This window comes from Hyla sarda, chromosome 5, assembly GCF_029499605.1.
Source record: "Hyla sarda isolate aHylSar1 chromosome 5, aHylSar1.hap1, whole genome shotgun sequence".
Classification (NCBI taxonomy): Eukaryota; Metazoa; Chordata; class Amphibia; order Anura; family Hylidae; genus Hyla; species Hyla sarda.
This window is the reverse complement of record NC_079193.1, coordinates 284322052-284394140: the sequence shown is the minus strand read 5'-3', so window position 1 is coordinate 284394140 and position 72089 is coordinate 284322052. Positions and strand designations below refer to the sequence as shown.

The 72089-nt window shown below is 41.5% G+C and overlaps 1 protein-coding gene and 1 long non-coding RNA gene across 3 annotated transcripts; one reads left to right on the top strand and one right to left on the bottom strand.

The window, feature by feature from the left end:
• Positions 1–38357: 38357 nt before the first annotated feature.
• Positions 38358–54430, top strand: PPDPFL (pancreatic progenitor cell differentiation and proliferation factor like). 2 transcript variants are annotated; one of them, XM_056518551.1, is made up of 5 exons: positions 38358–38478; positions 48580–48692; positions 48799–48879; positions 49741–49843; positions 54105–54430. In XM_056518551.1, the coding sequence occupies exons 2-5, from the start codon at positions 48638–48640 to the stop codon at positions 54115–54117; spliced, it is 252 nt and encodes an 83-aa protein (XP_056374526.1). In that variant the 5' UTR covers positions 38358–38478; positions 48580–48637; the 3' UTR covers positions 54118–54430. The 2 variants fall into 2 exon arrangements, with proteins under 2 accessions (XP_056374526.1, XP_056374525.1); XM_056518550.1 differs by lacking the exon at positions 38358–38478 and adding an exon at positions 48142–48271.
• On the bottom strand, positions 48906–67473 carry LOC130272692 (uncharacterized). The gene is made up of 3 exons (XR_008843693.1): positions 67328–67473; positions 63958–64060; positions 48906–49082 (listed from the first exon to the last, which is right to left on the bottom strand). It is a non-coding gene; the product is annotated as an uncharacterized LOC130272692 (long non-coding RNA).
• Between the last annotated feature and the right edge of the window lie 4616 nt (positions 67474–72089).

The following is a 72089-nucleotide window of genomic DNA, read 5'->3' as shown; positions in this document are numbered from 1 at the left end:
GTTAATTTTCTCACAAAAATTTGTAAAATATAACAAAACCCACATTAATTGGGTATCGTTGTAATCATATGGACCTACAGAATGAAGATAATGTGTCATTTTAACCGTAAAATATATTGCGTAATAATGAAACCACACCTCCAAAGGCTTTCCAAAATTGCATTATTTTGCTATATTTTCTTTATGAATTGAATTTTTTTTATTGTATGTGGGAAGGGCATCTATATGGGTGTGGGTGCATGGGGGGCCCTATGAGTTTTCAGTCCACCCCTGCTAGCTGGCAACAAGTCTCAGTAGGAGGGGGGACGGTCTTGGAGGTGTTGTTTGGGGGCCCCATCATACTGAAATGCTCCATCTTCCAGGCAGCCTTAATCTGGCCCTGACGATCACATCGGGTGTCAGGAGTGATACCTGCTGTGATCTGTCTATTAGAACAGGAACTACTACTCCCATCACGGAACAGTCTGTTCCATGCTGGGAGTAGTAGTACTACCTAAAAAAAATTAAAAATAGTGTGAAAAAAGTGAAACATACATACACACACTTTATTAAAAATGTATTAAAATGTTGTTATTAAAAAAAAAATCATTAAATACATTTATCCCATGCCTACTGCATCCTTTTTTTTTATTATTTTTATTTTTTTTGGTACCCAACAATTTTTTTTTAAACGCCAAAGGGGCCAAAAATACAATTTCCACTCAAATGCAAAAATGCCAGTAAAAATGTCAGACGCAAGAAATTGCACTGGCATTTTTTTTGGCATTTTTTTCAGGAAAAAAAAGGCATGGAAAAAAAACGAGTGGAATCCTAGCCTAAGAGAGACCTATTTTATATATGACGTAATATATACTATTATTATTACTTGGGAAGTTTGCAGATAACTTCATGCTTTTACCCCAGCCAATCCCTGAAACTGTTTCTTTATACTAGTAGTCTCCAAACTGTGGCCCTCCAGATGTCTCAAAACTACAACTGTCAGCATGCCCGGACAACTGTTGGCTGTCCAGGCATGCTGGGAGTTGTAGTTTTGCAACATCTGGAGGGCCACAATTTGGAGACCATTGCTCTACACTAATAAAGTACATAAAAATATTTGAATGTTAGAAACAATCAAGAGGTCAATTCATATTTCACTACATATTTATTCTCCTTGAGGAGACGCTAAAATGGTGAATGGAGCCTTGCAGTGCTCTATGGGATAAAACTATGCAAAGTAGCACTCTTTGAAAGGAAAAAAAAATCTTGCTTCTCACTGTCACCTATTGGATCCCTTTTAAAGAGTTATCCAAGATTAGAAAAAATAGAGCAGATTTCTTCCAAAAATAGCACCACACCGGTACTAAGGTTGTGTGTGGTATTACAGCCTAATTTAATTGAAGTTAATGGAGCCAAGTTGTAATGGGGTGCTGCTGTTTTTTTTTTGAAGAAATCAGATCTGTTTTTCTAATCTTGGATAACCATAGAAACATAGATTGTGTTGGCAGATTTGGACCATCTAGTTTGCCCAGTAATCTGAATGCTATAAATAGTCCCTGGCTTTATCTTATATGAAGGATAGCCTTATGCCTATCCCATGCATGCTTAAAGGGGTACTAGGCCCCTAGACATCTTATCCCCTATCCAAAGGATAGGGGATATCATATCTCATCTCCAGCGGCGGGAACCCCACGATCTCTCCTGTAGCATCCCTGTTCACCAGCTGCACAAGGCAAAGAATGCTCCATGGCTGATGATGGGCGATACAGGGGCCAGAGAATCGTGACATCACAGCCCCGCCCCCTCGTGACATCATGCTCCGTCCCCTCAATGCAAGCCTATGGGAGGGGGCGTACTATGTCCATCTAGGTACTTTAGAGGTTATCTGACAGGCACGCTGCGGCTCCATTCAAATATTTTCCGGAACAAGTTATCTGAGCACTTCTAAACATACGTATTTAGACCCTTAGGCACTTCTAAGTCTCCATTTTTAGTTCCAGAAGTGCTTTTGTTTAAATACCCTTATATTACAATATTTGTTGGACTGGTTTAGAGAACTGAAAATAGAAATAAAATATTTTATAGTAATTAAAGTGGTTTAGTCACCTTTAATAAGGTTTTTTTTTATGAATGATTGCTGTGATTATGAACGTATCACTTACACTTACTGTCAGGGGCATAGCTATAGGGTGTGCAAAGGGTAGTAGTCGTACCAGTGCCTAAGAGGGCCCAAACGCACATCTGCCCCATAAGAGACCAGTATTATGATTGCCACATGGTGCCCCGTTGAAGATTTTGCATTGGGGCCCTGAAGCTACAAGTTACGCCTCTGCTTACTGTGAGGTTCCTCTGTGGTCCGTTTTCTTACATCACAAAGCTGCACTCCATCTCGGTCCTCTGTCCCTTTATGCAGCCTGATGGCTCATCATCTATACATGGCTGCCTATGGAAAAGCATGTAATAATACACAGCACACTGCCTCCTCCATAGCAGTACACTGCGCTCAAGCAAGGAGTGCTGGCACAGTGGAGGAGGTACGGTGACTGCATCGTCACATGCTCCTCCATAGGTTGCCATGCAGGGGTCAAGTCCTGCAGGAACCTGTGGGAACTTAGTTCCTGCACTTTTTTCACAGCAGGAACGCCATTCCCATTAGCAGGATCAGCCCTTGAGAGCCACCGGTCTGCATACAGGGATAGGAAACTGATGGGGAAGCAGCTGCATCACTAAAGAGAATAGGGCTGCAGAGAAACCTCAGCCTGTGTCAGTGATATCATAATCACAGCAGTGCTTTATTAAAAAAAATATTTAAAGGGGTACTTCGCTGGCCAGCGTTCAGAATTAAATGTTCAGATCGCTGTTTTCCCACTGCGGGGGTCGGCCAGGCCATTTGTGACATCATGGCCATGCCCCCCAATACAAGTCTATGTGAGGGGGCGCCCCCTCCCATAGACTTGCATTGAGGGGTGGTGGCAGTGATGTCACAGGGGCATGGCCGACGCCTGCAGCCTGAAAACAGCGTTCAGAACAATTACTTCCGAACGCTGGCCAGTGGAGTACCCCTTTAAGGTGATCAACCCCTCTAAACTTCCCTGGAAGTAATAAAAAATAAATTTCAACCACAAAGTTTTTTGCATAATTATTATTATTGTATGAAAAAATCCATGGTTTATTTAACCCTAAGACAACACAGAGTGTACATGTATGCCCTGGTCATGGCTGGGGTATATGAAAAGTTCTTACAAGCTGAGTACCCTAACTCACTGATGCCAGACATAAACCCTTCAGATACCGCTATCAAATTGCTTAAAATTCAGTTACTGGTCCTTTGTGGGGGTGATCTGGACCTCTGTGGTGCATTTGAGGGTCCAATCAACCTGAATTACAGCCAGAGGGTCCCTCCCTGCCTCTGTGCCTTTCCAATGGCGCTCTGCTTCTCCAGCTTGCTCCTGTAGGCTACAGAAGCAGAACACTAATAACACTGATCAATGCTCAGCAATTAAAAGATTGCAGGTAAAAGTTCCCTTTTGGGGACTAAACAATAGTTTTTTTGTTTTTTGTTTTTTTTCTTTTAAATGTTAATAAATGTGAATAAGACCCTTCTCCGATAAAAGTCCAAATCACCCCTCTTTTCTTCTTTTTCAAATAAAATAATGTTAACAAAAATAAACATTAACATGTGTGATATTGGCGTATGGGGAAATGTCCACACTATTAAAAAATAATGTTAATGAAATCACACAGTGAATAGCGTAAATGTAAAAAAATAAAAAATAAAAAAAACACAAAAATGCACATAGTCATATCCCCAAAGGGCTAAAAAGTACAAATGATCCAACAAAATAACAAGCCCTTGTATGGCTCTGTAGATGGAAAAAAATTATGGCTCTTAGGAGATGAGTAGTTACAAACTTTCCAGAAATTGTTGTTAGGGAAGGGGTTAAAGGAGCATTCCAGGCCAAAACTTTTTTTTTATATATATATATCAACTGGCTCCGGAAAGTTAAACAGATTTGTAAATTACTTCTATTAAAAAATCTTAATCCTTCCAATAGTTATTAGCTTCTGAAGTTGAGTTGTTGTTTTCTGTCTAACTGCACTCTGATGACTCACGTCCCGGGAGCTGTGCAGTTCCTATGGGGATATTCTCCGATCATGCACAGCTCCCGGGACGTGACATCATCATTGAGCAGTTAGACAGAAAACTTCAGAAGCTAATAACTATTGGAAGGATTAAGATTTTTTAATAGCAGTAATTTACAAATCTGTTTAACTTTCCGGAGCCAGTTGATATATATTAAAAAAAGTTTTGCCTGGAATACCCCTTTAATATTCACCTTCCTCGAACCATAGCTCCTATACTCTTGCACTGCAGTTTTATTCATAGAGTAATTGACGACTGTCACACAGTCTAGAAGTATCACACACTTACCTTACATGCCCTCTCTTTTCTCCTATTTGGTTACTGGATAAGATTGAACAGGTGCTGGCGCACACAAGGAATTCCCATTTCTCATCATTGCAGACTAATCGCTCGCTTCTCAGCCCTCTTTCTTGTTTGACAGAGGAAGATACGTGTATTCAATGGCTTCTTTTATCCTGGTAATTTGAAGCAAAGAGATTTGACTTGATTTAAAAAGACTGACAGCAAAAAAAAAAAAGACATCTCCCTTGATATAATGTCCTTTTTATTTTTATCTTATGATACATGTAAGTTTATCCTAGACTTCCTATTGATTTTCCAACTAGTCCTCCGGTGAAAAACTTTTTTTTTTTTTTTTTAATCAACTGGTGCCAGAAAGTTAAACAGATTTGTAAATGACTTCTATAAAAAAAAAATCTTAATCCTTCCTGTACTTATTAGCTGCTGAATACTACAGTGGAAATTATTTTCCGTTTGGAACACAGAGCTGTCTGCTGACATCATGAGCAGAGTGCTCTCTGCTGACATCTCTGTCCATTTTAGGAACTGTCCAGGGTAAAAGGAAATCCCCATAGCAAACATATGCTGTTCTGGACAATTTTTAAAATGGACAGAGATGTCAGCAGAGAGCACTGTGCTCGTGATGTCAGCAGACAGTTCTGTGTTTCAAAAAGAAAATAATTTCCGATGTAGTATTCAGCAGCTAATAAGTACAGGAAGGATTAAGATTTTTTAATAGAAGTAATTTACAAATCTGTTTAACTATCTGGCACTAGTTGATTTAAAAAAAAAAAGTGTCAAGACACACAGCGCCAGGAAGTGAAGTTCACTGGGGACCGGGTCGGTGCAAGACATTCCTGTCCAGCCAATCACTGCCTACAGCTGTGTCCCACCTCAGCTAGAATTGGCTGAGCGGCACACTGATGTATTTAGCCCCTGCACCAAGAAGTGGAGCGTGCTGGAGACTAGGAGCAGAGATACTGAAGGCTAGGCAGGGACAGAGTAGGGTAAGTAAAAATAATTTCTGGCCATGTTTTAAAATAAAACTTTTCGCCAGGCAACCCCTTTAACCCCTTATGGACCCAGCCATTTTACACCTTAGGACCCGGCCATTTTTTGCACATCTGACCACTGTCACTTTAAACATTAATAACTCTGGAAAGCTTTTAGTTATCATTCTGATTCCGAGATTGTTTTTTCGTGACATATTCTACTTTAACTTAGTGGTAAAATTTTGAGGTAACTTGCATCCTTTCTTGGTGAAAAATCCCAAAATTTGATGAAAAATTTGAAAATTTAGCATTTTTCTAATTTTGAAGCTCTCTGCTTGTAATGAAAATGGATATTCCAAATATTATTTTATTGTATTCACATATACAATATGTCTACTTTATATTTGCATCATAAAGTTGACATGTTTTTACTTTTGGAAGACACCAGAGGGCTTCAAAGTTCAGCAGCAATTTTCCAATTTTTCACAAAATTTCCAAAATCACAATTTTTCAGGGACCAGTTCAGGTTTGAAGTGGATTTGAAGGGTCTTCATCTTAGAAATACCCCACAAATGACCCCATTATAAAAACTGCACCCCCCAAAATATTCAAAATGACATTCAGACAGCATTTTAACCCTTTAGGTGTTTCACAGGAATAGCAGCAAAGTGAAGGAGAAAATTCACAATTTCCATTTTTTACACTCGCATGTTCTTGTAGACCCAATTTTTGAATCTTTACAAGGGGTAAAAGGAGAAAATGTATACTTATATTTGTAGCCCAATTTCTCTCGACTAAGCACATACCTCATATGTCTATGTAAAGTGTTCGGCGGGCGCAGTAGAGGGCTCAGAAGGGAAGGAGCGACAAGGGGATTTTGGAGCGTACGTTTTTCTGAAATGGTTTTTGGGGGGCATGTTGCATTTAGGAAGCCCCTATGGTGCCAGAACAGCAAAAAAAAACACATGGCATACCATTTTGGAAACTAGACCCCTTGAGGAACGTAACAAGGAATAAAGTGAGCCTTAATACCCCACAGGTGTTTCACGACTTTTGCATATGTAAAAAAAAAAATTCAATAAAATGTGTGCTTCCCCCCAAATTTCACATTTTTGCAAGGGTTAATAGCATAAAATAGCCCCCAAAATTTGTAACCCCATCTCTTCTGAGTATGGAGGTACCCCATAAGTTGAAATGAAGTGCACTACGGGCGAACTACAATGCTCAGAAGAGAAGGAGTCATATTTGGCTTTTTGAGAGCAAATTTTGCTCGTGGGCATGTCGCATTTAGGAAGCCCCTATGGTGCCAGGACAACAAAAAATACCCACATGCCATACCATTTTGGAAACTAGACCCCTTGAGGAACGTAACAAGGAATAAAGTGAGCCTTAATACCCCACAGGGGTTTCACGACTTTTGCATACGTAAAAAAAAATAAAACATTTTCACAAAAATGTGTTTCCCCCCCAAATTTCACATTTTTGCAAGGGTTAATAGCAGAAAATACCCCCCAAAATTTGTAACCCCATCTCTTCCGAGTATGGAGGTACCCCATAAGTTGACCTGAAGCGCACTACGGGCAAACTACAATGCTCAGAAGAGAAGGAGTCATATTTGGCTTTTTGAGAGCAAATTTTACTCGGGGGGCATGTCGCATTTAGGAAGCCCCTATGGTGCCAGGACAGCAAAATAACACCCACATGGCATACAATTTTGGAAACTAGACCCCTTGAGGAACGTAACAAGGGGTACAGTGAGCATTTACCCCCCACTGGTGTCTGTCAGATCTTTGGAACAGTGGGCTGTACAAAATTTTTTATTTGCGCAGCCCACTGTTCCAAAGATCTGTCAGACACCTGTGGGGTGTAAATTCTCACTGCACCCCTCATTACATTCCGTGAGGGGTGTAGTTTCCGAAATGGGGTCACATGTGGGGTTTTTTTTTTTTGCGTTTGTCAAAACCGCTGTAACAATCAGCCACCCCTGTGCAAATCACCTCAAATGTACATGGCGCACTCTCCCTTCTGGCCTTGTTGTGCGCCCCCAGAGCACTTTGCGCCCACATATAGGGTATCTCCGTAGTCGGGAGAAGTTGCATTACAAATTTTGGGGGGCTTTTTTCCCTTTTACCTCTTGTCAAAATGAAAAGTATCGGACAACACCAGCATGTTAGTGTAAAAAATTTATTTTTTTACACTAACATGCTGGTGTAGACCACAATTTCACCTTTTCATAAGGGGTGAAAGGAGAAAAAGCCCCCCAAAATTTGTAACACAATTTCTCACGAGTACGGCGATACCCCATATGTGACCCTAAACTGTTGCCTTGAAATACGACAGGGCTCCAAAGTGAGAGCGCCATGCGCATTTGAGGCCTGAATTAGGGATTTGCATAGGGGTGGACATAGGGGTATTCTACGCCAGTGATTCCCAAACAGGGTGCCTCCAGCTGTTGCAAAACTCCCAGCATGCTTGGACAGTCAATGGCTGTCCGGCAATACTGGGAGTTGTTGTTTTGCAACAGCTGGAGGCTCCATTTTGAAAACAGTGGCGTACCAGACGTTTTTCATTTTTATTGGGGAGGGGAGGGGGGCTGTGTAGGGGTATGTGTATATGTACTGTTTTTTACTTTTTATTTTATTTTGTGTTAGTGTAGTGTAGTGTTTTTAGGGTACAGTCACACGGGCGGGGGGGTTACAGCGATTTTCCCGCTGCGAGTTTGAGCTGCCGCGCAAAATTAGCTGCATCGCAAACTGCAGCCTGATACTCGCTGTAAGCCCCCTGCCCATGTTAATGTACCCTGTACATTCACAACGGGGGGACCTCCAGCTGTTGCAAAACTACAACTCCCAGCATGCACAGTCTATCAGTGCATGCTGGTAGTTATAGTTTTGCAACAGCTGGAGGCACACGGGTTGGGAAACACTGAGTTAGGAAACAGACAATGTTTCCCAACCAGTGTGCCTCCAGTTGTTGCAAAACCACAACTCCCAAACATTCTCAGGCATGCTGGGAGTAGTAGTTCGGCAACATCTTTAGAGCCAGATGTTGCCGAACTACAACTCCCAGCATGCTTGGAGTTGTAGTTTGCAACATCTGGAGGACTACAGTTTGCAGACCACTAATACAGTGGTTCCCAATCTGTGCCCTTCCAGATGTTGCAAAACTACAACTCCCAGTATGCCAAAACTGTCCAGGCATGCTGGGAGTTGTAGTTCCGCAACATCTGAAGGGCCAGATGTTACAGAACTACAACTCCCAGCATGCCTGGACAGTAAGGGCATGCTGAGAATGTGTAGTTTTGCAACATCTGGAAGGACACAGTGGTCTCCAAACTGTGGACCTCCAGATGTTGCAAAACTGCAACTCCCAGCATGCCCAGGCGCCAAGGGCTGTCTGGGCATGCTGGGAGTTGTAGTTTACAGGGTCCTATCACAGCAATGCATGTCGCTTTACGGCGACGTGCATTGCTGTAAAGGGCCCGACCGCGGCTGAAGATCTACTCACCTGTCGCCGCCGCCATCTTCATCGCCGGGATCCGGGTCTTCAGGGACGAGGTAAGTACCGGGGCCGGTCCCCAGCACTCCCCCGTCCCCCGCCGCGTCCTCCGGTCTTCCTCCCGTCCTCTCCGGACTTTCAGGGGCCGGGCAGGATGGGAGGAAGTAACCGCCCCCCCCCCCCTGCGATTGGTCGATTAACTAACCGACAGATCGCAGGGTATAGGAGGAGGTGGCAGGCTTGCCACCTCGCTCCTATACGTTAGCATGGTCCTGGCTGTCTGTGACAGCCGGGATCATGCGAAATTACCGGGCGGTCGGGTCCCAGAGACCCGATCAGCCCGGTATCGCCGCAGATCGCAATGGCGATTTCCCTTGCGATTTGCGGCATACATGACCCCCCTCGGCGTTTGCCCTGGATCCCTGCTGAAGGATTTCAGCAGGGATCCGCTTCCGGTCTCCGCCGGGTGAGCGGCGGAGACCAGGAAAAGACATGACGTATGCATACGTCATGGGTCCTTAAGACCCAGGGTGTGAAGACGTATGCATACGTCATGGGTCCTGAAGAGGTTAAAGTGGAATTCCCATCTTCATAAGTTATGCCCTATTCACAGAATAGGGATATTAAGCTGAGTAGCGGGGGTGGTGTACAGCTTGATATGTGGACCCTTTGTGAATCAGTACAAACCACAGCTGATTTTAAAAGCAGACATGAACGGCCACATCATTCAGCTGAGTGCTGCTCCTCGTTTGTTTTAGTGATTGGTTGGGGTCTCAGCCCCCCCCACCACCACCACCAATTAAACTTTTGACAAATTGCCAAGAGATGTCAGTTATTTTTCTTTTTAATTCTTTAAGGTACTCTAAAGACTCATTTACATAAATGACATGTCAGCCAGCATTATTGTTATTTACACCATAGCATAGAGATGCTACATGTGATGCTACGAAATCCCCCTAGGCAGAAACAGAGCATTATGACCAAGGGGGTTAAAATGAGGATAATAATACTTTGTAGTAGTATTTCTATTTTTCCTATTGGTTTTTATTTATTTCCTGATGTCAGTTTTTGCAATATAATAGAGCAATTGGGGTTAATTGATCAATAATTTTTTTCTTTGCACTATCCAAAGGATAGAGGATAAGACGTCTGATTGCAGGGGGCCCACCGCTGGGACCCCCCGCGATTTCCCTGCAGCACCCGCATTGTATGCGGGAGCTGCGTCTCCAGTTTCGGAAACCTCTGGGTTTCCGGGACTGGGGACGTGACGTCACGCCACGCCCCCTCCATTCATGTCCATTAGAGGGGGCATGATGGCCGCCCCCTCCCATAGACATGAATGGAGGGGGCATGGCGTGATGTCCCCAGTCCCGGAAACCCAGAGGTTTTCGAAACTGGAGATTCAGCACCCGCATAGAATGCTGGTGCTGCAGGGAGATCACGGGGGGGTCTCAGCAGCGGGCCCCCCGCGATCAGACATCTTATCCCCTATCATTAAGACTGTCTAAGTTTAAGACATATTTATCATTCTGTTTTATTCTCCGTGTGCCAGAAATTTGTCCAGTTGTACAAACTGTTTAGACCATTTTAAACATTGGGGTAAAAATTTAAGACAGAATTGAGCTTTCACTGGATGATAATTGTGTAGTAAACTTAAACACAATACCAACATGCCCTCTTTTGGAGAAAAATAAATGAATAAAAATTGTGTACAACAGGGATGCTTACATTTTTTCTACTTGGGCCTCCCCAGCCGTTCCATGTTGATGCTGGGGCCTCCCCAACAAACACATACTACAGCACAACACCAAACAGTGCCAAACAAATACAACAGTGCAGCAAATAAGGACTTCTCCACTAGTGACAAATCAATACCACAGTGCAGCATTAAATACCACTTCAGCAGCGATAAACTAACAGTATAATGTAGCAATAAACACTTCTCCAATAGAGACAAACCAAACCATAATCCATCAATAAATGCCACCAACAGCAAACCAACACCACAGTACAGCGCTCCTGTCTTCATTCTTACCCACTTATCTAAAGAGTAACTATCACCAAATAGAACTTTTAATATAGCATTCCTTGTGCAATTAGAAGACACTTTTCCATTCACTTGCTTTTAAAATGATCAACATTAATATGTTTGAAATGTAATTGAAAAAAAACAGCTACTAGGTGGCTCTGTTCTGTACCCTGCCACAATTAATACAGTGAATTTGGCCTCCTCCTGGCCTGGCATGAGTCTGAACTCAGGAAGTGCTTCTCTGCACGGAGCTTGATTGTCAGCTGCAGAAAGTGAAAGCTCCACAGATTCTCACAGAAAGCTGCACAGACTGACAGCTGAAGGAGAGCCTCACTGAAATCTGCACATACTGAAACATGCAAAGAGCCTGAAGTCTTCTATTCATCACAATGCTGCAACAATATGAGGGCAGAAGTTGTCCCCCAGCAGGCTTCAATGATGTCATGCCTGCTGGAAAACGCCCACTTTCTCTTGCTGGGAAATTGCACTATGCGAGCAAGAAGAAAGGTATGATACAGAGCTTTTTAACTAGGGTTTACCTGTACGCCCTGAGTCCGCTCCCGTTCTATAACGCGGGGCATATACATTTTCCTGCATGTAGTTATGATTTTTTACAGAAGTATGACAAAATCAAACCTATATAAGTAGGGTATCATTTTAATCATATGGACCTACAGAATAAAGATAAGGTGTCATTTTTACCGAAAAATGTACTGTGTAGAAACGGAAGCACCCACAAGTTACAAAATATTTTTTTTCCTAAATTTTGTCGCACAATGATTTTTTTTTTCGTTTCGCCATAGTTTTTGAGTAAAATGACTGATGTTATTACAAAGTAGGATTGGTGGGGCAAAAAATAAGCCATCATATAGATTTTTAGGTGCAAAATTGAAAGGGTTAGGATTTTTTAAAGGAGGAAAAAACGAAAGTGCAAAAACGGAAAGACGCTCAGTCCTTAAGGGGTTAAAGCTCTGAAATAGTTTTCAAGGGCAGGAGGAATGTTAGAAATAGTTAGGGAACATAGCCTGAGGTAGCTGAGAACAGTTTATTTGGTGACAGGTGCTTTTTTTTAAGTAGTTTTCACCTACTCCTACCCACCCCCCACTAGTAGCAGCATTAGTACATTCACCACCTCTTCTGGTGGAGGCAATTATTAACCCCTTTGGTAACAAGTTGTGAAGTTGTGATACCTTCATATTTTTGTTAGTCATTATCAGTACAGTCTCTGCTTTGTGACCCTTGCTGTGTACTGATTCCTGGCACAGGCAATTTTTTTCTGGCACAAAAGTATCATAAATATGTTATTAATCTATTTTATTACTAAACAAAAATTACGCAGTTTACACCAAAGTGTGTAGTAACCGAATTGATAAATAGTGTTGAGCGCGAATATTCGATATGCAAAACTTTATCGTGAATATTGGCACTTTGCGATTTCACGAATATTTGGAATATGGTCATATATATTCGTAATGACGAATATTAGTTTTTTTTTTTTTTGGTTTGTTTTTTTGGCGAATATATGCAAATATGTGAAAAGTAAATATTCGAGAATATGCAAATATTTGAGAATATCGGCACTTCCGGTCAGAGGACACTGATCCCTCCCTTCTTTTAGGGGAAATTTATAATCTCAAATGCGCACTATGCGAATTTCATAAAAAATTTTTGCATGAAAAAAAAAAGAGAACAAACATAGCGAATATGTGAATTTCGGGGACATAGGACGAATATTGGTCCATATATTTGCGAGATATCGCGAATGCGAAAATGGCCCCTGCCGCTTATCACTATTGATAAATTACCCCATTGTCAACTCTTACCTAAATCCTTCAAAAACTCCTTTCATATCTTAAAGCGAACATGTTAGCAGCATTCCCTCACTAACCTGTCTATACTGGGTAATAATGTTGGTAATTCTAATGCAGTTTAAATAATTGTCTGCGAATATTTATCGCGGATATCGCAAATTCTCCTTGCCTTCCCACCTTCCCAGCATCCCCTGCATGTGTGGGCGTCAAGTGCTCTGCTGGCTCACTACAAGGAAGGAAAACAGAAATTCAAATGCTGCCTACCAGGGCGTTTTCTAAAGAGCAATGTTATTGTGTAATTCCAACGTGTGGCAACGTCACCACCTGTGGGGTGTTAAGGCTCACATTGTTATTGCCATATGGCATGAGGAAGACCATATAAGCATTGGGATTTATGTTGGCAGAAGACAGGAAACCAACTTTTTACTGTTGTCTTCAAATGCCCTTTACATTACATCCTATAAAATCTGAAATCTGTAATGCATACCAACTGTGGATATGTTATGATAAAGTAAGACAAGAATACTCTCAGAGAAAGGCAAGCTGGGTCACATAAATCTTCCATATGATATTACCAAGCCTATTATTGGAATAGGACTCATTCTCATTGTAAAAATAAAACTCAGAAAAAAGTAATGATAACTATTTAACACCCCAATATTATTAAAAGTGTTAATCAATAAACACAGTAAATGATCAATACAGACAGCAAATGATGAATTAACAACATCAATATAAATTTACAATTAAATTATGTCAATAGCATTGAAGCATATTTACAGTTTCTTGTAGAGAGAAGCCTCAGGGTGCCCCTAGACATCTTATCCCCTATGCTTTGGATGTCTGATGTCTGATCACAGGGGTCCCAACGATGGGGACCCCCACAATCTTGGCTGTGGCACCCCAGACATCCGGTGCATGGCGTGAACTTCGCTCTGTGCTGGATGACTGGTGATGCAGGGCAGAGGCTCGTGACATCATGGTTACATCCCGCCTGTGACGTCATGGCCATGCCACCACAATGCAAGTCTATGGCCGTCACGCCCCCTCCCATAGACTTGCACTGAGGGGTCATGGTCGTGACATCACGAGCGGGGCGTAGCATGACATCTGGAGCCTCCAGTGCTGCAACCAATGCTCTAAATGAATGCCGGGGGCAGCAGGGAGAATGCAGGGGTCCCCAGTGGCAGGACCCCCACAATCAGACATCTTATCCCCTATCCTTTGGGTAGGGGATACAATGGCAAGGGGCGGAATACCCCTTTAAAGGGGCATATGATACAAGTTTGGTTCGGTTGGACAGTTTGAGACCATGAACCATAGCTAGAACTAGCTGAAAGAAGAGCAAGCTAAGCAAGACAAACTTACAATGCAGGTCTAGGTAGGATTGTCTTGGTCAGCCGCATTTTACTCCGTGATCATTCTAACAATTTATCGCGGTCTGACCACTCCTACCCTGACTGATTAAAACGCTAGGACATCTCAAAAGTTTTTCTAAAGTGACAGGTATACTTTAACAGGGCATTCAAACCATGGTAGACTACTGGACTGTATATTTTGAACAGTCATTTGGACATTTCCCTTTTATAATAATCTCAGTACATGTGTGAACCTTGGATACATGGTATGGTAATAATACAGTAACCAGAGTGATATAGTTGGTTAATGTGGTTGAAAAAAAAGTCAAATGCCCTTCAAATTCACATGTGAAGAGTTTGGAGGGTAAATGGGAAAAAGACAATAGAGAAGAGTATTAGGGGAAGATTTATCAAAACCTGTCATGAGGAAAAGTTGCTGAGTTTCCCATAGAAACCAACCAGATCTCTTCTTTCAGTTTTAACAAGGCCTCTGAAAAATAAAATAAGCAATCTGATTGGTTGCAACTCAGCAACTTTTCCTCTGGACAGGTTTTGATAAATCTCCCCATATATGTGTTTAGATGTACACAGATGAGTGGCTGTGTGACTTTGGTTTCTACATGTGACAGCTTTAGGGGAGACAAACATGCAGCTGCTTAGGGCATCTTTTGTTATGGACCTCAAGAACTGGAACCCCAGGAAAAAACTACAACCACTCAGTGTTTGCTTTTGTATGGAAGAAGTATTTAGGAATTGATGTGCAGTGTTATTTTGGCTGCTACTTGCCTAGGCAAATGAAGGACAAGTATAGCCTTGTGTAGTGTATAGCCTTGTGTAGTGTATAGCCTTGTGTAGTGTATAGCCTTGTGTAGTGTATAGCCTTGAGTACAGTGATATGCTGAGGAGAGGTTTTTGACACTTAAGAACTTTCAATAAATAGTTTACATGCCGAAAGATTAGTCACGTACTAATATATGTAGCTAAAATCCCTCTATAAATCAGCGTCACATGCAGTCTCATTACCAGCTCCTGGCGTTAATCTCCTGATTGTGTAATATCTCATTGCCTGATGTATGGGATCAGTAATTACATCACTACCCTAGACCTTATAATAAAGGGAAGACAGAGAGTTTCCTCCAAAGTTCAACAATGCTCCAATGTTTTCCAGTGGAGTACCCCTTTAATGAATATGGCAAATCCAAAGCCAGCTAATTTTTAATTAAGACAGGCATGGAAAATATAGGTCTTAGTAAATTCCCCCTATGTCTGTACGAGGAAAAAATAACCATTTGAGTATTACTTCTTTATATAATAATTCTGCCTGCTGTAAGCCCTGGCAGCATCAAAACAAAGGTGTTCCACAGAGCTGAGCAACATCATGGAAACGAAAAAATAACTGTCTCTCATCTATGGTGACACCATCTTGGGAGCATTTGCACACATATAGGTAATGGAAAGAACATTACAAAGCTGTAGTGAAGGACAGCACTACCTGGATAGGCATTTTCCTCCTTAGTCGTTTTAGGGATCTGTTGGGGCTCTAAACACCAATAAAAACGTTTGACATGTCCCTAGGATGTCAATGTCTAAGTTCATGTAAACTCTTTGATGGTAGAGGCTTCCTTTAATAGACCTTTGGTGATAAAGCATTGAATGATGCAATGACCTGAAATGCAAGGAAACAGCTGTACGAGCTTGTTCACATGGTTCAAAACCACATCAAAATCCATAAGTTTCTTGCATTTAATTTTTATTCATTTCAATGGAAGACACTGAAAATAGTTTACCTGCTAATAGATTGAAACCAGCCCCAAAATCTGCAGTGCTGATTTTGATGTGAAATGATAGTACAATTTGTGCCTTAAAGCGTACCTGTCAGATCCCACAAAAAAAAAACTGTTATATGTTACTCAGTACCTAATCCTGATCATGTACATGTCATTTTTATGTATCTATCACCGATATTTCTCTAACAATTATCATATTAATACTGCTCAATTTCTTTTTTATCTTCTCATAGGGGCGGGGCGTGTCCCTGCACTGTCCATGACTCTGCTTTTCTCTCACTCTGCTGACTTACTGCTCTCCAGCCTGGCAGTCACTGCTATTTAACCCTTTCCTCTGCTGAATACACACACACACAATGATTATTGGAGATTGCCTGTACTCTACCACAAAAGACAAGGGTGAGTGTATAACTTACATCTTACTAAATTAGTGCAAAGGATTAGTGCTAAAAGTACAGTGTTTTTTTTATGCATACATTTTCTATCTGTTCCAATGTCATTCATGTGTGTAATTTTTTGGCAGTTCTGTAATGCTGGGACTTGTAGTTTTGGAATAGTTTCAGGTTACAATGTTTGGATAACGCTTTTTTACAGCAGTGTTGCCTACAGCTGTGTGCTTACAGCTTTTGCAAAACCAATATTCCTAGCATGCCCAGACATCCTTTGACTGTCGAGGCATGCTTGGAGTTAGAGTTTTGCAACAGCTGGAGTCACATGTTTGGTAAAACTCTGTGTTACAGTAGTGTTGCTGCAAGCTTTGTCCCTCCTGCAGCCTTGTCCATCAGCCGTCTCAAGGTATGGGGACCCCTAGTGGTGGGATTTTTAAAGGCAGTTTTCTTAAAAAAATTTTAAAAGAAGTATATTAGAAAAACTATTGTTTTACCAAAAAAGTTTTATATCTGACAATGCCCATTTAATAGAAAACCCTGCTAAAGTGATCGAATATATTCTTGATCTAGCAACAATACCCTGTGCGAAGGCTGTGCTAAAACGGGTCATGGGGTAACATCATCCATGGTTTTTGCTGTGTGTTTTGGACATCCCATACCTGCTGTTATTCTGTAAGGTGTTCATTGATACACACATGTTGATCACAAGCTATACACTGAATATGTTACCCATGGCTGTTTTATAGCAATACTGGAAGGCAAGACTCTGGTGGGGGGATTTACTGTTGGATGTGCACCTCTTTTTTTTTTTTTTGCATTTAAAAGTCATCTGACAGCTTTGAAAAAGTGACCTCAGCAATTCTGACCAGTTTTGGTTTTAGGTGGATTGATAAATCTGTCCACTGTCTTTATTGCCCATAGTAACCAATCACAGCACAGCTTTAAGGTAGCTTAAGAAATATAAAAAACATTATTTGTTGCTATGGGCAACAAGGACTTTTTTTTTCTTTTCAACCATAAATTCAAAAGTTCCTTTCTCTTTTATCTAATATGGTTTGCAACAAATAATAATACACAAGCTTGATGTCATGATTTTTATAAGTAGATCATTGACCAATGTGAAAGTGGATCTGCTTTGGATTCTGGCATGGATTTCTAAGTCTAATTCCAAAAGTAAAGTGTGAATAATAAAAAGAAAAACATGGATGGATTTTTCTATTCATGCTATACTGTCTTGTTAGAAATAATTTTCCATCCATTTTATAACCACATGTATATAAAATTGTATACAGTATAGTCTAAATACTGTATACAAACAAAAGAGGGACCTTGTGTAAAAGGAGTTTATGGGTCTTTGACTTCCAACTGTGATTCTCTAATCTGATTAAATCAAAATTGACCTTTCTGGCCTCTATTCTTAGTGTCATGTCTGGTGGAATCCAGGCCCTGCTCATCACTTTCCCTATACCATTCATACAGTAAAGCATGGAAGGGGCAGCATCATGCCGAGGGTGGTGTTTTGCCTGCAACTGGGTCAGGAAAACTGGTCAGGATTGAGGGAAAGCTGAATGGATCATAGTTCAGAGATATTCTTAATAGAATCCTGATGCAGAGTGTTCTGGACCTCAGCCAAAAGATTTACCTTCCAACAAAACAATGGGGGACATTTATTAAGGCTTGTACACAGCATTTCTATGTACATTTGTCACACAAATGTCACACTTGACTTAGGTACACACTTTTGCAATTTCACTTTGCAGTGGAGATTTATGACTTGCGACTTTTCTAAAAAAAAAAAAAAAAAAAAAAAAAAAGGTCACCAATTTGTCTCACAGGCCTCAAATACACCACAAACATACACCAGCCCAGAACTGGCTGCAGTTTCAAAAAGTCACACAACAGTCTCAGGGGTAAAAAAATAAAAATAAAGCTGCACAAAGGTCGCAGAGAAGAGGGTCATACAAAGTGGTGTTCTGAAGTGAAATTTCACAAAAATGTGTACTAGCCCCATATTTATCACAAGCCCTGCACTAGAGATGAGCGAACTTACAGTAAATTTGATTCGTCACGAACTCCTCGGCTCGGCAGTTGATAACTTATCCTGCGTAAATTAGTTCAGCCTTCTGGTGCTCCGGTGGGCTGGAAAAGGTGGATACATTCCTAGGAAAGAGTCTCCACTGTATCCACCTTTTCCAGCCCACGAGAGCTCCTGAAGGCTGAACTAATTTACGCAGGATAAGTCATCAACTGCCGAGCCGAGAAGTTTGTGACGAATTGAATTTACTGTAAGTTCGCTCATCTCTACCCTGCACCATTTAATAAATATGGTACTTGTTCACTCCAACTGCACCATGTAAACATATGTATAACATCAATGCACCTACACTGACTTCGACAATTTAGAAATAACTCTATGAATGTCCTTTAGTGGCCAAGCCAGAGCCCTGACTTGAACCAATCGAAACATCTCTGGACAGAACGTAAAATGGCTTCCACCAACGGTCCGCATCCAACCTAACAGAGCCTGAGAGGATCAGCAAAGAAGAATGGAAGAACATTCCCAAATCTAGACATGAAACTTTGTGGTATCATATCCAAAAAGACTGGAGGCTTTAATCACTGCTAAAGGGGCTTCAGACTAAAGGTTCCAAATACTCAGTTCAATGCAATATTTCATTTTTGTCTTTTTATTAAATTTGCAAAACATTTTAAAATTCTGTTTTAACATTTCCATGATGGGGGATTAAGTGCAGAATGATGGGAGAAAACTTAAATTTTGCTGCTTTTAGCACAAGGCTGCAACATAAAATGTGAAAAAGTAAGAGTCTGGATACTTCCGTAATACATTGAATTTGCAGTGTTTGTCTACATGTGAATCCTTAGTAATTCTTATGTAAATTGAGCCTTTTGAGTGCCCTGATAGCATGTCCTGATATTGTGTTGAATTGGAAATTGGAAGCCTTATAGAGTACCTGTCATTAAAAAAAAAAAAAGAATTAATAATAATTAACCCCCCTCCCTATTCATCCCCCGCCCTGATAACCAAAATGGCAAATAATTCCACAACATTTGCAGCTAACAAACTATTGTGCGGTTGTTTGCCAATTTTGCCTGTCTAAAAAAAAAATGTCATTTGATAAGTACCACCCAAAAGGTCTATTCACACGGTCTATTCCGCTAGCGGAATTCGGCAATAGTGTTGCTCGCGAATATTCGCAATTCAAATTTTATTCGCGAATATCGCATATTCGCGAATTCGCGAATATTCGCGAGTATAGCGCTATATATTCGCAATTACGAATATTCGTTTTTTTTATTTTTTTTATTTTATTTTTTTTTCACAGTACACATCACAGTGATCATCCCTCTCTGCTTCCAGCTTGTGTGGTGTAAAGAAGGCTCTAATACTACTGTGTGAGACCGGTGCGCGAATTTTCGCATATACGAAAATTTACATATGCTAATTTTCGCATATGCGCATTTTCGCATATGTTTATTTTCGCACAATGCGAATATTCAAATATGCGAAAATACAACGAGAATATTACGAATATTCGTGAATTCGAATATGGCCTATGCCGCTCAACACTATTCGGCAAGCGAAAATTCTAAAGTGTGAATGGAAGTGCGGAATCCCATAGAAGTCTATGGGCTTTAATTTGAGGCTGAATTCCGCAAGCTGAAATTCTGCCGTGTGAATAGACCCCCAGGCTTTCTCAAATCCAGAGAAGTATTTAAAACTGTACTACAGAAAAAAAGAAATAATAATAGAATTAAAACCAAAACAATAATTTTAACTGTTAATAAAAAGTCCATATAATCGGAAAGCAATGCTCTATCTGAATGTGTGGTCTAAGGCAAATTCCCTGCATACCTTCTTATGTTCATTATTGTGGGTTTCATTTTTTTTAGACAGAAGACATGTAAGGGTCAACACAGATGGCAATTACACTCAGAAATGCCTACCGCCGGGTGCCATCCATAATATATGTAAATCAAGAAGGCACAGGTGGCAAATGTTAAACATTATATAACACAAAACTGGGTACAACAATTTTACATAAGTAACTGGATGATAAGAGCTAAGATTTTCTTTCATCAGTAATTTTCATGGATATGAGAGCGGTTGTTATAATTACAGTAATAGGTGAAAAAACCATTACTGTAATATAATCAGGGCTTTCTTTGTGACATAGAAACCTGATCAAATTGTAAAGTGGTTTCAAAATTAACTAAGGATAAACCAGAATATAGTTGTGCTAAATATTCATAACACAAAGCAGTAACATAAGTATAAGGGTTACAGTGGTCTCATTGTGTCCAGGCCCCATTCGCTCATTGGCGCCACACAAGGCCTTGATACTGGGGGCCCAAGTAATTTGTATGCAAGTGCAGACCCAAACCATCAAACAAACACGTGTCCAAGCAGTTCCATATATATGGCCTCTAAATGTCCTATAATCCATCAATCCTATACTGTCTGCCCTATTATCTGAATGGTGATTTATCTATTTTGATCTTAGGTGGCACTGAACTTCTTCCTGAGTTACACAGGTGACATCTTTATTCAACCACATTGGATTTCTTCTGTTCCTGACCCTTTTAGGCTGGGTTTGTCCGGCATCCGGCATAGTTTTCATCAGTTGTCTAGCATCCGGCATCCATTGTTTCTGGAAAGCTGGATGATTGTGAACTGTCCCATTAAAATGAATGGGATAAGTTCTAGCCTCAATTTCCCTCCGGTAAAGGCCAGAGGAAAACTATGCCGGACGCATGATATATGTGAACCCTGCCTAATTACCATAATGTATGTACTACTCACAGTGAGAATTTAATTTATTCTCTGCACATAATTCTAATCTATAATGTTAAGTGCTTCTCTAACCTGATCAACCTTTGTCTTTCTGAAGTTCAGAGTTGTTGTGGCTCCTCAGAACCACAAAACTAATGTGAGTTAATATTAAAGAGGTTATAAGAAAAACAAAGCTGATCTCTTCTAAAAACAGCACCACACTTGTCCTCAGGTTGTGTGGGGTATTGTCGCTCAGTTCCACTGAAGTGAATGGAGCCAAGTTGTAATTCCATACACAACCTGAGGACAGGTGCGGGACTGTATATAGAAGAAGGTAACTCTGTTTTTCTATTCCTGAATAACCCCTTTATGCCCAGTAGGGCACCCTCTCTGGTGCTGCACCATTAGAGACAAATAACTATCTTAAGCTATAGACAAAAAAATGGTTTATTTTGTGAGATCCATAGGACTCAGTTTCCGAGTTTATAATGGGATAAAGTTCCCTATAATAACACACATTGCTGCCTTATCTATTGCTGCCTTATCAATAATAGATTCTCTGCTGCTTCTATGATATTTGGCGACTTATAGCAAACCCTCATCAGTATTTTATTATTTTTCTCCCCATATATTTTTACAAATAATGATTTCAGAATGATGGGAGAAAACAAACATTTTGTTAAATTTAGCACAAGGTCAAATCATAATAAAATGCGCAAAAATGAAAGGCTCTGAATACTTTCCTAATACATTGTATTTATGTCTACATGTTGATTTAAATTCTTATGTAAATGGAGCTTTTTGAGTGTTCTGATAGTATGCCCTGATATTGTAAGGAATTGCTTCATAAGAAATTGAAATCCTTAAAGGGGTACGCCGGCGCTAAGACATCTTATCCCCTATCCAAAGGATAGGGGATAATATGCCTGATCGCGGGGGTCCCACCGCTGGGGACCCCCATGATCTTGCATGCAGCACCCCGTTAGAATCAGTCCCTGGAGCGTGTTTGCTCCGGGTCTGACTACTGGCGATCACGGGGAAAGAACGTTGTGACGTCACGGCTCCGCCCCTGTGTGACATCACAATGCTCCTTCCCGGTGATCGCCAGTAATCTGACAAGGAGCGAACCAGCTCCGGGGACTGATTCTAACGGGGTGCGGCGTGCAAGATCACGGGGGTCCCCAGCGGCGGTACCCCTGCGATCAGGCATCTTATCCCCTATCATTTGGATAGGGGATAAGATGTCTTAGCACCGGAGTACCCCTTTAACTAAATTAGAGATAATATTAGTGAGGACACATATGTACATTCTTTTACTGTGACCACTGCTACTGCTAGAACTGCATGTCATTTTTCCTGTTAGTTTTTTACATCAAGTATTGCCATTATGTTGTTCATTGTAATGATAAGGCTTTAAAACTGTTTGATCAACAGGTTGTGTGTGGAATTACAAATTGGCTCTATTCACTTCAATCGTTCTGAGCTGCAATGTCACACACAACAGTGTTGCGCTGTTTTTCTATTTATTGGTAACCTCTTAAATCTTAAAAGGGTGCTACGCCTTAAAACATCCTATCTCCTATCCAAAGGACAGGGGGCCGGCAGCAGAAGCATCCAGAACACGGAAGCTTGGAGCTTCCGCATTTGTGATGTCAAGCCACGCCTTCTGCATTCATGTCCATGGGAGAGGGGGGGTGACAGCTAGTGCGTAGCCGTCATGCCTACTCCCATAGACATGAATGGAGGGGGAGTGGTGGCTGTAGTCGCCAGTCCCAAGCGGCGGTACCCCTACGATTAGACATCTTGTCACCTACCCTTTGGATAGGGGATAAGATGTTTTTCGGTGGCGTACCCCTTTAACTCACAAATCTAACAAAGTAACTAATAGGCTAAGTTTCCACTGGTTTTTTTCTGGCAGTTTTTGGAATGCTGCCACTGCAGTTTTTGAGCCAGAGTCAGAAGTGGATCCATAAGGGAGGAGAAGTGTAAGTTCTTCCTTTATATGTCCTATTCCTTTTCAATACGCTTCTGGCTTTGGCTCAAAAACTGCAGTGGCAGATATCCAAAAACTGCCAGAAAAAAAACCAAGTGGAAACTTAGCCATTGGCAGGTTGAGGGCCCTAGGAATTAGTGACCATAATCTAATACATTATAACTTTTCCTTTAATAGGGTGTTCTGAGGAGCCACAAAAACTCTGAACTTTAGTAAGTCAAAGGTTGATCAGCTTACACTTGAAAAAGTACAACTTATTCTGTAAAAACAAGCTCTCGTATGGCCATGCTGATGAAAACATAAAGTTACAGCACTTGGAATGCGGCAATGAAAAAACAAAAAAACAAAAAAAAATGCACAAGATTCATCCAGGGGTAAGGGTTAAAGTGTAACCGATACAATAAGAGTAGTGTATAGAGCATCTGGTCCTATTGGTTGCATAGTCCTTTCAGAAAACATCATCTGGCATCAGTACAGCCCACCTGGGCAAAGTAAACATACCAGCCCGGAGCACCGTGCAGAACCAAAGACAGGTGCTCAATATAAAACATAATATAGCAAAAATCTGCAATTAAGACTGGACACAAGCCATGATATCTATTCTATCTCAGAACAGCCCGACAGGACAGCTAAATGAGCGATAATTCTGTAAAACATAATCACCTCTTCATCGTCTAATCATCCTGATTATGTACAATGATGCTGGCAGTAGGAATAGCGGGACGCTGAGCCATGTATACTCTCATTGATGGTGGTGAATGATACATCAACCAGTTATTTCCTGGTTCTCACCTGCACCGTCATAGTCAGACTTGTTGTCGCTGCAAGAAAGGCTGTTATTAATTGTTATATAAAGTTTAGGGTGCGTTCACACGTGCATATTTTTACTGCAGAGCTGCTGCAGATTTTGCTGCCTATTGACTTCGATGATTAGCAAAACCCACTACAGCAAACAGGCAGCAGATCTGCAGCAGAAAATACGCACATGTGAACTGACCCTTAGGGTACGTTCACACGAGCGGATCCCCAGCAGGTATTAAGCTGCGGATCTGCCGCTTAAGGACCGTTGTTTGCTGCCTTAACAGGTGCCTGCTCGGAGTGGCAATCCGCCGCTAGGAGCAGACACACTGAGATGTGCGAGTCACCGCACGCATGCGCAGTATACTTGCATATCGTGGCTGCTCTCGGCCTAGCTCAGGGAGAAAGGGGCAGTGGCCATGATGTGTGCGAGTACACCACGCATGTTTGACAACTCGCACATCGCAGCAATGTGTCTGCTCGTAGCGGCGTATATTGCCCCTCTGAGCAGGCACATCTAAAGGCACCCTGTAGGGGTCCTTCAGCAGCAGATCTTCAGCGTAAAATACGCTGTGGATCTGCTTGTCTGTATGTACCCTAAGGGTACGTTCACACATGCATTTTTTTTGCTGCAGATCTGCCACAGTTTTGCTGCTGCAGATTTTGGTACCCATTGACTTTAATGGGCAACAAAATCTGCCAGAGCAGATCTGCAGCAGAAAATGTGCACGTGTGAATGCACCCTCAGGGTGGATCAAAGACCAGATTGTCAAAGCAATTTGTACATCTGTAAATGGATGTCATACATCTTGAACTTCCAGCTCATGCATTTCTGTAGTAAAAGAAACAAAAAGTTTCTAGGTTGGTAGTTGTTTAAAATATTCACTTGTATATTAAGGGTGTATTCACATGCACAGTATCCTGTGCATATTTGATGCACAGGATTTAAAGGGGTACTCCGGTAGAAAACTTTTTTTTTTTTTTTTAGTTAACTGGTGCCAGAAAGTTAAACAGATTTGTAAATTACTTCTATTAAAAAATCTTTCTCCTTCCAGTACTTATTAGCTGCTGAATACTACAGCGGAAATTCTTTTCTTTTTGGAACACTGATGACATCACGAGCATAGTGCTCTCTGCTGACATCTCTGTCCATTTTAGGAACTGTCCAGAGCAGCATATGTTTGCTATGGGGATTTTCTCCTACTCTGGACAGTTCCTAAAGAGCACTGTGTTTCAAACGGAAAATCATTTCCATTGTAGTATTCAGCAGCTAATAAGTACAGGAAGGATTAAGATTTTTGAATACAAGTAATTTACAAATCTGTTTAACTTTCTAGCACCAGTTGAATAAAAAAAAAAAGTTTTTCACTGAAGTACCCCTTTAAAGCTGCAGATTTTATGATCCAGATTTTAATGTAAACCAAATGACTGAACACAGCATCAAATCCTGATCAAATATACACAGGATACTGTACGTGTGAATAGACCCTAAGGGCTCATTCACACGGACAGATCTTCAGCGTATTTGACGCTACGGATCCAGTGACAATGGACCCTACAGTGCTGTCTCCTCTGTGTCTGCTCATAGCGGCAATCCGCCGCTAGGAGCAGACACACTGAGATGTGCGAGTCACCGCACGCATGCGCAGTATACTTGCACATCGTGGCTGCTCTCGGCCTAGCTCAGGGAGAAAGGGGGAGTGGTCGTGATGTGTGCGAGTACACCACGCATGTTCGACAACTCACACATCGCAGCAATGTGTCTGCTCGTAGCGGCGTATATTGCCCCTCTGAGCAGGCACATCTAAAGGCACCCTGTATGGGTCCTTCAGCAGCAGATCTTCAGCGTAAAATACGCTGTGGATCTGCTTGTCTGTATGTACCCTAAGGGTACGTTCACACATGCATTTTTTTTGCTGCAGATCTGCCACAGTTTTGCTGCTGCAGATTTTGGTACCCATTGACTTTAATGGGCAACAAAATCTGCCAGAGCAGATCTGCAGCAGAAAATGTGCACGTGTGAACGCACCCTCAGGGTGGATCAAAGACCAGATTGTCAAAGCAATTTGTACATCTGTAAATGAATGTCATACATCTTGAACTTCCAGCTCATGCATTTCTGTAGTAAAAGAAACAAAAAGTTTCTAGGTTGGTAGTTGTTTAAAATATTCACTTGTATATTAAGGGTGTATTCACATGCACAGTATCCTGTGCATATTTGATGCACAGGATTTAAAGGGGTACTCCGGTAGAAAACTTTTTTTTTTTTTTTAGTTAACTGGTGCCAGAAAGTTAAACAGATTTGTAAATTACTTCTATTAAAAAATCTTTCTCCTTCCAGTACTTATTAGCTGCTGAATACTACAGCGGAAATTCTTTTCTTTTTGGAACACTGATGACATCACGAGCACAGTGCTCTCTGCTGACATCTCTGTCCATTTTAGGAACTGTCCAGAGCAGCATATGTTTGCTATGGGGATTTTCTCCTACTCTGGACAGTTCCTAAAGAGCACTGTGTTTCAAACGGAAAATCATTTCCATTGTAGTATTCAGCAGCTAATAAGTACAGGAAGGATTAAGATTTTTGAATACAAGTAATTTACAAATCTGTTTAACTTTCTGGCACCAGTTGAATAAAAAAAAAAAAAGTTTTTCACTGAAGTACCCCTTTAAAGCTGCAGATTTTATGATCCAGATTTTAATGTAAACCAAATGACTGAACACAGCATCAAATCCTGATCAAATATACACAGGATACTGTACGTGTGAATAGACCCTAAGGGCTCATTCACACGGACAGATCTTCAGCGTATTTGACGCTACGGATCCAGTGACAATGGACCCTACAGTGCTGTCTCCTCTGTGTCTGCTCATAGCGGCAATCCGCCACTATGAGCAGACATGCTGCGATGTGCGAGTCGTTGCACACATATGCAGTATACTCACACTGCAGCTGCTCTCGGCCTAGCTCAGGGAGCAGGGGGAGTGGCTGTGATGTTTGCGCATAAACTGCGCATGCACCTGGCAACTCGCACATTGCAGCGTTCTGGTCGTAGCAGATTGCTGCTACAGAATCTCTGTGCGGAATTCTGTATTGAAATCCCGCACAGCGATTCTGTGAACATAGCCTTAGGGTGTATTCATGCATACAGTATTCATACATATAGTATTCTGCACATATTTAATGTGCAGAATTTGAAGCTGCAGATTTAATGTTGCAGAGTTCAGTGTAAACTAATTGACTGGACACAGCATGAAGTGATGTGCATTAAATATGTGCAGGATATTGGACTTGTGAATAGACCCTAAAAACATTTTTGCATTAGGATAAATGGGTCTAAACCTGATGCATAGTGGGAAATGAAACAATATGACAATTCAAATGTACAAATGTTCTCATTTCTCTGTTTGAAAGATATATACACTTGTATCTACTTTGTATTGAAAACCTGTTTCTCTTTGTTGCATCCACCTTATGGAATCTACTACTGTAAGGTGTGGGAACTTTCCATAAGTGTGGGAACTAAAAGTGTGGGAACTCTTCCACATAATGGCTAGTCCTACAGGACTCCAACTAAAGGGAATGGTGTTCCTGCTGTGGAAAAGAAAATACGTTCCTGCAGGACTTGATTCCTGCTTAGTCTAATTGCAGTCCCAGAAATATTGATAGCCTCTATTGTACGTGCAAGCAAGAAAGTTTGTGGGGAAGAGTGTGCACTTCTATACATCCCACAGAACAGCCATAGTTCAAAAAATAACTGGGAAATGATCAAATCTACACAATACAGTGATGTAAGTGATTTTTCTTAGAACAACACATTTCTACTGATTTACTGTACATTATGCATGTGCAACACATCTGACCTTACCAGCCTTGCTTAGTGGAAAATTTCCTTAAGACTAAGTTTCCACTTTTGTTTTCTTCAAAGTACCAATAAAATGATCATATGATGCCTATGTGCATCCCTTTTTCAGACTATTAAGTACAAAAAAAAAAATGCCAGTGCAAAACCCACATGGCATTTTTACTCCTATAGACTTCTATGGGAGAAAAGCGCCAAGATTTTGCTGGAAAAATGCCATAGTATCAGCATACTGGTGTTTTTGAAAAACTTGCACTGAGCCCAAAAAGGCAGAAAAATGCCAGAGTAAAAAATCATCAAACCGAAAAAAAATAAAAAATAAAAAAAAAGTGGATATAGCATTTTGCAATTCCCTACTGAATTGCAGCTAACATTTGGCTGTAGCGTTTTTAGAAACTAAGCCTTAAAGGGGTATTCTGGGATTTTTGGTTCTTTGAATGTGAGACAGGGCAGCAAAGTTAGTCTAGTTACTTACATACTGTGCCTACTTATGTTTGGTGGCCGGAATTAAATTAATTTTTTTGTCTTTATTTTCCCTGGTAGTTTATTTTCTGCAGCCTACAAAATGAGTGCTTTCTTGGACCTTTTCCAAGCTTGATGTGTGGCCCAAGACAATACATCACAAGTCAGGAGCTGAAAGTGGTTTGGCTCTTTCATTTGTTGTGTGTGAAACCAGCCCCCTGATCATATTAGCGACGCACATGTGCGTGCATTTATTATCATACAGATTTACAGCTTGTGTGTCAGGTTGTGCTGTGCTGCAGTGAGTGGGGCGACCAATGTGTGAGAGAAATTAAATCCTGAAGATTGTAGCTTGAGGAAAGCCACAGAAACAGTAAGTAGACAGTTCACAAAAACAAGCCAGCAGAATGATGGGGAACACAGGACATGGCCATTTACCACCAACACAAGCACAGATCCTTGGTGAGCATTTCTATTACTGTATGGCACTTTATTGGATAACCCCTTTAACTTTCAGACAGTAGAATGATTGATCCGAAATTTGTTAAATCATTATTTTAAATCTCTTCTCAGACGCATAGGGGGAGATTTATCAAAGGATTTAGACTGTTTTTTTCTGTCTAAATTTTTTGCACAGAAAGTCGCAGTCTAAATATGTGCAACTTTTTTGCGACTTTTGCTTTTTAGAACATGATGTATTCTAGTCTATTTTAGATGGAAAAATGCATTGGTGCTGAATTTATCAAAAGCGACTTTTCAGCGACAAGTCGCTTCGGCTGAAAGTACGCTGAAATGTCAGACCATATTGGAGCAGGTTTAAATACAGTCTAAAGCATAGATCCCAAAGTCTATGCTCAGTATTTATCAAGAGCCGTGCGCCTTTTGATAAATTAGGCGCACAATAGAACAGACTAACGCTCTGTAGTCCGGTCTATATTGATGCGGGACATAGACAACTTTGATGAATCTCCCCCATAGACATTTATAATCCACCTTCTAAATGCCTCAGTAAGATATTTGGATGGATAGCATACGTTTCAACAATAGATGGAAAAATAAGGATGCAGTCACACAGTCAAAATATGTGTATTTAAAAAAAAAAATGTTGTCATATTCAATTTTTGCTTGTTTTAACTCTGTACAGTATATTCAGTTTATGTTGGAGACACTTCCAAAAACATTTCTATTATCATCAAGTTAGTTCAGAAGATTTCTTTATTTTAACATTTGCCAAAAATTATACTCCAGCATATTTTCTTGCTTTGTCGGCTCTCCCCTTTCACCTAAATGTAGACTAGGCCATCTGTAAAGCTCTTTAGCAGTTATCTGAATTCTTTTCCTCATTTTCATATTCCTCTATTGGACCAGATAATGTTGGGGAACTATTTTTCTTTTGCAGCACTGCCAGTTATGTGGGCTCCTCCTGTTACAAATGAGAATGATTTTGTGTGTTGCATTACAAAAGCTGGTAGCCCAGGACATTTTTAAGTATTTGTTTCATAATCTGCAAACTCTAGTATACTAAATGTATCTGGATCTTTCAATCCATTTTTTAGTCCAAGTTACATCAAGTTTGTCCTCTTCACTTAAGACAACAGAAGATAACTTTTCATCATTTTTTTTTATTTTTTTATAATTTGATATATTGAGCTGTTTGCCAGTAGTACCCAAACCTGGACTCCCTCCCTATGTTGCTTAGCCAATCTCAGCATTTCACACCACTCAGTCTTTACTGCTATGTCATGACATAGGGGGAGATTTATCAAAACCTGTACAGAGGAAAACTTGCCGGGTTGTCCATAGCAACCAATCAGCTTGCTTTTCATTTTTAGGAAGGGCTGTGAAGGGCAACTGGACAACTTTTCCTCTGCACAGGTTTTGATAAATCTCCCCCATAGTGTTGGTGAAAGTTCTGATGCACTAGTTTTGCAAGGTGCTGTGTAAACAGAAATGCAAGCAATGAGTTACACTAGCTGCTAGAATAATAAATAGAGGGCAGAAATGAGAGATTACACTGCAGCACTGAGGACATACATCAGTAGGTACTGTGAGACAGTGACAGGCAGAGTTATTGAGGGAATGTATATTTCTCCTAGGATGCTCTCCTATGCTGCTTTAGGCAGCTTGTGGACAGATACGTGTCACCGAAATGCCTGGGTTTCGGTGAAGGAAAACTGAAGTTATGTGTGTCAGTGATACTATGTTACTGGCACATTTTAGTTGTAGCATAGCGGATCCAAACCGCTTAATCCGGGTCGGTTTTTCCTGGAGTGACCAAGTGCCGGGTGGGAGGTCACTCCCACATACCAGGTGAGGCTGATTGCAGGCTCTATAAACCTGGGTCTGCAGGCCTGAGTGCGGCTGCTGGAATGCTAAGAACCATGATGTAAGTGGCCGTGTTCTACTGTTTTGTTTCATGTTCGGGGGCACCTAGTGTGTCTCTAGTATAGTTAGGGTCGTACCCTGCTTAGTCAGAGCTCAGCCGAGCAGGTATTTATTTTGTATGTTTGGCCTGATGTTAAGGCCGTATTGTTGTGTTGACACTTAAAATAAACCCAGGCACAGCCTGAACTTGGACTTGAACTTGGATACTCCCTGTCTCTACTTGTGAAGCCCAGGCTGCCAAGCGACATTTGATGCTGTCCCTTTCACAGTACACTAGTATTTACACAAGGAGTAGCTGCCCAGAGCTTTATGGGTGGTCAGAGATGAGAGGGAAGCCTTCATTTACCTGTAGTGAAACTACAGGTGGTGTGGATCCACTATACCTGTTGTGGACAATGGCGAGAGCCGTACCAGGGAGCGGAGTCTAAGGAGCTGCTGGTTTTAACCAGAGCCCACCGAAAAGCAGCATGGACTTGCTGCAGCAGGAGGCTCCAAGGTTGCTACTAGAGATGAGCAAACTTTTCAAAAATTTGATTCGGCAGAATTTTCCCAAAAAGTTTGTTTCGATCCGAATTTATTCGCGGCGAATCAATGTTAAAAAAGGCTATTTCTAGCCTACATACAGCCTCTACAGGGGTATAGAACACTTTGTTGTGTCCTAAAATGCATATGGAGTGTGCTGGGGTAGTGAAATAATACTGTTATTCAGAATAGCATGCAGATTACCGGCATCGCTCTTAGAATCACTGCCGCACAGCAGCACAATGACAGAGCCTGGTGGTGGCATCAGTGTCAGGAGACCATATAGTGACTGAATGACATAGCGTGGACATAGCATGGCAAGAGGAGACCATTTAGTGGCTGAATGGCACAGCATGGAGTTGGCTGATGCACTATTACACTACACACCAGGGCTTCACAATCCCCCACAAAAAAACAACACAATACGTGAAAGTTTTGACAAAGATTTCTCATTGGTAGCACCCGCTATCCAAAAATTTTAAATTTCCAGAACCAGGCCCCACCCCTGTGGCATCAGTAACCCATATATTGCCTGCATGACACAGCCTGGAGTTGGCTGATGCACCAGTACACACCCGGGCTTCACAATCCCCTCCAAAAAACAACAACATTTTTGAAATTTTTTAAAGAAATACCTTTGTGTAAGAACAAGCACATATCCAACAATTCACAAGACTCTATAATGCAGGACAGTGGACCACCCAAAGACATTCTTCTCAAAAATAATAAACCATAATCCCCTGCCCCATGTACTCACATGTGGATCCGCCATCTTAGCTCTACAATAGCCTGGAACGCTGTAATATGGAGTTTAATGAAGCGATTCGTGCGATAGAATCGCGGCGATCTTCGTATTCGTTGTGAATCGAATTTTTCATGAAATTCGTAACGAATTTGGGTTTGTCAAGTTCGATTCGCTCATCTCTAGTTGCTACCCCTGGCACGACTCATCCACAAAGGCTGCTGAGGAGATGCCTGGCACAGAAGGAATGAGACAGAGTCGTAGTGAGGGACGGGCAGGAGGTCAGGACTGGCGGAACTGTAGCAAGGTCATGTCACGTAGCAAGAGGTCAGAGGGCAGGCGGCATGGAAGCAAGATCAGGATACATAGCAATGGGGTCAGATACACAGCAAGGCAAGACACAAACAGAACGCTTTCTCTTAGGCTGTAATGGCCCAAAGATCCTGCAGGGGTCAAAAGGTGCAGGGCCAGGACCAGACAAGCACCAATTAATTGTGCACTGGCCCTTTAAAACACAGGAGGCCAGTGCGCACACCCTAGGAGGTGGGAACACATGTGCTGACGGCCAGGGACAGCGGAGGAGACAGAGGTGAGTGACGGCCAGGGGTTCGCATGCAGGCGCGTCCTGCGATGCGAACCGCAGGAGTGCTCTCGCGGCCAGCGCGTCTGGCTGCAGCGCTACTTGTAACAGTACCCCTCCCTCTCCCCCTCTTTTTGGGCTGCAGGAATCTCAGCTCCAAATCCCGATCTAAAATGTTCTCGTCAGGTTCCCAGGACCTCTCCTTGGGACCAAATCCCTTCCAATGCACTAAGAAGTATTGTTTTCCCCTGATGGTTAACCTCAAAAATATCAGCAGCGCTGGACACGGGAGTAGGAGAGACTTCGCCCTGGGAGAAATGGTTGAGGACCAGTGGCTTGAGGAGAGAGACGTGGAAGGTTTATAGGAGACCGGATTGATTTGACATAAGATTTTAAAAGGACCGAGGACCACGTTTGTAGCTGGGGATCTTCAGTTGAACGCATTTGGCAGACAGCCAAACTTTATCTCCAGGAGAGAAGATTGGAGGTGTTTTTTTTTTCTCTTGTCTGTGTAAGCCTTTATAAGGGTAGAGGTGTGTACCAAGGACCGTCGAGTCTCCTGCCAAATACTCATGAAATCCTGGATCTTGTCATCCACAGAAGGTACCCCAGAAGAAGCGGGTAGAGGAAGAGTAGGGAGAGGATGGTGGCCATAGATAATGAAGAATAGAGATCTTTTAGTAGCCTCAGAGTCTCGGTGACAAATTGGCCCAATAGTCCTGACGTGCGGAGACAAAGTGACAGAGGTAGTCATCCAGAATTTGGTTCACTCTCTACCTGGCCATTGGTCTGCAGGTGATAAGCAGAAGAAAAGTCCAACTTGACTATGAGGCGTGAACAATGCACCCACAAGAATTTGGGGACAAATTGTACCCCTCAGTCAGAGACAATGTGTAATGGCAAAAATCATGTAAACAAAAATATGCCTGAATAATTGATCTGCCAGCTGAGGAGCAGAGGGAAGTCCAGGCAAAGGAACAAAATGCAACATTTTGGAATAACGATCTGTGACAACCCAGTGTTGTTAGAGGAGGATGTAGGTCAGTGATGAAGTCCATGGCGATATGTGTCCAAAGGCACTCTGGAATGGGCAAAGGTTGAAGAAGGCCTGCAGGCTTAAGACATGGAGTCTTGTCTCTGGCACAAGTAGTGTAGGAACGGACAAGATCAGAAACATTGCATTCCAAGTTCGGCCACCAATAATGACGAGAGAAAAGTTGAAGAATGTCCCCAATTCAATACCTTAATTCTAAGGTGGGATGGTACAAAAGACTTCCCAGGTGGAACTTGCTGTAGATCAAGAGGTGCGACAGAGACCAAACATTAAGGAGGCACTATGTGCCTAGAGGAGGAGTCCAGACCCACCAAATCAGAAGCCCTGGAGAGAGCATTGGCCTTGATATTCTTATCCGTGGGCAGAAAATGGATTAGGAAATTGAATCTGGAGAAGAAAAGAGATCACCTAGCCTTCCGGGGATTCAGACACTGAACGGACTGAAGGTACAAAACGCTCTTATAGTCTGTGTAGATACTGACTGGATAAGTAGAGCCTTCGAGTAGGTGACGCCATTCTTCCAAGGCGAGCTTAATGGCCAATAGTTCACGATCTCCAATGGAATAATTCCTCCAGCAGGCGAAAAAGTCTTGGAGAAAAAAAACACAAGTCACGGTTTTACCCTTGGAGGTGTTTTAGGTCAGAATAGCTCCAGCTCTTACCGAAGAGGCATCTACTTTGAGGAAGAAGGCTTTTTCAGCATCAGGAGGCCAGGATTTGGGGTTACTGTTCTTCTTCTTAGTAAGAGCAACCAAGATGGAAAGGTGTGGAATAAACTGTCAATAATAATTGGAAATCCCAGAAAGTGTTTTATAGCCTGCAGGCTAGTAGGTCGAGGCCAGTTAAGAACCAAAGACAACTTATCAGGGTCCATCTGGAGGCCTTGATTGGAGACTATGTATCTAAGAAAGGGAAGACTTGTCTTCTCGAAGAGGCATTTTTCGAGTTTTGCGTAGAGACGATTGTCCCATAGGCATTGTAGGATTTGTCGCACATGTGTGCGATGAAGCTCCAAGTTGGCTGAGAAGATCATGGTATCATCCAGATGGACCATGACACGTGCAGAGAAGATCACGGAAGATGTCATTGACAAATTCTTGGAAAACAGGCTGGGCGTTACAGAGACCAAATGGCATCAGAAGGTACTCAAAGTGCCCATCACAGGTATTAAAAACCATCTTCCATTCGTCTCCTTCCCATATTCTAATGAGGTTGTACGCTCCTTGCAGACCCAGCTTAGAGAAGATCCTGGCACCCCGCAGACGATCAAACAGTTCTGAAATCAAAGGTAAGAGGTATCAATTCTTGACAGTGATTTTATTAAGTCCCCGGTAATCAATACAAGGGCGGAGAGAGCCGTCCTTCTTTTCCACAAAGAAGAATCCAGCACCGGCAGGGGAGGAGGATTTCCGGATGAAGCCCTTCTGGAGATTCTCCTTGATGTATTGAGCCATAGCTTGCGTTTCGGGAACAGACAAGGGTAGATTCTTTCTCGAGGAGGTGTAGTCCCAGGCAGAAGAACAATCAGGCAATTATAGGGAAAGTGTGGAGGAATACTTTCAGCCTGCTTTTCGCAGAACACATCTGTAAAGTCCTGATAAGTAAGAGGCAGGCCCGGCAGGGAAGGAGGCGTTTCCTAGGTGCGTGTGTTTCCAGACATCCAGACAAGGGACAATCTTTTTGGAAATGCTCCAGTAGAGACTGAAATTTTCTTTTTGACGCCGGAACCTCTCCTGCTGGTTTAGACAGGCACAATTCACCTGCATATCATTTCGGTCCCAGAGAGGAGTAGCCCAGACTAAGGCTTTCCCAGAGAGTAGACTGACCACAAAAGCCACCTTAGCTCGCTCCATCGGGAACTGGTCAGCCATTAATTCCAGATGCATGGAACACTGAGTCACAAACCCTCTGCACAATTTTGGATCACCTTCATACTTTGTAGGCAGGGACAGACGTAGATTGGAGACGACGGAGGCCACGGAAGCTGCAGAAAACGAAGGAGCCACAGGAACAGGTTGAGGCTGTTGAATGGAGAGAAGCTGCTGCAACATTGTGGATAATTGATTCAACTATTGTGCTTGATGAGCTAGCTGCTGCCACTGTTGAGCCACGATGGTGGTGAGATCAGCAACGTTAGGCAAAGGCACCTCAGTGGGATCCATGACCGGATCTTACTGTAACGACAGGTGGTGTAGATCCACTATACCGGTTGGGGATGATGACGTGAGCCATACCAGGGAGCGAAGTCTAAGGAGTCGCTGGTTTTCACCAGAGCCCGCTACAAAGTGGGATCGTCTTGCTGCCGCAGGCGGCTCCCAGGTTGCTACCCTTGGCACGACTCGTCCACAAAGGCTGTTGAGGAGATGCGTGTCACAGAAGAAATGAGATGGAGTCATTGTGAGGGATTGGCAGGAGGTCAGGACTGGCGGCACTGTTGCATGGTCAGGTCACATAGCAAGAGGTCAAAGAGCAGGCGGCACCGGAGCAAGGTCAGGATACATAGTAATGGGGTCAAATACACGGCAAGGCAAGACACAAACAGAACACTTTCTATTAGGCTGTAATGGCACAAAGATCCGGCAGGGGTCAAAATGAAGAGTGGGGTTAAATAAGTTCAGGACCAGAAAAGCACCAATCAATGGTGCTCTGGCCTTTTAAATTACAGGTGAGTGACGGTCAAGCGTGCGCATGTGGGCGTGTCCGGCCATGTGAACCACAGCAGAGCCAGCACGGGAGGGCAGGGCAGGAGTGCGCTCGCTGCCAGTGCGTCTGGCTGCAGTGCTACTCATAACATATAGTCATTCTCAGCCTCTCTCCTGCTCCTGCATACAGCAGATGCTAAAACCCACCCCCACTTCTTGTGTTTTATCCTGCATCTCTTTGTCACCAGAGACAGATTTCCCCTGACAACAGGCAGTGGAGAGCAGATTGCAGAGAAAGTAGACACCTAGTGGGCAAAACATTTGGGTTGCTTTTCTGGAGTAAGCAGTCTATTTTGGTAAAATAAGGGATTTATAAATACATTATATCAGGAATCATGTATGACATCAAATGCAGGGACATTGTTTACAGTGACAGCGACAATTTAATTTTAGGTCTGATAGTTTTGCTCAACCTCTAATATACTCAGTAAACCAGACCTTCTTCAAAGATACAATAGCAGAAAAATTAGAAGCACAGAAAATCATATAAGACGATATAATAAATAACATGGGTTATATGCCTCATTAAGCTCCGTCCAGAGTCCATTGTAGTCAAACCACTAAAGGAGTTCAAGGCAACAAATCAAAAGTCAAATTCTCCCTTTATTACAGCTTTTTAGCATTACAGTTTTATACATATCACATTGCTATACAACCATGTCTTATACATCCCTTACAAATGCAAACAATAAATCAATCAAATCACAATCATATCATTAGTGTCAAAAACAGGTCATAAAATTGTACATATAAAATAGCAATCCATCAAAATCACATATTCATTTAAGCCACATGCACCTTTATTGCATACTGTTTACTGTATATATATATATATATATATATATGTGTGTATGTGTATGTGTGTGTATTTAAAATTGTAATGCTTGCAACCCATGGTAATGATAAAATACCCAAAATGATATGAATTGTTATCCAACTGAACACTACCCATGCGGTCAGAAAAAGAGCAAATATCTATGTAAAATAAAGCAAATTTCTGTAAAATAAAGCAAATATAATGAGCATGTAGGGTTTGGCATTAGGCCTAATTTTGAGGAGTGTAAAGGGGGGATCTAATTATGTGTGAGATATTGCTTGTGATATGGGTTGTATTTATATGATGATGTAATATTTCTTGCAATTGATGTAAAAAGGAATAATAAATTAAATTTGTAAGAAAAAAAAAAAGGACATTTCTGTAAAAACACCTAAGTAAAAGTGGGGTATACGGCATTCAAGCTGTGTGCTGCAGTGAGTCTTCACTATGTTTACAAGTACAAATAAGACCACTTGTGTGCCCTGACTGACCAAGGTATGGCAGTGTCCTCCATGTAAACTCCAGTACAATATTCCAGGATTTTTTTGACTATGCTACAGGGGCTATAAAGTTAGTGTGGGTCATAATATAGTGTCTGTACCTGTGTTTGATGGCTGGTCTCACAATTCCTATGTGATCTTTGCCCCGATGTTTATTTTTAACAGCATACAAAATGAATGTTGTCTCTGGTTTTCCCAGGTTGGAGTGTGGCCCGATATATTACATTACTAGTCAGGTGATGAAAGGAGCATGTCTGCTATGATGGGTGTGTTAGACATAACCTTTTGGGGCTAAACAAAGGACAGGCAGACAGTCTGTTGTTTCACTGAACACTGCAACAGGAACTCTTTTATTACTTATGAGGCATAGACAAAACATGAACTCACAAACGTAACACTGCCATCTAGTGGTCATACAATGTAGTAGGCACACAGCAATGACATACAGTGGTTGTTGCTCATAAAATACAAACCTTGTATGCTAACACCCCCACTCAACAACTACTATCTATGTCAATCCCATTTCTGATCTAAGATCCACAAATCTGTTTCTAGCTAGTGGCTTTGTCAAAGCATCAGCAATCATTTTTTCTGACTCACAATACACAAGTACAATCACTTTTTGATCAACTAAGTCATGAATGTAATGATGTCTGACATCGATGTGCTTGGTTCTTCCATTAATCTTCTCACTTGTTGCAAGCTTAATGCAAGACTGATTGTCCTCAAATAAGACGGTAGGTTCTGATGTTGCTTCTCCAAGATCCTTGAGTAATTGCTGTAACCACACAACTTCTTGACTGGCATAAGCTGCAGATATGTGTTCAGCTTCTGTAGAGGACAACGCCACTGACATCTGTTTCTTGCTGGACCATGATATAGGACTGCCTCCCAATTTTAATAAGTAACCACTTGTGGATTTGTGTGTGCTGAGATCACCTGCCCAATCGGAGTCCACATATCCCATGAGGTTTAAATCACCACTTGCTGACAGTTTCAAATGTAAGTCTTTTGTCTGTTTCAGATACCTCATAACTCTTTTGATCGCATTCCAGTCTCTTTGACGTGATTTATCAACTCGTCTGCAAAGAGACATGCTGGCTGCAATATCTGGACGTGTGGTTGCAATGTAGAGAAGTGCCCCCACTGCTTGTCTGTATTGTTCATTGAATGTGCAAGAGGTGAAGATCCCCGGGGCTACGGTTCACGTGGAAAAAAGGTGTGTTCGAGCACTCACTCCTGTAGAATAGCTTGGCTGGGATCGTGGTAGTATAGAAGTAGCCGGACACGGTTAAGGATATAATAACCGGATTTTATTTGGATAGATCACAGATAATGCGTTTCGAGGGGTGGGACCCCCTCTTCGTCAGATCAATGATGTGGCAGATGTGGGAGGCCACTAATTTATGCAAAAAATGCCCGCGAAATTTAACAGCAATTACCGGGTACAGATTAAAATACAAATATGCATCTGTGCAATACAATTTCATTGGATGTGAGAAGATCATCTTCTCCTTCTAACTTTGGATAGGCTGTATCCATAGGTGTGCTTGCTCCTTTCGCCTCTGTCATGTTGAATTGCTGAAGGATAGATTAAATTTTTGCACTCTGATTCAACAGGAAACTTCCATCTTTTTCACGCTGGATGTCAATTCCAAGATAATGGGGGAGATTTATCAAAACCTGTGCAGAGTCAAAGTTGCCCAGTTGCCCATAGCAACCAATCAGCTTGCTTCTTTCATTTTCCACAGGCCTTGTTAGGAATGTAAGAAGCGAGCTGATAGGTTGCTATGGGCAACTGGGCAACTTTGTCTCTGCACAGGTTTTGATAAATCTCCCCCAATATGTCATTTCACCTAGGTCTTTAGTTTCAAAGTGCTTGTTGAGTACTCCTGTTAACTTTGCAATTTCATTGTTGTTTTTGTGAGCAATGATCAGGTTATCTACATAAATTAGCAGATACATCCACTCAGCATCTACTTGTTTAGCATATAGGCATGGATCAGCTTTGCTTCTTGTAAATCCTTCATTTAGTAGAACTTGATTAATCTTCCAATTCCATGCTCGAGCTGATTGTTTAAGGCCATAAAGAGATTTATTCAACTTGCAGACAAGATGCTCTTGTCCCTTTTTCAAATATCCTTCTGGCTGTGACATGTAAATTTCTTCTTCAATATCACCATTAAGAAAAGCTGTCTTAATATTGTGATGTTTCACAATCATTGTACGCATGGCAGCCACTGTCATTAGTGTTCTGAATGTACTTTGTTTAGCAACTGGAGCAAAAGTAGCATCAAAGTCCTCACCAAACTTCTGTGAGTAACCTTTAGCAACCAGCCTTGCCTTGTACCGACAGATTTTCCCTTCAGAGTTACATTTGGTTTTAAAAACCCATTTACATCCTATGGCATGTTTACCTTGAGGTAGCTCGGAAAGTGTCCATGTCTGGAGATCTTGGAGTGATGTAATTTCTTCATCAGCGGCTTTATTCCATACTTGTCTCTCGCGCATTGGCAGTTTCGGCATCTCTTTCCATGAACCCGGTTCAGTTTGAACAGCTCTGCGAGCTATGTAAGATAAACGTTCAGCTGGAACACCTTTATTGATTCTGGTTGAGTTTCTGACTGAAGGGATTTCTGGTTCAGTTTCAGGTTTTGATTCTTCTGCAGTTATTTCTATTTCTGTATCACTTTCCTTATTTTCTTGAGTGACTGATGTTGATTCTTTCTCAGTTTGAATAGTTTGTTGTTTAAACTTTGAGCACACAGAAGTTTCATCAATAATCACACTTCTGCTGACTGTTACCTTGTTCGTGTCTTGATGTAAAATCCTGTATCCTTTTTGAGATTCACTGTACCCCACAAGTACACCTTCTTTTGCACATGCATCCCATTTTGTACGTTTTTCTTTTGGAATGTGTACATAGTCTTTATTTCCAAAAATTCTGTTGTGTCTTAAATCTGGTTTCCTTTTGTTCCACAGTTCATATGGAGTTTTGATTGTTGCTTTTCCCGGCAAACGATTTTGAAGATAACATGCAGTTGTGATAGCTTCTCCCCAGTATGTAGTTGGCATATCAGCATCAAATAGCAGGCTCCTCCCACTTTCACACAGTGTGCGGTTCATTCTCTCTGCAACTCCATTTTGCTCTGGGTTATATGGAACTGTTGTCTGGAACATAATTCCATGATTCCTGAGAATGGATTGTGTTTTACCACTTGTATATTCTGAGCCATTATCTCTGCAGCCACCCGGGCTCCATCTGATGCTATCCCCCCTACTCTATCTAACTTAATGAGGGGACGGGGACACTGCTTTACATCCCCCTTTTGTCTCCCACCTGCACATGCCGCACATCTCCCCCCCGCTAAAAGACTACAACTCCCAGCATGCCATGGGTATCAGGTTTTTGATGAAAAACACATGTGTGCAAATTTTTACCTGTATACGGTTAAAAAACGTATACAGTTTGAAAAATGATGTCCGGTTGCATCCGTTTTTTAAGAAAAAAACATATACATTTTTAACTTTTGACTCCATTTTGAATAAAGTTTCACTTGTTTGATTGAAATTCCAAGAAAAAACTGTGCAAAGTAAAAAACCGTATGGTGAAAACCAGATGGAACCGTACGCACATATGGTTCTGTACAGTTCCCATTGACTCCCATGTTAAAAAAAAAATGTTTTTTCACCCGGACAAAAAAACGTGGTAGACTACAGTTTTGGGTATGGGTGAAAAGCCGGACAAAACCGTATGGGATAGAAAACGGACAGGATGATGCGTTTGACATACGGTATACAATGTTAAATCAATGCATACGGTTTCCTATACGGTTCCGTACGTTTTTAACTTGAAACCATTTACGGGAACTGTATAGCAAAAACGTGGTGTGCATGCACCCTAAGTTGGATAGAGATGGGGGGGTAGCATCATATGGAGCCCGGGCAGCTACAGAGTGATGCCAGCCCGGGCTCCACAATGGCGCCGGCAAGTATCTCTATCCATATGAAATTTTACATTTCCCGCTTGGTCCTGTGATTGGCCGGGACCAAACAGCCAATCACGGGACCCGGAAATTTAATATTACAGTAGATACAGAAACTCCGAGGCTTCGTCTGCGGCAGTCTGGGCTGGTATCACTCGGCAGCTGCCCAGGACTCCTGCAGACAGGCTGGGAGATGTGCAGGAGTCGTCCCTGCCATCCCTCAGCGCTGTGGTACACGATGGCAGAGATGGCTCCTGCACATCTCCAGGCCCGGCTGCGGGAGTCCCGGGCAGTTGCAGTGTTATGTCTGCCCAGGATCCCCTTTCTACTGCGGCGCGGAGTTCACTGTAATTTCAAATTTATCGCCGGGTCTCTTGTCATGGCGGGAAATATGAAATTGCAATGATTTTCTGATCACCGCGGGTGAGGGAGTGGAGCGCATTACGGCTCGCTTCCCTGGCTTGCAGAACTACAACTCCCAGCATGCCCTTACAGTAAGGGCATGCTGGGAGTTGTGGTTGTGCGGTGGGGGCCAGTGACAAGCTTGTTACCTTCCCTCTGCTGCACAACTACAACTGAAAGCATGCCCTAACTGTAGGGGCATGCTGGGAGTTGCAGTAGTGAAGCTGGGGGGGTCACTCGCCCACACATCTCCTTCACCACATGATTACAACTACCAGCATGTCCTTACTGTAAGGGCATGCTTGGAGTTGTAGTCGTGCGGCATGGGAGATGCGTGGGCGGGTGACAAAAAATGTATTAACCTATATTTCTTTTTTTTTTCTCATTTCAGATCCATGTATCCAGTGGAATACTTCGGATTCAGTGGACTGCGTCGATGACCAGTGATTTTTTTCTGTTTAATGTAAATAAAATAGTTAACGAGGGCTTGTGGGAGAGTTTTTTTTTTTTTTTTTTTAAACGTGTTGTGTTTTTTACTTGACCAGCTTAGTAGTGGAAGCTGTCTAATAGATGGAGTCCATAACTAAGCTGGGGCTTAGCGTTAGCACTAAAAACAGCTAGCACTAACTCCCAATTATTGCCCTGGTACCCACCGCCACAGGGGTGCTGGGAAGAGCTGGTACCAACAGGCCTGGAGTGTCAAAAATGGCGCTCCTGGGCCTAGGCAGTAACAGGCTGGCGTTATTTAGGCTGGGGAGGGCCAGTAACAATGGTCCTTGCCCACCCTGGTAACGTCAGGACGTTGCATGCTATGTTGGTATTTGGCAGAAAATAAAAATACGGTCAACTCTATGCATTTTTTAAAAAAATATTTCATTATTTATGCAAAAAAAAAGCACAGGGTTCCCCCTATTTTTATTCTCTGCCAAATACCAAGCAGCAACAGCCTGACATTACCAGGATGGGCGAGGACCATTTTTATTGGCCCTTTTTAACGCTTTGGGCTTGGGGGTTAGCGCTAGCTGATTTTGTGGCTAACGCTAAGCTCCACTTAGTTATGGATTCCGTCTATTAGACAGCTTCCACTACTAAGCCTGTCAACTAAATAAAATAAAAAACACGTTTAAAAAAAAAAAAACTATTCCCAATTATTCCCCCAAAGGCCCTCGTTAACCATTTTATTATCATTAAACCGAAAAAAAAAACATTGGTCACCATACTCCTCTGAATCACACATTTTTTTCAAAGCTGCAAATTGGTGTTCTGACGTAATTTATTGGTTTTTGCTTATGTGTGCTAAAAAAATGGTATTCAAAAGTCATTTATAGTTTTTTTTGCTTATGTAAGCCAAATTTATCAACCCCCTGTGATAGTATAATAAATGTGTCATACATAAGCAAAACCAAAAGCAAGAAAAAAATGCCTACAGAACCTGTTTACGGTACCTAAGCAAAGATAAATGTCCCCGATTGGGTTTAGTGTGGGTGAAATAGCTGACAGTGTCTCTTTAAGACTAATTCTAGCAAAAGGGTGAATGATGACTTTAACAGGGAGAGGGGAAGAGGAAAGGAGTCTGATAAGTAGGGAAAGCTGCATTTTTTCTGTAAAAGGAAAAATTACAAAGTTTCTTACATTCTCTTATATTATTGATTTATGCTAGATTGGTAAACGCTTAAATTACAAAAAAAAATATGGATCAATTGAATAAACTAAAAAGTCTGAATAGTAATTCTCTGCTGGAAACATGAGGCTAGGTGTTTTTCTTCATTCATTTGTCTTTTTTAAAATTTATTATACACATAAGTGTACTGCTTACCACATCCACTGTTTTTTTTTTTTTCACCTGTGGAAAGGTTACATGTTGGAGTGAAACTTTTGTCCAATTTGAAATATATATTTTAAATCTGTTTGATGAATCTGGCCAAAATCAGGTGTAATTGGGGTAGATTACCATTGCAAAAGCACCAGAATTCTAGCATCATATGACTATCTACAACAGTGGTGCTCCGGCCTGACTCTCCAGCTGTGAGCGCTCCCTGTCCCCGCTGCCGGCAGGGCTGAGATTCGCATCGCGGGACAGCGTGCCAGCATGCGAGTCTCAGCCTGTCACTTACCTTCTTGTGTCTCTGCTCCCTGGTGTCCCCGCAGCTCCGGTGTGCGTGCCTCCACTCCCTAGGGTGCGCGCGCACCGGAGTTCTGTTTCTTAAAGGGCCAGTACCCAATTAATTAAAGTGCCTGCACCTGTCCCCTGGTTCATAAGTATCTGCTCCTCCCTGGTTTCCTGGCAAGATGTTTGGTAGTCTATGCCATTGTGAAGTCCTGTGCTCCTGTTACTGTGTATCGGTTCCTAGCTAGCCTACCTTCCCTATCCCAGTGTTACCTGCCTTACCTTCTGCCATTTTACCACGTCCTACCAGTCACCTTCTGTGCCACGCTGCCGCCCCCAGCTACCTGTGTGGACGAGTCGTGCCAGGGGTAGCGACCTTGGTGCCACCTGCCGCAGCGAGACCATCCCGTTTTGCGGTGGGCTCTGGTGAAAACCAGTGGCACCTTAGACTCCGCTCCCTGGCACAGCTCAAGTCTCCATCCACACAGGCCCAGAGGATCCACCACCTGCTGTCCACCTGCCGTGATTACTAACAGTAAGATCCGGCCATGGATTCCGCTGGGGCGCTTTTGTCTGATCTCTCGGATCTTTCCAAGTCTGCCATGGATCCCGCTGGTGTGCCTTTGCCTGATGATTCAGATCTGCCCACCGTTGTGGCTCCGCAGTCGCAGCACTTAGCCCGTCAAGCGCAACAACTGAATTTACTTACAGCCATGATGCAACAGATTTTTGCCATTCTGCAGGAACAACAGATTGAATCTTTCTGCCTTCCTTGCAGCATTCTGCAATGCATTTGAAGAACCTGCGCAAGCCTCCTCTGTCGAGATGGCTCTGCTGAACCTCTGCTAAGGAAACTCCTCCGTTGGCGACTACGCGATTCAGTTTCGAACTCTTGCCTCTGAAATTTCCTGCAACGATGAAGGCTTGTGTGCCACCTTTAAAAAGGGCCTTTCCTCTAGGATCAAGGATGTTCTCGCTGCACGAGATTCTAACGAGATGCTAACCTGAGTGAACTTATCCATTTAGCTACTAGAATTGATGTTCGTTTTGCCGAGAGGCAAGAAAAACTTCCCTTGGAAAAAGAACCTGTCCGAACATTACCTCTTCTGGTGTCCCAACATCCTTCTCTGCTACCAACTTTGCTTCTTGTTGGAGAGGCTATGGATGTGGACCGTTTTCATTTAACGCCAAAGGAAAAATCCTGTCGAGTCAATGAGAATTTGTGCCTGTATTGTGCCAGTCGGGAGCACTTTCTCAAAGACTGTTCTGTACATCCACGTTTGGGAGAACGCTCTCATCTTGGTCAAGTTGGAGTAGCGTCCCTTGGTGTGAATTCTTCCTCTCCTCGCTTGTCCATTCCGGTTCAATTCTTCACCTCTGCCATGACCTCTTTCATTGCTTCTGCTCTTTTGGACTCCGGTTCAACTGGTAACTTCATTAGTGCCTCCCTGGTCCATAAATTCCGTCTTCCAGTGTCTCGTCTTGTCAAGCCCTTCTACATCTCATCTGTAAATGGACAAAATCTGAACTGCATGGTGCCATTTCGCACGGAACCCCTTGACATGCATGTAGGAGATCTGCATAAGGAGAAAATTGCATTCTATGTACTACCACAGTGTACTTCAGAGCTCCTGCTTGGTCTTGGTTGCAACGCCATTCTCCTCATGTCAACTGGAGGACCGGAGAGATCGCTTCTTAGGGACAATGTTGCCACGATCATTGTCTTGTTCCTCCTTTGTTGTTTTCTGTCAGACGTAAAGTCTTAAAATGGGACATTCTTCCTCACCAGGTGGTCATCTTAGAAGACGGAAGACTCCATGCCAGAAGTCTGCTACTTCCTTTCAGCCTTTACCCAGTCCAGTACCTCCCTGGTCTCATGTAGTGGTGAACTCTTTGAGTACCAAAGAAGAGGGGGAGACCAAAGGGGCCATGAGCGGACGAGTCGTGCCAGAGGTAGCGACCTGGGTGCCACCTGCCGCAGCAAGACCATCCTGCTTTGCGACGGGCTCTGGAGAAAACCAGTGGCACCTTACACTCTGCTCCCTGGCACGGCTCAAGTCTCCATCCACACAAGCCCAGAGGATCCACCACCTGCCATGATTCCTAACACTAGCATTTTATGACTTGCTTTAATAATGAGTTTTAGACACTATTTAAACACTTTTTCCCCATGTTCAACAAAAGAGGTGCGGCATCAAGCACAATTTTGCAATGTAGTGCACCAAAGATGCATCAGAATTTAGAGGGAAGATTCTGGTGTATTGTAAGCATTAGACATATGGGTTTATTCTGTGCATATATCATGGTCACTGATACAAGGAGTCATTAACAGCTGTGGAGAAGGAGGCAACAGTGCATGTCGGTGGAGGGTTTGAGGGGTAAAATGAGTTATCCAAGAATAGAAAAGCAGAGCTAATTTCTTCCGAAAACAGCACCACTTCTGTCCTAAGGTTGAGTGGGGTATTACAATTTGGCTCCATTCATTTCAAAGGAACTGATGTGTGGTGTTTTTTTTTTTAAAGAAATCAACTGTAACAATTGTGCCAGGATAATTATCACATGTTGTGCTCTGGCCACTCAGGAGTTGCAGGCACAGAGCCAATTGGCTCTGACCTTAGCAACCAGGCCCTCCTTCAGTGAATATCTGAGAAAAAAAGATTTTTCCCTTATCCCCTGGCTCTACTTTGCTACATTTTGTGTATCTTGTCTCGGCTTGCTCTCTAATTACTCTTCTGCTTACTGTATCTGTACTGCACTGCTCTCACCAGTATAGACTTGGCTTGTCTGACTCTGATTTTATATTTTTATGTGCATTTCCAGTCTGTTGGTTAACCTTTTTGTGCCCTGACCATTTTTCTGACTTGTGTTCTGTGTTTATTACTTTGCTATGCCCTGCACCTGTAGCATAGAGTCCAACACTGTAAGGGTGTTGCTCAGTTCAAGGCAATAGAAAAACAAAAAGTAATCCAGCGCTCAGAGGACCATTCAGGGTGAAAATCTATATGCTTCAGGTATATGCATACGTCTCCACTTACTTCACTGGGGGAGATGCGGATAATTCAACACTTCCCCCTCCCGTTAGCCTGTACTCTTCCAATCAGAGTACCCCCATATATGGAGCAATGAACGGCTTCCACAGGAATTGTTTAGGTAACTCACAATAAACTTGAACTAAACCATTCCTGTGGATGTCGTTCATTGCTCTATATATATGGGGGTACTCTGATTGGAAGATTACAGGGAAGTGTTGAATTATCCGCATCCCCCCCAGTGAAGTAAATGGAGACGTATGCATATACCTGAAGCATGTTGATTTTAACCCTGAATGGTCCTCTGAGCGCTGGATTGTTTTTTGTTTTTTAATTGTATTGTCTTTACTGGACCATGCATATGCTCCAGGAGTAATTGCAGTGCCCTCCATTGATGTGGATACCATAAGAGGTGGAAGGACTATTCCAATTACTTGATACACCTACCTGGCTTTGGGATGTTAGTGGTAGGGTTAGGGGTTAATACCCGGAGTCCCTCCATGTACACCGGGTGAGTTATAAATCTTTTTATGACACAATATCCTTCTTTCTTTTTATCACATTGGATTCCCTGTCCCACATGATATCAGTTCTGTTATTCTAATCCTTTATAATCCCTTTAAAGGGGTACCCCACTCCCTAGCATTCAGAATATTTAGTTCTGAACGCTGGGTACGGGCTTCGGGGGCCTTCATGCCCCCTCCCATAGACTTGCATTGAGGTGGTGGGGAGTGACATCACGAGGGGCAAGGTGTGACGCCACAAAGGGGGCGTGGTGACCCCCTGAAGCCCGCACCCAGCGTTCGGAACTAAATGTTCTGAACACTAGGGAGGGGAGTACCCCTTTAATTGCATAGCAGCAGATTGCAATATATTTTGGTATTGCTAATAGATTACCGAATTCCCATCTTATAGCTTTGTTTTCTACTGAATATCTCTTCTGTCAATAGGTCTAGTTCCGTTCTCTTCAGAACAGATGTCAGTGCTGTATGACTGTATTCGCACGCAGTGTCCTGAAAACCCTCCTACAAATTGGCAATGTTTCTATGAGCTCAAATTTCCTTACACTCCCTGCTGCAGGGCTCTTTATATAAACTGTCCCAGAGAAACCAGAGAGCAACAAGCTCTGAGCTTCCCAATCCAAGGACAAGTGTCTATAACAGACAGAACATTAAGCATACAGCGTGCAGATTTCTGACTGCTAAAAAGCTTTCTATCTCATTTGGAATATAGATCACATTTATAACTCAGCAGAGGAAGCTCTACAGAAGGTAAAGTACAGCCTCATAAATAAATGTATTTGTTGTTTCAAAGTTTCCAGCATTGCTATAGGATTTTAGTTCCTTTTGTTTCTTACATATGCGCATCTTCATTAAGTTTATTCACTAGATGTTTGAGTTTTTATGCAGAAAATTTCTCAAATGGTCCGAAACCATCTGTGTACTTTACAGCCCACATGGGCCCAGCTATGTCACTTTTTTTTTTTTTTGGTGTTTGATGTTTTTAAAGTGCAGTCTGTTCTGACTTGTGCTGTTTTGTAATTAAATATAATTGTTTCTGTTCTGGTTTTGTCTCTTAGGTACAGTTTAGATTCCTTTTGCACCGGTCTTGCTACTAGTGTTGCCTGAATTGGGACTATGGCATCTGTTCCATCAGCTGGTTGCCTCTTAGCAAAAAATCAGTTCTACAGAGGTAAGCGTCTAAAGGATACACGTCTTTATAAAGTTTCCCCAAAGAAATCTGAAACTTCTGTTCCACTCTCTACAAAGGTTTGCACAATAATATCTTTTTCTTGCAGTGCGGCTGAACTCAGAGTCTAGTGTCTGCTCCAGTAATTCAGACTCCGGACTTCCACCTGATTTAGAGAAACCTTTGCAAGGTATATTTTCTTTTTATCTTCTTTACTATTAGTGTATAATAAATAACCAATGTTCAATGGTTTTTGCGTTTCCTTACTTTGCATTTAGAGAGCTTATGTTTTTACATGCCTATCCATACAGCAAGCTCAAAGAACCTCTTAGGCGCATTGATCTTCATATAAATGACAGGTCCCTAGTTCCTGTAGAGTGAACATGGATGCGCCTGTAAATACACAGAGAAGAGGATCTCAAAATCTGATTGATTCATTGCAGATGCAATTTTGAAAACACAAAAATACTTTAATATGAGTTTATGTTCTTGTACAATCTACGCAAAATTATACCTATTGTAGGTTGTATATTGTATATTGAGGTTTTGTTATCCATTGAAAAGCCTCTATAGTCTTTAAACATTTTTAAAAATCACCAAAAAAGATCCTCTTGATCAGGAGGATCTTTTTATGTGTTTTTTTTCCTTGCGACTCCTGTTGTGTTTACTAGGACTACTCCACTGCTTGTAGTCTTTTTTCAGTGATGTTTCTTAAAAATTTTAAGCAAAAAGTTCTGAATTCCCTTACAACTGGACACATGACAATGTACTGCATATTGTGCTAAGATCAAGTGTAATGCATAACCAGGAGCCCCAAGGGCCCATAAGTTTTCTCTTTTCTATAGGAGTAAATAAGTGCTATACATAATGCATTATAGCTGGGGTCCTGTAACACTTTATGTATTGGAATCCAGCATTTTCAAGATACATCACAGATTTTAAATATAATATTTTCATGACCAGCACAGTAAATTCCCTACATACATGCATTCATTCTATTGATGGGCTTTTACTATTTTGTTTGCAATTATTATTATTTTTTATTTTTTAGGAGGTTTGCCAGAGATGGTTGAAAAATGTTGGTGGTTGAAAAACTTTTTCCACTGTGAGCAAGTATCTGTTTCTTCTGTTCAGATAAACTTGGGCAATGCCAGGTAAGATGGTACAGGCATAATAGAACATTGTTTTACTCAACAATCTTACAGTGAACATTTTACATAATTCTCTAAGCATTGTGTTAAGCATAGGGATAGAAATGAACTAATGGTTTCGTTAAGCTATTAGTTAAAGGAGTACTCCGATGCAAATCTTCTCTGGGGCAAAAGAAGCATCGAGCAAAGTTATATAGCATTCTAATATACTTGCGCTTTCCATATGGCCCTTTTTCCGGTCTTCTCCTGCATTTTTTCGCCGACCGGAAGCTGGGTCCTTTACCTGCATTTGATGACACTCGACCGCTTATTCCGAGCGCTCCGCCGGCAACTTAGCCCGGGGACTCATACCTCCCATGAGTCATTGCGGGCACTGCCGGCCTCCCAGCCCGGAATCGGCTACTCCCCCCTCACTAATATATTCATATATGCGCTGAGCTGCCATAGGCTCAGCTCAGCAAACGCAGAGGGGGCGTGATTTATTATAATTTCTGGAGGGGGCCGAGCAGGGGAGATACAGGCAGGAGCTGGCCGGATGTGACAAGCGGGCATGCTGGGAGATGTAGTTTTTACAGCGCGGGCCAGGCACATAACGCGAAAATGGCTGGGCCCTTCAACACGATTGAGGGCTCCATCAAAAGGTATTTTAATGGGCTACATTATGGCATTCATTTTTTTTTTTTTTTGGGGGGGGGCTGCATCGGAGTTTTCCTTTAAACTATCACCAGATTCAGCTCTCACTTATCTGCAGCCATATGTTACTCGCATTTTGGAAATTAATATCTACTATCCTATAAAACACCATACTTATTTTAAAAAGAAAGTAAGGCTGGGTTCACAGATATCAGTTGTCCGGCATTGTTTCCCTTCGGCGTGCACCAGAGGGAAACTAATGCTAGAACTGATCCCATTAATTTGAATGGGACAGTTCACAATTATCCAGCGTCTCAGTTTTGACGCCAAATGGTTGGATAGACGCACAAGACAGCACTGGACAGGGAAACGCAGCTTGATTTGTTCCCCTGTCTGGTGCCAGAAACATTGGACGCCGGATGCCATACAACTGATGTCAAATGATGAACGTTGTCATCAGTTGCGGAATCAGTTGCGTAAAGATTTAGGCTGAGATCACCTATGCCAGATGCATAGCCCAGCCTAACAGATTCCTTACAAAGTTTTCTTATGTGCTAGGCCATTTCTTCCCTGCTTTATTGTGTTTGGCAGACCCCCCCCCCCCCCTCAAAAAAAATAAAAAAATTATAATATATATATATATATATATATATATATATATATATATATATATTTTTTATTACTACATTGTTAAAATATATATATTTATTTTATTACTACATCCCCAAGATATAGGGATTTCACTATTTGGTGAACAATCTGCACTTTTCCCTGAATAGTCAGATTGGCAGTATCCATAAAAAAATAGATGTGAATGAGAGGCTAAGGGCCTGTAAGCCTGATTTACACTCCCTTGCCTCATAATCACACACCCTGATCCTAACTCACACCCCCAGTCTCATATTCATAACCCCTGATCCTGACTCACACCCCCCAGTCTCATATTTATACCCCCCGATCCTGACTCACACCCCCAGTCTCATATTCATAACTCCTGATCCTAACTCACACCCCCCAGTCCCATATTTATACCCCCTGATCCTGACTCACACCCCCCAGTCTCATATTCATAACCCCTGATCCTGACTCACACCCCCCAGTCTCATATTGATACCCCCTGGACCTGATTCACTCCCCCAGCCTCATATCCACATCACTTAATCTGATTTATATCATACTAGCTGAGTACCCGGCGTTGCCCGGTTTTCCTTCCTAATCCTAATTTGGGGAGGAAAATAAACAAAGGAGGAAGCTTTTGACTTCATATGCAGTCCTCATATATTGTTGTCATATCCTGACCCCACATCCCGACCTCCTATCTCGACCTCCTGTCCTGACCTCCTATACCGTCCTCCTATCCCGTCCTCCTATCCCGTCCTCGACCTCCTATCCCGACCTCCTATCCCGTCCTCCAATCTCGAGCTCCTATCCCGACCTCCTATCCTGACCTATACATACATACATACACACACGTTGAGATATATATATATCTCAACGTGTGTGTATGTATGTATGTATGTATAGGTCAGGATAGGAGGTCGGGATAGGAGCTCGAGATTGGAGGACGGGATAGGAGGTCGGGATAGGAGGTCGAGGACGGGATAGGAGGACGGTATAGGAGGTCAGGACATATATATCTCTATCCCACAAGCCTAACATTCACACCACTGACTATTCAGGAAAAAGTGCATATAGACAACCAAATTGTAAAATCCCTATATTTTGGGAGTGGGTAGACATAGCAAAAAAATTAAAACAAGGGCAGTAAAAATTGGGGAAACCATGGCTACATAATGCTATGAAACCCATCAATTTGTTGTACAGAGCATAGATCCTCTATAAAAAGTCTATTCTTAACTTTTTTTTGTGCACAGTCACCAATTCCCCAGAGATAATCATTTATTCCAGCTTCAGCTCTTCTACATGTCAAACCATTTCTCACCAGACCATTTTATCTTCCCTTTTCGTTTTGCATGTCAGATCAGACCTTCCCCATCTCTTCTGTTTGTCAGAACATTCCCTCCCATATGACAGATCACATCTTCCCAGTGCGTTTAAGTACCAGGAACTCCCTCTCACATTTTCTTTTGTAATACTCCCTGTAAGCTTTCTTATGTACGATTATTATGTACTATGTTCTGTAAGCTTTCTTTTGTACGATTATTATGCACTATGCTCTGTCAGCTTTCTTATGTGTGATTATTATGTACTATGTTCTGTAAGCTTTCTTATGTACGATTATTATGTACTATGCTCTGTAAGCTTACTATTTTCTGTAAGCAACTTTTCCATGATCAAAAAAAAAAAATCTTTACTTCTCTATCTGCCAGACCACTTATTTCCAAGCCTTTTTTGTGCGCCAAATCCATTTTACTCGAGCTTCGCTGGCTAGTACAGCTTTTATCTATTAAATGCACTCCATTACATGAAAGGCTGATGTCAACTCTTTATATTGGAGACTTGGTGATAAATTCAAAAGAATATTTTCTTAACTTTTCAGCTGCAATATCTGAAGAACAGATATTTTACATTCTGAATACTGTATTACAGAAACATGTATATTTTTTTAATGTTTACCCTGAGATTGACATTAATGTGTTTGTAATCGGAAAAAACACGGTTTCAAATTCTGCCTATGGAGCTATTTGTGGCCGCAGCAGAACTTTGTTATGTACTGTACCCCAGTGGTGCAATTTACATGAAAAGAACTAGATGCTACCATAAAAAGAATTGTTTTCTACCTGCTGGATAACAGTCTACCCAGGAAGAAAGTAATAAATGGCATATACAGTGATCTTTCAACTTATAATAACCTCAACATGCAATAGTTTCAACATACAATGGTCTTTTCTGAACCATTGTAAGTTGAAATCAGACTCAACATATAATGCTACGGACAGTCCAGATCTGTGAAACGTGTCAATGGCTGGAAGAACCGACCAATCAGAATAGGCATTAACTGGTAAAACCCCTGTATTACTGAAGCGTATGCACTGACTGAAGTCTAGTAGCGCCCCCTACAGTACAGGAAAGTATTACATGTTCTGTACACTTTACCTGTACCAGGGTTACCTGCTCCTCTGGACACCAGGTGAGGGCAGCTCCATGTTACTTTTTTAGGACACTGCATGTACTGTACAGGACCCTGAAGAAGCTCCTGTCCTCTGACATAGACCAGTGTATCCCAAGCAGGGTGCCCCCAGTTGTTGCAAAACTACAACTCCCAGCATGCCCGGACAGCTTCGCTGTCCGGGCATGCTGGGAGATGTAGTTTTGCAACAGCTGGGGGCTCCATGCTAGGGAAACACTTACACAGACAGTGATTACAGCTCCCAGCAGATCTTTCTTACTTTTATATGTGAGGATTTTCTTTATCTGTATTAGTTATCTACTTATTTTTCTTTAATTCTCACTTATTCCTATTTTTTTGGATGACATTTTGGTGCCTTTAGAACCAATTACCAGGTTTCCATAGAGATCTGGTCTCAACATACAACGGTTTCAACATACAATGGTCGTCCTGGAACCAATTAATATTGTAACTTGAGGGAGCACTGTAATCATAATATGATATAGTTAGGAGTAGATGCTGAGCAATATATATCATTCTAATTTTTTTTGTCCTTACTAGGCACCACAGCTGATTTTACCTCTTTACAATTGTCCTACATGCTTCAATGGATGACTGGAAAGAAATGCTACAAGCTGCATTGTCTGGAAAGAATTAACTCTGCATTTCAAGAAGAAAGAACAACGTGAAAAGAAAAAAGAAAAACTTGTAAACCTGATCATTTCAATCACAGCATCTAATCATTCTAAATATTTTATTTTCTTACTGCTCAGTGAGACTGAACCTTGTGTTATGCATATTAACTACCGTGTTTTTCGCCCTATAGGACGCACTGGCATATAAGACGCACCCAATTTATAGGTGCAAAATCTAAAAATATAAAGATTCAGAACCCAACAGTGGTCTTCAACCTGTGGACCTCCAGATGTTGCAAAACTACAACTCCCAGCATGCCCGGACAGCCGTTGGCTGTCCGGGCATGCTGGGAGTTGTAGTTTTGCAACATCTGGAAGTCCGCAGGTTGAAGACCACTGGTATAGGAGGTAGTACTCACTTGTACCCGCCGTTCCGTACCCGTCACCGCTGCCCTGGATGTCGATCTATCGCTGTCGCCGCGTCCCCGTGGTGTCCCTGACGCTCTGGACTGCTTCTTCCCTGGGTTCCACTCTCTCCGTCGCCATCATCACATCGCCGTCATCACGTCGCTCAGCACGCCGCTCCTATTGGATGACGGCGTGCGCGACGACGTGATGACGTCGAAGGAGAGAGCAGGGGATCCCGACACGTAGAAGACACCGAGGAGGCAGGTAAGGTCCCTCCCGGTGTCCTGTAAGCTGTTCGGGATGCCGCGATTTCACCGCAGCGGTCCCGAACAGCCAGACTGAGCAGGCGGGTTAGTGTTATTTTCGCTTCAGACGCGGCGGTCAGCTTTGATCGCCGCGTCTGAAGGGTTAATACAGGGCATCACCACGATCGGTGATGTCCTGTATTAGCGGCGGGTCCCGGCCATTGATGGAGGCAGGTATTCGCCATTTAAGACTCCCCCCCCCCCCCCCCCCCCCCACAGTTTTGGGGAAAAAAAAGTGCGTCTTATACAGCGAAAAATACGGTAGATCCGGGGCTGTCAGAATTATTGGATAGGATGGGGGGGAAGACAAAGAGACTATACTTATTTCTGTATGGAAAATGCTCAATAGACATACTTATTCTATTGAAGATGCGGTTGGCACGCTCTTAAATCTCTGTGCCAGTCAGTTACGTATGTGATGCTGAGACATTTCACCACAATGGTAGACCATCAGACCATTGGTTGAAACATGTGTTAGATATATTAGAAAAATTGTGTAAATCAAACATGGTTTCATGTTAACCATATTTTTTTTAAGAGTTTTGGATTATAATTTTTTTCAAATTTTTCTTTTTACTTTCTATATTTTAACATAATCAAGAAATCTTGCAGTTTTTAGTTTGACCACTAAGCCTAAAACTAAGCCGAGCCCTTCAATTCTGTCTGTGATGAGAAGGAGGAGACTGCTGGAAAGTGATCTGCACAGCATCACAGTAAAAGGTGGTATATAGATGAGACAATAGGAGATCAGCCCCCCCCTTCCCTGTAGAATGACCTCTACGCAGGTCACAGAGCATGCCATCAAACATCTCCCATACAAAGAATAGGATTTGGAGATGTTCATGATGTCCATATCCATGGGGCTTGCTGTAATGCATAAGTCAAAATACTGTTAAAAACTGCAAGATGGCCATGCCCCCATAGTAATGTACTTAAAAAATAAAGAAAGTACAATCTTAAGATCAAAACAAATAAGAAAAAAAAACATGTGTTACTATCTGACTCATGCACTCATGCACTTTAAACCCCCTATATACTTTACATTATATTTTTCCATTGGCAAATACTTTTGTTTTCATCATTTGACATTTAAAGACAATCTAAAGTGTTTTGATGCCAGCAGATCCCATCAGTGGTGTTACATTGGGTAAAAATAGCTCTAAAGGGTGATTGGATCACAGCACAAGAAGAGAAAGAGCATTACATTATATTACACTAGGAAATTATTCTCCACTTCCTTGTGCTGATCTGATGAAACGTTTTATATTAGAAGAGTAAAGGTCACCATACACTTTAGTCGAAATTATGCCAAACCCTCTGACTTCAGTGGGACTGACCAATTGTCTAGAAATGTGGTTTTCAACCTGCGGACCTCCAGATGTTGCAAAACTACAACTCCCAGCATGCCCGGACAGCCGATGGCTGTCCGGGCATGCTGGGAGTTGTAGTTTTGCAACATCTGGAGGTCCGCAGGTTGAAGACCACTGGTCTAGAGTGTATTGGGGCCTCCTGACTATCACCAGATAGTTGTTGGATTTGTTGGAGATAAACCCCTGCCAGTGCTGTCTGGCAGGGTCTTATCCCTTCTTTCTCCATTACGAGCACATGATCGACTGTACTGACTGTTCATGTGCATGGGGAAATAATAAAATCGCTGTTGGCACAAACCTTTGTCTGACAGCTTTTGAAGGTGTATAGTCACCATAACAGGAAAGACCTCCAGTGTATAAGTGTATAGGGCCATATTTGTGCTAAAAGTGTCTGACAGTCCCTTGTCTCTTAGGCTGGGTTCACATATGTCCGGCATCCGGCATCAGTGAACTCAGCCTAAATCTCGACACAACTGATGCCCCAACTGATGACAACTTGTCATCAGTTGTATGGCATGCGGAGTCCATTGTTTCTGGGCAACGGACAGGGGAACGCAGCAAGCTGAGTTCCCCTGTCCGGTGCCCTCCGGCATGTCCAACCATCCGGCGTCAAAATTGAGACGCTGGATGATTGTGAGCTGTCCCATTCAAATGAATGGGATCAGTTCTAGCATCAGTTTCCCTCCGATGCACGGCGGAGGGAAACTTTGCCAGACGACTGATGTATGTGAACCCAGCCTTACAGCTTTTGAGTTAGACTTGTAGTGTATAGGAATAAACATAGAATTTCCTTTGCCAGCCAAATTTGAAAACTAATGGCAGCGTTCATAAAATATCCATATGTGCCTTCCAACATCAAACATGCCAATGATGAAAAATATTGAAGAGGAGAATATTTGAGATTTAGGTGTGAAGAACACATTTTGATTCATTAGATTCAGTAGCAATATACACTAGATACATTTTTTAGAAGATGAAGATTTTAGAAGTTAGAGAGAGAATTTTTGGAAGACATCCGTCCTAATATAGAAAGAAATGTCTGACTTTGTTAAAGATTAAAAGTCTTGAGCTCTATATTGCCAGTCTGAGCTGTTGAGACAGAGTAATCGGATCAAGATCATTCAAGCCTTGAGATCTGTGATATATTCTAACGTTCTTAAACTTTGACAGAACTTTGGATGCAGATCTGTCTGTGACTTGAAGTCAATTTCTTGCAGAGAACTGAAACATTATATCCATATTTTCATGGATGCCTTCTTTAATGCTGTGTGTACTTTTATACTGCACTTTTTTTTACGGAAATATGTCAAATGGAAAATAAAGATTTCTAATATATGATTATTATTGGCTTTTAATTTTGATGTTATGTTGATGTTTTTGTAGAAATTAACATTTATAGTGAAACTGTTTACAAAACAACAAAAGTCTTACCTATCCTGCACAAATTACTCCATACAAACACAAATTAAATGGGGAGGGTGAGCAGATTGATATGTGCCCTATGGGCAATACCAGGGGCCAGTGGGCAATTACAGCGGCATTAGGTCCGACTCACAGCCTGCTCCCAGTAACCCCCAGTGTGGCTAAACACACATACAATGGGAGGAAGGAGGAACCTCATGCCGCTGTAATTGCCAACTGGCCCCTGGTATTGCCCATACGGCACAGGTAGGTTTAGTGTTAGGTCCCGTGCCACTTGAAAAACCTTGGCGTTGGTGCACGGGCTCAGGAATGTCCTTCATATAAGGATATACTGGATAATGTCTCAATTTTAACATCCTTTTGAAAGTCATATGTTACTGTTTACATCTATCACAGTAGTGCACCTAAATTTATGTATTATGAGTAGATAAGACAGCAATGTTGGGGAAAAAGCAATATTTTGGGTAAAACATTACAGTTTTGCTTGGAAAAGTCAGAAATAAATATATTGTTAATGCCACAAAATCCATACTACTTTTTCCTTGGAAAGTGTAATTCTAATATTTGTGATAAATCTTCTTTCTAAATGAGCAAAACATACTGTATATGATATAAAGCTTTTAAAAAGGCCTCAAGTCTAAAACAATCCTTCCAAAGTATCCTGCTGTTTGTTTTGCTATGAATCGCCTTTGGGCATTGCTGACCCTTTATAAAAGACCATTGTTTCAGAGTGGAACATGAATCGCTTTAGAACCTTGGGATATATGATTTGCGTTTTACACACATAACAATAAACCAAGCACTTTGAGAGTAGATAAAACACCTTGCAGCTAAAGTGACTGTATTGTTATGCGAGGTCCTTTTTCTGCTTATCCCTATAAATTTGCATGTAATGCTTCATTCTGGTAAGTAAGCACAAATGCTTGTCTTTAAAGGGGTTATCCAGGAAAAAAACATTTTTTATATATCAACTGGCTCCAGAAAGTTAAACAGATTTGTAAATTACTTCTATTAAAAAAATCTTAATCCTTTCAGTACTTATGAGCCTATGAAGTTAAGGTTGTTCTTTTCTGTCTAAGTTATCTCTGATGACACGTGTCTCGGGAAACGCCCAGTTTAGAAGCAAATCCCCATAGCAAACCTCTTCTAAACTGGGCGTTTCCCGAGACAGGTGTCATCAGAGAGCACTTAGACAGAAAAGAACAACCTTAACTTCAGCAGCTCATAAGTACTGAAAGGATTTAGATTTTTTTAATAGAAGTAATTTACAAATCTGTTTAACTTTCTGGAGCCAGTTGATATATAAAAAAAAAAGTTTTTTCCTGGAATACCCCTTTAGTGCACTGGAAGGCAGTTAAAAAAAACAGTAAGGTAGATTACATATCTATCAGGCTGTGTTCAGGAGAACACATACACTTTTCCTACACTTTTTTATCTGTTTTTCCAGTGATTTTGCCATGATTTTGGCCACAAAATTGCTGGAAAAATTGCGCTATTTTTACACAATATGCATTGTACAATGCAAAATCCATTGGTAATGAGCTACAGGTTGATTTTATGCTCTTCAACTGAATATTTGTTACCTGTCATTGCCTGTAACTGGACATATGCACTCTATAAAATGACCAGTTTATTTGTTGTTTATATGTTATCTACATAAAATTCAATAAAATATAAATAAATACATTAATAAATAAAAAAAATAATAAAAAAACCACTGCAAAAATAACATGTAAACACAGTCTAAAAGTCATGGAAGAGTTAAAAAAAAAAGTCAGCTTGGTACACCTAAGGCTGGGTTCACATATACTTGGCATCCTAAGTCTAGACGCAACTGATGCCACAACTGATAACAAGTTGTCATCAGTTGTATGGCATCCGGCGTCCATAGTTTTTGTACAGTGGACAGGGGAACACAAAAAGCTCCGTTCCCCTGTCCAGTGCCCTCCGGCATGTCCAACCATCCGGCATCAAAATTGAGACGCTGAATGATTATAAACTGTCCTATTCAAATGAATTGGATCAGTTCTAGCATCACAGTGCACATTGGAGGGAAACTGTGCCAGATGCCTGATATATGTAAACCCATCCAAACCTGGAACAGTCTAATTTATAAATGTTAGCATTTTTTCTAAATTGGTGAGGTATCTTCTGTATGAGACACCAATGTTTCCTAAATCTTTCCTAAACATGGCTGTTTTTTTTCCCAAAGACCTTTAATAATCTTCTTGGGGTACAGGGGTACAAAACATTGAGCATTAAAACCAAAAGCAAAAGACGTACCACAAAATCAAGAAGACAACTAACTTATAAAAATGTTTTTTTATTTTATTAATGCAACAGGATAAAAATAAAACAAAAAAGGAAAGAAGTAGAAACAATGTGTAGGCACCAGTAAACATACAAAAGTATAGGAATATGGTAAGACCCAAGTACATGAAAGTAACAATATGCAGATACAGTAAAAGAGTACCAGAATAACAGGTAAGGTACATAAATAGTACCTCCCAAAAATACAAATACCACATTAAGGGTGCCAGACAATACCTGCACCTAACCCCAATGATCGTTTCGCTTTTATGCCGCTTCTTCAGGGGCCGTGCAAAAAAGGGGGTGTCCTGAAGAAGCGGCATAACAGTGAAACGATCGTTGGGGTTAGGTGTAGGTAATGTCTGGCACCCTTAATGTGGTATTTGTATTTTTGGGAGGTACTATTTATGTACCTTACCTGTTATTCTGGTATTCTTTTACTGTATCTGCATATTGTTACTTTCATGTACTTGGGTCTTACCATATTCCTATACTTTTGTATGTTTACTGGTGCCTACACATTGTTTCTACTTCTTTCCTTTTTTGTTTTTATTTTTATCATGTTGCATTAATAAAATAAAATAAAAAATGTAATCATTAAAAAAGTTAATCATCTTCTTGATTTTGTGGTACGTTTTTTGCTTTTGGTGTTAGAGGTCTAATCACGTACCTTTACCTACTATATATGTAGGGTTATATATTTTTGGTGACAAAACATTGAGCATGTTGAAACCACAACACGAAGTACTTTGTTATTCTAGTATTGCTTGAACAGACTCAAAGCAAATCACAGCTGATACCAACTGTGCAACATTTTCTTTCACTATTCACTGCAGGGAAAATCCCAGATAAATACAATCAAAAATCTATATTTATTCTACATTAAAAAACATTATTTGCCAGTTAACATCAATACACAAAAACTATATTACACCTGTGAAATCTATCAACAGGTTGTGATATTTTCAGGATAGGCCAACCATCAAGTCAAAGTGGGCTAGTCACTACTACATTGCAGAATGCAGATTCAGCAGTTATTCAGTATCTAGCATCTAAAAACATAACTCTGATCAACTCAGAACAGATCTTTTCAAAACCTACATGATAACATGTGATTGCATATGTTACAAGTTACAAGCCAACTTAAAGGAGTACTCCAGGATAAGAAAACTTATCCCCTATCCTAAGGATAGGGGATGAGTTTCAGATCGCGGGGGGTCCAACCGCTGGGGCCCCCCGTGATCTCCTGTACGGGGCTCTCGGCTCTTTGCCGAAATAGCTCATTTCGACCACCGCATGATGAGGCCTCCGACACGCCCCCTCAATACATTTCTATGGCAGACGTGGAGGCTTCTGATTGCAGCGCTCCGGCTCTCCCATAGAGATGTATTCAGGGGGCGTGTAGGCTGCCGCGTCATGCGGTGGTCGGACACAGCCCCTGGCCGCTGACTGTTGGGGCCCCATACGGGAGATCGCGGGGGGGGCCCAGCGGTCGGACCCCCTGCGATCTGAAACATATCCCCTATCCTTAGGATAGGGGATAAGTTTTCTTATCCCAGAGTACTCCTTTAAACACACTATGGCCCAGATTTATCAAAAAATTTCTACGGTAGAGCTAATTTCCCACATTTATTTAGGTGGTGGTTTTGACTAGCGTGCATCCTATTTATCAAGAAGGTGCAGCAGGATGATGATGAATTTTGCGCAGCTCTGCTGTGGTGGGAAAAGCTCTACCACATACACTTTTTCTATACACTTGTGAGGGAGGGAAGTAGATACTTTCCCGGGTCCTGAATTTCGCAGATTAGGTGTTTATACTTACTTTAACAGAGCTGCCGGGACATTTTTAAGTGCGTTTAGACGCTACAATCAAATTTGATTGCGGTATCGAAGAGGTTAAAGCCGGGAATCACCGTGATCGATGATGTCTGGCATTAGAGATGGGTCCTTGTAGCAGATAGCTGTCAGGACCACCCAGTTGTGACCCGCACTCAGCTCCTGAGCGCATATCATAGAAGGGAAGTGAGATGCTGTCGTCCACAAGAGTTTAATTGTGGAAGGTAGAAATTATTCTCACGCCTACTGGTAGGAGGTGTAGCTTTGTGCCTAAAAAAGTAACTTTGCACACAAAATAGCGACTTTTGACAAAAGTCTCAAATGATAACTACGTCACCACTGCATAGTCAAAATGAAAAAGTTCTACAGGTAGGCAAAAAGAGTGAAACTGTCTATATCAAAAGACGCATAAAAGTCGTTAAATATGCTGCTTGCATCTGAACTGCGCCAAAACATATGAGGTTTAATGTGCATAAATATAAAGTTATGCATCTGGATACTAAAAACCTGCATGCATCCTATGTCTTAGGTGAGGAAAACATGTAGAGTCACTGGTAGAGAAGGATCTGGGAAGTATCACTGACAAAATAAAAAAAAAGGGTCTTGGAAGAATCACTGATAGAGAAGGATCACAGACTACAAAACAGCATGCACTGTCAGGCAGCTGCTTCCAAGTCCAGCAGGATATTGGTTGCATCAAAAGAGACATGGACTTGCTGGACAGGGACATAATACTTCCATATTATAAAGCATTGGAACAGCCTCACCTGGAATGTGCTGCTCAGTTCTGGACACTGGTTCAAAAAAGGGATGTTCTGGAGTTGAAAAAGGGAACAGTGACGCGCGACTAAACTAATGGGACTAAAGGGACATGAAACGTCTTAGCTATGAGGAAAGTTAAAAATTATTACATTTATTTAGTCTCTAAAAGAGACGTTTAAGGGGGGATATGATTAACTTATATAAGTATATACATGACCCATACAGAAATATGGGGGGAACTGTTCCAGATAAAAATCCTCTTAGATGACAAGGGGGCACTTCCTCTGGAGAAAAACAAAAAAGTTTAGTCTCCAGAGGCGACAACACTTCTTTTCTATAAGAATTGTGAACGTATGGAACCAGAGGCAACAACACTTCTTTTCTATAAGAATTGTGAACGTATGGAACAGTCTGCCTCAGGAACTGGTCACAGCAGGAACAGTTGAGAGCTTCAAAATAGGGTTAGATACATTTCTGGAACAAAATAACATTAATGCATATGCAAGAATAAAGAAACCCTCTGCTTCATCCACCTATACCCCTTCCCTTCACTACCTTGTTTGGACTTGATAAACTTGATAGACTTGAACTTGATAATCTTTTTTCAACAATAAAAACTACAGTACGTAACTGTGCAAAGAAGACTTTCCCATAGAAATTAATAGAGTCCCCTCCAGTCTATTTTGCCTATGTCAATGGGACTTTCTGTAAAACAAACCTATAAATGCTGTTGAAAGAAACTTTGGCAAGATAGCAGCCCCTATAATAAAGAACTAAAAAATGTATATAAAATTACAAACGAAAAATAAATATTGATTAGAAACATGCTTAAGAACATGTTTCATTGTCTGGCTCTAATTAATGAAAAAAAATTGCAATATAATCACTTAAAAGGGGTTGTCCAGGAAAAAAAACATTTTTTTTTTATATTTATCAAATGGCTCCAGAAAGTTAAACAGATTTATAAATTACTTCTATTAAAAAATCTTAATTATTTCAGTACTTATTAACTGATGAAGTTGTGTTGTTCTTTTCTGTCTTAAGTGCTCTCTGATGGCACGTGTCTCGGGAACCGCCCAGTTTAGAAGTAAATCCCCATAGCAAACCTCTTCTACTCTGTGCAGTTCCCGAGACAAGCAGAGATGTCAGCAGAGAGCAGTGTTGCCAGACAGAAATCAACTCAACTTCAGCAGCTGATAATTATTGAAAGGATTAAGATTTTTTAAATAGAAGTAATTTACAAATCTGTTTAACTTTCTGTAGCCAGTTGATATGAAGGTTTGCAATTTGCATAGTGCTCAGTGAGAGTTGTGTAGTGAATAGAGGCTGACTCTTTGAACCAGGCAATCCCATGATCTTCAGTTACCTCCAGACATGGCAAAGCCATTAGGACTTAGCATATCCCTCATTATATAGGTCATTTTTCCTATAACTTTGGCTCCTCTAGATGCTCCAGTCACTGTTTAAAACTGTAAATGAAAACAAAAGTTATTAAGAGTTAATATCCACCATTGATCTTTTATCATTTCATGGGAGACATGTTATGTACAAAACATTACAATACAAAACTATATTATGCTATTTAAATTTTTTTTTATTTCATATTTTATATTTTAAATCAGCCCTGTGTGTCACACAAATGGACCAACATATGAATTTGGTAGCCCAGGAAATAAAAAAGTTAGAGTTGTTAAACCCTCAAATATCAATACAGCTATTGCATAATAATAGAAAAATGTTAATGCTTATTTTGGTCAAAGTAAAAGCAAAATATAAACACTCGAAATATAAAGCCATACATTTTAGAACTAGATTTAGTTTGAAGGCCTATAATACTTGATGACCTTTATTTGTTCTCTAACTTACTGGATTTTTCGCCCTATAGGACGCATCGGCATATAAGACGCACCCAATTTTAAAGGTGCAAAATCTAGAAAAAAAAGATTCTGCACCCAACAGTGATCTTCAACCTGCGGACCTCCAGATGTTGCAAAACTACAACTCCCAGCATGCCCGGACAGCCAACGGCTGTCCGGGCATGCTGGGAGTTGTAGTTTTGCAACATCTGGAGGTCCGCAGGTTGAAGACCACTGGTATAGGAGGTAATACTCACGTGTCCCCGTCACTTCGGACCCGTCACCGCTGCCCTGGATGTCACTCCATCACTGTCGCCGCCTCCCCGGGGTGTCCCCAACGCTCCGGACGTCTTCTTCCCGGGATCCACGCTCTCCATCGCCGTCATCACGAAGTGATGACATCGAAGAAGAGCGCCGGCCATGCAGGGGATCCCGGCACGGAGCAGACACCGAGGAGGCAGGTAAGGTCCCTCCCGGTGTCCTGTAAGCTGTTCGGGACGCCGCGATTTCACCGCGGCGGTCCCGAACAGCCTGACTTTCCCTTCAGACGCGGCGGTCAGCTTTGATCGCCGCGTCTGAAGGGTTAATACAGGGCATCACCGCGATTGGTGATATCCTGTATTAGCCGAGGGTCCCGGCCATTGATGGCCGCAGGGACCGACCCGATAGGTGTGTGTATTCGCCGTATAAGACGCACCAACTTTCCCCCCCCAGTTTTGGGGAAGAAAAAGTGCGTCTGATGCGGCAAAAAAAAGGTATATAGCAGTGTTGTTACCTTTCACCTACCGTACATAGAAAATCAGCTTAGTGTCAATACAACTGAATACACAACTGAATACTAAAGCTGTCTATATACAGTACAATTGCTTATAAGATTGGATGAAGATAAAGCATACCAATAAGAATACTATTATATAATAAAGTGAACACTTTAAAATTCTAATGTTGTATTTACCCTGAAGAGAAGAACAAATAATCAGGTTGTGCATGAAGAGAAACTCTATGTATGTCTTAGGCTGGTTTCATATTGTGCGGGGCCCAGTATACGTATATGGGGAAGTCTTCTGAATGGAGGGGCATGGAGCACCCGCTATATCATTGAGATGGATCCCAGAACAAAACAAAAAAAAAAAGATACATGCTTTTACTATGTGTCGCTATGTGTGGCATTTGTCATAAATATACATCACAGATAAACATCAGGAACTCACTCAACATGTACATATGACAGACACTGCTTAAAGGGGTACTGAAGTGTAGGAAAATGTATCCCCTATCCAAAGGAATCTCTGCAGACAGCAGAGGTCGACATGTATCTTCGGTATAACAAAGAGATGCATTGGGAGATGCTCCGCGCAGTTCAGGGGGAGAGCCAGGGTGCTGGGCAAGAGATTGTAGGGGGTCCCAATGGTCTAACCCCCCCAAGATCAGACACTTATCCCCTATCCTGTGAAGAGGGTATAAGAAGTTAAGTATTGGAGTTCCCCGTTAACTTGCAATGAAACAGATTAAAGGAGTACTCCGCTGGAAAACATTGTTTTTTAAATCAATTGGTGCCAGAAAGGTAAACAGATTTGTAAATTACTCCTATTAAAAATGTGTAATACTTCCAGTACTTATCTGCTGCTGTATAATACAGAGGAAGTTCTTTTCTTTTTGAATTTCCTTTCTGTCTCACCACCGTGCTCTCTGATGACACCTCTGTCCATATCAGGAACTGTCCAGAGCAGGATAGGTTTGCTATGGAGATTTGCTTCTACTCTGGAAAGTTCCTAAAATGGACAGAGGTGTCAGCAGAGGGCACTGTGGTCAAAAAAAAAAAAAAGAACTTCCGGTGAAGCATACAGCAGCTGGTAAATACTGGAAGGATTAAGATTTTTAAATAGTAGTACTTTAAAAATCTGTTTAACTTTCTGAAAAAAAAAGTGTTTTCCAGTGGAGTACCCCTTTAAGGACTGGCAGAACTGATGCAGATTGTCCTCTGCAGTGCTGCTTTAGCAAGAACTATTGTGTTTGTGTAGTCCTTCTTCTGTACAGTTTGTGAATGAAAAAAAAAAATGAAACGCCCAGAAGAGGTGTGAAACAATAGTCACTGCACCTGTGCTTCCACCTTGGCATCCTGCTGATGCTGTATTGCTCCAGGCATGCACCGTGAATTAAAGAAAACTACTGCACCTTGAAATCGTGAGTGCCTCCTCTTTTTCTTTTTTGCAAATAAAAATGTAGTTACCTCAAAATAGTTGTAAAAAATAGACACATTTATTGTGACACATAAATATAAACACATAAAAAGGAGGAATAGGCATGAAATAGGTGGTATTAATGGGACTGCTACATAGGTCATAGGGTCAATTTATGATCATACAAAGTATATACACGGACAGTGCAATACGCGCATACAGTACAATGTAATTGGTGTTTATAGATAGTAAAGGAAACAGCCACTAAAAGGTATCCTTAAATGGGAGTCTAGTGAAAGGGCAAGGTTCAGTAGCTAAAAAAGTATAAACTGACCACATATGGGCAGTAAAGCCGGAACATAAATGCAAAATACCAACCGTAGTACAAGTCTTGGGACGCCACTACCCCAACACGTGTCTTGGTCATAAGACCTTCATCCAAATGTTGACCTGTGTCACCAATCATATTGCAAGTACCCCCTGAATACAATGCATGTATCTGGATTGTTGTGAGCCTAGCATACTGCTCACTGCTATACATGTCCTAAGGAAATCATCAGCTTCATCAGGCACCTTACAAGTGATAGGAAGTGGAGTACAGTAACCCTGAAGAAACTTGTGCAGATTATTTTACTGTATAAGAAATATATTCCTAACATGGGGAGATTTGGGGCAATGCCATAGCTAGCATTTCCTTTACCTGGGATAAATGTTTAGTCAGCTTCACTACCTCTGTAAAGTTCCCACAGCAAAGTGGGTGATTTACACCCAGCATCTGGTACACATGCCCAGTTTGGTGCCCAGCTACACCACTGATTTGGGGGTTTGCAGGAAGAATTAAGGACACTGACTGGCATTCCATCTGCTAGAAAACAAATGCTGCACACGGATAGGAAAATGTGACTATGATGCAACAGTCATTGTTGCTATGGAAACCATAATGGGTGCCGCAGAACACCTGAGAGAAACAAATAAATGGCATCCAATTGCAGAATGGTTACGTTTTACAAGATGTGGAGGAGCACACAAGCACAGCCTATCTAAATAATCCGCTGGAATGTTTATTATATGTCTTGGTATATTCCAGCCAAAAACATTTATCATCCATCCACTGGATAACTAACGTCAGTGGGTGTCCAAGCGCTGATTTGAAATACCCTTTTTAACTTATTCTTAACACTTGTATCAATAGCCGAATTATGGCAGGCACCAAGGCCTAGTACAAGCCTTGGGCTGCCCTGACAACTAAGTGGTGGTTAAACAGCTAAAAGACTAGCTCCAGAATGACCTCCAATGATGGTCAATACTGGCAGGTGTCAGCTGCAAAGAGCTAGATGTGGCGCCATACTCCCTCACCTGACCCAAAAAGTACATCATTGGTTTGGAAGTGGTTAAACTGTGCCATCCCACCCTTCTGACAGCAGGTGGTGGGTGCTGCCTGAGGCTACTCATGCAAGTGTACAGACTTAAGAACAAACAAGTTGGTACTAATTCTATTTATAAAAAAAACTTTTATTGTGTCATATTAAAAAGACAGAGCATAAGAAGACATGTTCATAAAAGTACAGACAAAGCAGCTAGTACAGCGCATATGTAAACAATGACACCAGTAAATCTATGGAAATGCAACACTATAGGTATATCAGATTATCTCCCAAATGGGAGGCTAATACAAATCAAAAATTATTTGTGTTACATTTATACAGTAAAGGGGGAAACAACTATATATGGCAATAATATGTTCCCACAGTGGGTTACAACATCAAGCCCAAGCCTATTCCTAACTCTTGTAACACATACCCATTGAAAGTAACTAATAGAGAATTACAACTCACCCATGCTGCCATTGCACTGTGTGCTGGACCCCGAGCACGTTTTCAATCCTTCCTCAGGGACCTACTGTTACTATGTATGTTCCTCGCTGATATAGGGAGAGAGAGGAGTCCGACTTCTGCAACACCATATAGATTTTCAATCTTTCCGTTTCCAGCACGACGTATACGCACCATCTCTGATGGTATCACGCCACCACCTCACCGCATCATCCTTCTGCCGGGTGTAACCCCACAACTACTAATGCAAGTGGCCTCAAGGCAGAAAAGCTCCTGTCATCGACCCCAATCTAAGTCTTTTTTTTAGGTAGCATTAACATATTAACATTTAATGTTAGTCTGTATATCATTTTTTCTGTATAATCTATATGTATTATTTGACCATTCTAAAATAGTATATCATTTTGCATATCATAATCATTATTAAGTGTGTCATTGATCTATAACTTTATCAATTTATTGATTTATACCTTGATACCATAAAGGATTCTTATTTGGCATTCTGTGCAGTATTTGGTGTTGCATGTCAATTTAGACAGTATTTTGAGGTATTATTTAATATAAAGCATTGTGTGGTTGTGGTGTTTATGGTGGTATTTTTTAACCTCTATAGTAAATATTAATGGTATATCAGGATGATGTGACAGTTATTTAACTTGTCTGGGATTTTAACCCCTTAAAGGGGTACTCCGGTGGAAAACTTTGATTTTTTTTTTTTTTAATCAACTGGTGCCAGAAAGTTAAACAGATTTGTAAATTACTTCTATTAAAAAATCTTAACCCTTCCAGTACTTATTTGCTGCTGAATACAACTGAGGAAATTCTTTTTTTTTTAACACAGAGCTCTCTGCTGACATCACGAGCACAGTGCTCTCTGCTGACATCTCTGTCCATTTTAAGAACTGTCCAGAGTAGGAGAAAATCCCCATAGCAAACATATGCTGCTCTGGAAAGTTCCTAAAATAGACAGAGATGTCAGCAGAGAGCACTGTGGTCATGATGTCATCAGACAGCTCTGTGTTCCAAAAAGAAAATAATTTTCTCTGTAGTATTCAGCAGCTAATAAGTACTGGAAGGATTAAGATTTTTTCATAGAAGTAATTTACAAATCTGTTTAACTTTCTGGCACCAGTTGATTTAAAAAAAAAGTTTACCACCGGAGTACCCCTTTAAGATCATGGTCTATTTTGCACTTGAGGACACAGTCAATTTTCATTTTTTGCTAATTGTTTTCCTCTTCAGTATGGTAGTATTATCCCGTCAATATAGTATGTGGTAGTAATAGTGGTCATGGTGTGGTGGAATTATTTTTTCTTTGTACAGTAGTGCTATTGGTGATATTGGGCAGTGTATAGTGTTTTTATTTATTGTCCTGATGTGGATATATTATTTTAACCTCTTAGGATGCAGGGCATATGCATACACCCTGCATCCCCGATCCTTAAGGACTCAGGGCGTACCTGTACGCCCTGGTCCCATTTGTCAGGTTTAAACCGTTCTCACCAGCAGAGAACAGGTTAAACCCGGTGGGTCCCGGTTGCTCCGGGCAGCCAGGACCCACGGCTATTGCTGTCCCGATCAGCTTACCAGATGATGGGAGGGTCCTCACCTGCCTCTCTGTTGTCCGATCGGCGATCTACTGCTCCATGCCTGCGCAGCAGGCTAGAGCAGTAGATCGCCGGTTACACTGATCAGTGCTTTGCAATGGCAGAACACTGATCAGTGTATGCAATCAGAAAATTGCATGTTGTAGCCCCCTATGGGGGCTAAAAAAAATTGTGTGAAATTATTTTTTTTATAAAATTTCATTAACCCCTTCCCTATTAATAGTTTAAATCACCCCCTTTTCCCATTTTTAAAATAAAATAATGTAATGAAGAATTAAAATAATCACATGTGGTACCGCCGTGTGTGTGAATGTCCAAACTATTAAAATATTAGGTTAGCTAATATAAAAATATTAATAAAAAGCTATCAAAAAGTCCCATCAAAACAATAATGGTACTGATAAAAACTACAGATGACGGTGCAAAAAATGAGCCCTCATACCACCCTGTATACAGAAAAATAAAAAAGTTATAGGGGTCATAAGATGCCAATTTTAAACATACTAATTTTGGTGCATGCTATTTTTTTTAAGTATTATAATAAAATAAAACCCACATAAATTGGGAATTCTTGTAGCCGTATGGACCTACAGAAAAAAGATAAGGTGTTATTTTTACCAAATATTGCACTGCGTTGAAACGAGAGCCCCCAAAAGTTACAAAATGGCATTTTTTTTTATTTCACCCCACAAATAATTTTTTTTTTGTTTCACCGCAGGTTATATTCTAAAAAAAAGTGATTTCATTGCAAAGTACAATTGGTGAAACAAAAAACAAGTCCTTATATGGGTCTGTAGGTGTAAAATTGAAAGTGATTTTTAGAAAGGAAGGAGAAAAAAAGCGAAAATGCAAAAACGAAAATTTGCTGAGTCCTTAAGGTGAAAATAGGCTGACTCCCTAAGGGGTTAAACCCCAACTCTTGAGAAATCTTGCATGCGCCCTATTTGAGCAATAATGAACACAGTATATGTATTGCCTTTCTCCTTACACTTATGGGCTGGGGGGAGGTGCAGTTTTCTGTGCATGCCTTGGGCAAAAAAGGAGCTATCTACAGCTCTACCTCTGCCGCAGCAGCCTGGAAAGATCTCTGGCTGCCAGTGCTGGAAGGGAATACACTTTTTAGAGTCTGGAGGATTTGTTGGCACAGGGTGGTATTAACCTGTCTGCCCCTACTGCCATGTCCAGGCACTAGCTCCCCTGCTAGTGTCGGTAGTGAACTTTTTCCTCATAATTTTTAAATGGTACAATTTGTATATGACTATGCCTATACACACAATTATACTGTATATGTAAAGTGTTATATCATTTATTTTATGAGGGGGGGGTTAGCATTTTCTTCTTGGACCCAGGTAGCACAATGCCATGGTCCGTGCTGCTTTAGACAGTTATATGTATTGCAATAAAGATGATGTTTTAATGAGATCCCTCAGGTGTCCTCAAATCTCTGTGCACCAGGACAGGGTAAAGGATGGAGGGCAAGTTTGGGGAGCTGTGCGTTTATTATCAAACCTAGAGTAATGGTTGCCACATGGTCATTTCATTATGCATTACAAAATTTTAAATATTTGCTCAGAAAGCTGTAAAAATAAATCTACTCTGCAAAATCCTTTACTTTGCTTTACAAATTGATTTGTTTCTTACGTTGTTAAACTTTACTTATGTGTACTGTCAATCAAAAAGCTCAGAATAACATAGTAAGAATTTGCACTTGAGATCTGACCAATTAAAGGTCAAAAGGTTTATTCATCTTTGGGTTTCATTCCAAGCAAGCTTAAATATAAATACCTCGATCCCCCTCAGGAGGGATAAGGATTTTGATGGAATCAGGATTTTGATGCCATAATATATGCTAACCTTAGATAATGAATATATGCATTTTCTGCTTAATATAGCTGCTTTTATGCGGAGTAAAATTATAAATATCAAAACAAAATCTGAAACATCGAGCAGTCTTCCATTGCAAGGACATCACATTCTTCTAATGTGTATGCAAATATATGGGCTGCTGCTCATATCTCTCCAT

Bases quoted from the DNA above. Each gene is read 5' to 3' on its own strand.
- PPDPFL (XM_056518551.1), top strand. From the start codon at position 48,638: ATGGCATCTGTTCCATCAGCTGGTTGCCTCTTAGCAAAAAATCAGTTC. The intron at 48,693-48,798 runs GTAAGCGTCTAA...TTTTTCTTGCAG, and splicing joins AAAAAATCAGTTCTACAGAG to TGCGGCTGAACTCAGAGTCT. The intron at 48,880-49,740 runs GTATATTTTCTT...TTTATTTTTTAG, and splicing joins TTTAGAGAAACCTTTGCAAG to GAGGTTTGCCAGAGATGGTT.